General features: G+C 41.3%; 3 protein-coding genes and 1 pseudogene across 6 annotated transcripts in view; all 4 read right to left on the bottom strand.

Annotated features, from left to right (window-relative positions):
* Window positions 1-2,628, bottom strand: part of LOC121921684 (keratin, type II cytoskeletal 5-like) — an 11,613-nt gene extending 8,985 nt beyond the window's left edge. The window contains exon 1 of the mRNA XM_042450111.1: window positions 2,101-2,628. Within this exon, the coding sequence (XP_042306045.1) occupies window positions 2,101-2,628 (528 nt within the window). The remainder of the gene's footprint in view (window positions 1-2,100) is intronic.
* Window positions 2,629-21,679: 19,051 nt separating this feature from the next.
* LOC121921413 (keratin, type II cytoskeletal 5-like) lies at window positions 21,680-38,762 on the bottom strand. Its single transcript, XM_042449487.1, has 9 exons — window positions 38,084-38,762; window positions 36,208-36,422; window positions 34,503-34,563; window positions 33,928-34,023; window positions 31,316-31,480; window positions 28,903-29,028; window positions 25,921-26,141; window positions 24,206-24,237; window positions 21,680-23,216 (listed from the first exon to the last, which is right to left on the bottom strand). The coding sequence occupies exons 1-9, from the start codon at window positions 38,675-38,677 to the stop codon at window positions 22,882-22,884; spliced, it is 1,845 nt and encodes a 614-aa protein (XP_042305421.1). The 5' UTR covers window positions 38,678-38,762; the 3' UTR covers window positions 21,680-22,881.
* Window positions 38,763-42,433: 3,671 nt separating this feature from the next.
* Window positions 42,434-43,504, bottom strand: LOC121921415 (annotated as a pseudogene).
* A 2,130-nt stretch (window positions 43,505-45,634) lies between these two features.
* LOC121921414 (keratin, type II cytoskeletal 5-like) lies at window positions 45,635-65,077 on the bottom strand. Of its 4 annotated transcripts, XM_042449489.1 has the most exons (11): window positions 64,466-65,077; window positions 61,593-61,813; window positions 56,364-56,424; window positions 55,303-55,398; window positions 54,137-54,301; window positions 51,655-51,780; window positions 50,603-50,823; window positions 49,116-49,150; window positions 48,988-48,994; window positions 48,472-48,485; window positions 45,635-46,432 (listed from the first exon to the last, which is right to left on the bottom strand). In XM_042449489.1, the coding sequence occupies exons 1-11, from the start codon at window positions 65,075-65,077 to the stop codon at window positions 46,119-46,121; spliced, it is 1,872 nt and encodes a 623-aa protein (XP_042305423.1). In that variant the 3' UTR covers window positions 45,635-46,118. The 4 variants fall into 4 exon arrangements, with proteins under 4 accessions (XP_042305423.1, XP_042305425.1, XP_042305424.1 ...); XM_042449491.1 differs by lacking the exons at window positions 48,472-48,485; window positions 48,988-48,994 and having other exon boundaries at window positions 45,635-46,297; window positions 46,382-46,432; XM_042449490.1 differs by lacking the exons at window positions 48,472-48,485; window positions 48,988-48,994 and having other exon boundaries at window positions 64,466-64,638; window positions 64,678-65,077.
* Window positions 65,078-71,809: the final 6,732 nt, after the last annotated feature.

Here is a 71,809-nt window from a genome sequence, read left to right as displayed (position 1 = left end):
GTCATGGTATTTTCTCCCACTCTGTATTGGAAATTCATCTAAGCCCAGGACCAAGCATCCTCTAAGACAGGGGTTTCCAGCCTATACCCCAAGAAGCCCTTAGGGCTCAAATGCTCTGCAGCTGTCCCAGTAAAGTGAAAGGGAAAAATGAATAAAAGGGGTTCTTGTGGTGCAGTTGTTAAATGTTTGTACTGCAGCCACAAAGCTGTTTGATTTCAGGCAGGGCTCCAAGGTCCACTCAGCCTCGCAATCTTCCATAGATTGCTAAAATGTGTACCCAGCTTGTTGGGGGCAACTAGCTTACACATTGTAAACCACTTAGGAAGTGCTTAAGTGCACTGATAAGTGGTATGGAAATGTGCTTGGTATTGCTATTGCTAAAATTAAGGAATAAGAATATATTCTTATATATACTCCTAAATACCATTAACTTGTAAGACATAGTATAAGCCTCTTAGGGCTCTACCATAGAAATAAGGGCTCCATGAGTCAAAACGTTTGGGAACCCATGGTCTAAAGGAATGTCTCTATTTCCTTCTGCTCAGCCTGTTTGTTGGCATCATGGTGAAACCACTAGAACAGTGGTTCACAATCTTTTCTCATCTAGATGGTTTGGACTTCAAATTCCAGAAACACTACCTAGCATGGCCAATGGTCAGGGATTTTGGGAGCACAAGTTGAACAACTTCTGGAGGGTCAAAGGCTGAAAATTCACTGCATTACAGCAAAATTGTGTGTGTGTGGGGGGGAGGGGTTGTAACTTTTTTTTTTTTAGCAATATCAGTTGTTATTTACTGGATTTTTAACTGGACTTTTTACCCCACAATTCTATGCACCTTTTCCTGAGGCTAAGCCCCACTGAGCACTGGAAGATTTAACCTTCATGGGCACAGGTTCTTAATTGTTTTTCACATGTTGTAACTGTGCTAAGACTTTGTGATGAGGCAAACTGTAACAATGAATGGCTGAATGAATAAATCAATAAATGAAAAAGGACCAAACAAGCTTCATCATGCATGCATCTTGAGTCCATATCTTGATCCTCCCCTATAGTATGACATTACAGCTCACATGAGTCATCTGCTGGTTCAACTATGTTTTATCCATATAAAGGAAAGACCAGTGAGATGATTCTAACTTTTGTATATCTTTACACTTTGGGATCTTTTCTAGTTCTTTCATAGCTGCTCTTCCCATTCCTAGTTTTCTGATTTTTGACTGCAGTCTCCTTTCTTATCAATGTTCAATCTAAGCTACAGGAACTCTTTTACTATTTGTCCTCATTGACTAGGTTGAATTTATGCAGACCCACCATGGGTCTGGACTATCAACTTTATTATTATTATTATTATTTTAGAAATAGCTTTGTTAGTTGTCTAACAACATCTTGGCATACACAGTTATCAAAGTAAAGGATATGGAGGACCCCTGGAAATTTTGCTACTCGCTGAATCAAGGTTATAAATATTTAATCAGATGTAAGCCCACTGTAAGTTCAAGGGGACTTACTTCCCAATAAAATCTCCTAGGACAGCAGTCTTACTGAAACTACTGAATACTGAGATCTTCTTTCTAAGCAGGAACCTAAAAATTGATTCAGCTTTCTCTTTCATTAATGTATCAAACTGTAAAAAAATTTCCTATCATTTTATTTCCATACCGAGAAAATACATTGCTAAACATAATTCCTGCATGTTAGGTTGCCTGCGGCAGTGTACAAACAAAGGAAATGAAGCATTTGCAACATTGCACTGTCCACATGGCTAATATCTTTCTGCAGTAAACAGTGCTAATGATATGAGCTAGAATTTTAGAAGTAGTAGTAGATAAATTCTTGAGTTGTTAAACCTGCTTTGGCTGTTAGAAATGACAAAAGAAAGCATCTGTGAAAACCACACTCTCCAACATTTCACAGATAAAAACTGGGATGCATGTGGTCAAGATGCCAAAATGGTTTAATGAAGAAGAACACACAAGCTAAGAGAGGCTACAATTGTTTGTTTTTTCTTGAGCCTTCTGGGAAGGACAAATTCTGCTCCTTTCTCTCCTCAGATCTCCTTCCTGCTGTTTTAACAGAGGATGGACATCCTATTCTCTTACCTTATCAATGAATGAGGCAAATTTGTTGTTGAGTGTCTTGATCTGCTCTCTCTCTTCTTTACGTACTCTCTGTATGTTGGGGTCAATCTCCAGATTTAGGGGTGCCAGCAGGTGCTGATTGATAGTCACTTCTTGGATGCCCCCAGGTGGGCAAACTGGGAAGCCAGGGCCACCCATTCCTCCACCAAAGCCAGCTCCCATTACCCCAGACCCACCACCAATACCTCCACCAAGCCCGTAGATGCTGCCACCACCAAACCCATAGCCACCACCAATGCCACTGCAGTAACCAGCACCAGAAGCTCCCCCGACGGCTGAGATCCTCTTAGATCCACCAAGGTTGTAGAGGCTTCGGCTACCAAATCCAGCACCTCCACCAACCCTACCAAAACCAGCACTGCCAACACCACAACTTCCACCTCTGGACACAGTGCGTGAACTGAAGCTGGTGCGGCAAGTGTTAGGCACGATGGCAGAGGAGTTGCTGAAGCCTTTCCTCTGGACCTTGACAGTAGTTTGGTGAGCCATTTTAACTGGTGAAGAGTAAGAAGGTGGCAAAAGAAGAAGAAAAAAGATGGCGAGAAAATGAGTACACACAAATGTGGCTTCAATAGGAGCTGGTGTACTTGTGTTCTCTACCACTTTAGGGCTCTGCTTTTATTTATATTCTCAAGGAAGCAGGATTGGTTGTGTTTAAGAATGTGGATCATCTTTCTGATTAATGAGGCTGGGCATGCCCTGAGGTGTTTGTGAACAGTGACATCACTTCACCCAAACACACACCCCTGTAAAGAAAGGCTGACTGGAAAGACCACAGCCTAAGCTCTGTGTCTGTGTGTCATTTGGGAATAATGATCACTTTTGTAAGCCTCTGAACTAGGCAAAGGAGAGTTGTGATGTTAATGAGTTCAATTTGTTCTTGGACTGGGCAACAAGAAAATAGAAAGATGCAGCTGCCAAGAAAGTAGTTACTCATGGCCTTGGGGGCAAATGTCTTCTTTTTAACCAGCCTCCTTGTATGGAGAGAAAGAAAATGCAGGGGTGGACCTAGAATCATAAAGTTGCAAGAGACCCCAAGGGCCATCCAGTCCAAACCCCTGCTGTGCATGAATATATAATAAACAGAACATATATTCTCAACAGATGGCCATCCAGCCTCTGTTTTAAAACCTCCAAAGAAGGAGACTCCACTGCACTCTGAGGAACTGTGTTCCACTGTTGAACAGTTATTACTGCCAGGAAGTTCTTCATAATGTTGAGCTCTAATCTCTTTTCTTGTAGGTTGCTCCATGTCCTAGTCTCTGGAGCAGCAGCAAACAAGCTTGTTCCATCCTCAATATGACATCCCTTAAAATATTTAAACATGGCTATCATGTCACCCCTTAACCATCTCTTCCTTAGGGTAAACATACTCAACTTCCTAAGCTGCTCCTCAGACCTTTCACTATTTTGGTCACCCTCCTATGGACACATTCCAGCTTGTCAACATTTTTTTTTTAATTGTGGTGTCCTGAACTGGACACAGTATTCCGGGTGAGTTCTGACCAAAGCAGAAGGGAGTGCTACTGTTACTCCCCTTGATCTAGACACTACATGCCCATTGATGCAGCCTTGACTCGTGTTCAGTTTGTGGTCTACTAAGACTAGGATGATTAATCCCTCTCTATGCACACATAGAAAGAAAATGAAAGCCAGTCCAAGACTAGTAGCATCCTAAACTTCTGGCTTGTAGTTCTGGGCAAACAAGTCTATTGTCAGCTTGTCACTGAGGGAGGGCTGGTGAAAAGGGCTCTGCTCTGTCCAGGCCATTTCTGCAGGACTGCTCCTAGATAGCATGGATTCTGGGAGATGCATCAGTGGGCTTCGGAGTTTAATAGGGCAAGAATGGTGCAGAGAAGCTGATAGTGGACTCTGTTCACTGTGCAAACATGTTGCAGGATGTAATCAGCCTTTTGTATCTAGGCCAGAGCTGGTAAATGTAACTTGTTGGGACTACAACTCCACAGCAAGTAGTTATCTAGTTCTCTTGAGGGAGACCCAGGGAAGCATTGTAATTCCAGCCAGCACCCTGAGATGCCTCAATTCTACATGAGTTTCATAAAATGGAATCACCAAATATATCCTAGCTGGTGAAGTATTTGGCTACTATTTGTCATTCAACATCCATATTTCTGATATTGATGTAGCAATCAGTAACTCATAGGTGGCATGAAGCAGCATCCAAAATTGGACATCATCTGCCCTCTGATTGGCAAACTTAATTTAGACAATGTTGGACAGTGGTTCATTTAGCTAGCCAGAGCACCTCCCCTTGAAAGGGTGAAAGGAAAAACATTAAAATCAGGTTTCAAACATTTTTTTTGCCAAATATCAATTCTGAGATTCAAACATCAAATTTTTATTTTTATTTCAAGTGTCAAAATTTGTACTGCAGAATCTGAAAAATTTATAGAAATCTGAAGGTTGCAACTAAAATTTATTTCAGTTCCATATCATGTGAATTTGCACTGTCATTCTGGAGGCAGATGAGACAGTTCCATATCATGTGCAAATTCACATGATATGGAACTGAAATAAATTTTAGTTGCAACCTTCAGATTTCTATAAATTTTGTCTGTGAGAATGCAAAATTTGAGCACCACAGTTGGACAGCAGCCCTTTATTATCACCATGTATCAGAGGTGAAGTTAAGGGATTGGAGTTGCATCTCCTTAGGGAGGGGTACTTGATCCACAATATACAAACTGTAATTTAGGAATGTTTAAGAGGAACATATTCTTCCCATCAGACTTCAACCCTTTTGGGAGGAACTTTGTGTCTGCTTGCTCAGTACACACACATTGTTGCTCACATCCCGAAAACTTTCATGTTCATGCAGGGTTTCCTCCCCTTCACAACTACAAGCAGCAGTAAGTTTGCTCTGAAAGTGGGAACATGCATTATGCCATGACAGATGGTTAACCCATCAAACTCAAAATTGTTGTGCTCAGAGGAGCTCATCAGTCCATCATTCTCAGTCTGTCTGATCCTTGGATCTTCTTCAATCTTGGAGTATGTTCTCTTGCTCTGAGCTGCATTCTCCTCCCCAAATGTGTGGAAGGAGGGCTCAGCACCCATGAATTGTGGGTGCTGAGCCCTCAATTCTGGCCATTCTTTCCTTTTCCGGCATGTTTGTTTGTGCGTCTGTGTGTGATATCTTTGTGATCAGTAATCGAAGTAACTTTTTTTTAATCGAAGTAACTAAAATGAAAATATGTTGAACTGCTAGTAGTCAGACAGCAGACAAAGTATATAGCCTTTGAAAGTTCAACTTTCACTTAGCTAAAAACTCCTTTAAAGATTTCATATTTACACTGGAATTTGGGAGAATTTGGAGACTGAAATACCTAAAGAGTAGATAATCCACAGTACCTTTTGATTTACATTTTTTGGAAGGGATGGACCTGCTCATTGTTTCACTTAATAGATTGCATATCGTGGAGTTTTACCTCTTCCCAGCCTATTCAGGGAAGAAGTGATTCATGCCAAAATCTGTTTATACAAGCACTCTCCCAGACAAATACCAGAAGGTGAGACCCATTGTTCACATTTTAAAGTGTCTGCAGGTTGCAAAAATGGTATGGTGTAATGTTGAGGGTGCTTTAAAAATTCTCTTTGTGTCCCATCTTGACAAAACTTCAGCCTAACCCTTTGAACTTCTTCATTCCCAACTGAAACAAAGCCTCAATACATAGTGCTTGCTCATAGTCATCTCTTGTTGCCCCTCACTCTATTATTGTCTCTCCATTAAGCATCTCAGGGTAGGGCTTAGGTCCAGCCCTAGGATAAATAGCATCCTGGGCATGTTCAGTGGGCCTTGCAGTTTTTCCTAATTCGTGCTCCTTCAACTGTTTTGGCTTACAACTTCCACCATCCTCAGTTGCTAGCCATGATGTTCAAGACTGGAAGTTGTTATCTAGTTCTCTTGAGGGACATAACTTGGGGAAGGCAGTCTTATAGTGTGTATATCTGTCTATCTATCTATCTAGATATAATAGTTACAGATATGTTCTCTTTTATGACTGTTTGTGGCTCTTATTATATTAAATGGGAAAGAACATGCTCTGCAATTGGAAAGTCCCAAGTAAAATCCCTGGAATATACAGGGAAAGTTAGGGAAAGGTAGCCATTTGAAACTCATAAGATGCATTGCCAGTCAGCATAGATGGTAGTGAACAAGTGTGAAGCAAACCATCATGAACACCATGCATAGTAACTAGATGGGAGACAAAATCTCCATTAGAATCCCTTCTAATCATCCAGCTCAGTATAAGGAAGCTCAGTTCAAATTACCTACCAGATCCTCACTCTTGAAGTGGCCAGGATTAGCCATATTGTGACTGAGTTATTATTATTATTATTATTAACCTTTGTTTATAAAGCGCTGTAAGTTTACACAGCGCTGTACATAATTTTTTTTTTAAGTCAGACTGTTCCCTGCCCTCAGGCTTACAATCTAAAAGACACGACACAAAAGGAGAAGGAAGTGGTGGTGGGGAATAGGAACAGGTCCAGCAGATCTTCTCCACCTCCGAGGCCTGGACCAAGGCAGATGGACTGGAGGAAGGGCTTGGCTTCTTAATGGATGCTTAAAAGGAGGCTTCCTGGGTCAGAGAGGGGCTCACCTCTGGGAATGCTTCTCTAAACAATATAGTCTTTAATTCAGTTTTGAAACTGGGCAGAGAAGTGATGAGGTGTGCATGTGGGGGAAGAAGGTTCCAAGAGTAAGGGGCAGCAAGCGAGAAGGGAAGAATTCGGGAGGGGGCAGTGGTAGTCCTACATTGTGACAGGAGACCCTGACTACCAGAGCGGAGGGTGCGAGTAGGAATGTAAGGAGAAAGAAGGTCAGATAAGTAAGGAGGGGCCAACCCATGGAGGGCTTTGAAAGTCAGTAACAAAAGCTTGTACCGGATGCGAAAGGGGAAGGGGAGCCAATGAAGGGAGGATAAAAGAGGAGAAACATGGTCAAAGCGGCGAGCAGATGTGACAATACGGGCAGCTGAATACTGGACAGATATTAAAGGATGGAGGTGTGAAAGAGGAAGCCCTGTTAGAAGGAGGTTACAATAATCTAGTCGCGAAACCACTAGGGCATGGACTAGAGTCTTGGCAGTAGAGATTGAGTTAGCATCCTGTGGGTGACATACATCAATGTAATTTTTTTATGCCAGCGGCTGCATTTTTTTTTTGGTCATCATGCAACCAACAGATGCAGTTAATAGTTGTGCAAGCAGCTTTCCTCCTTCAGGCAGTTGGACTTCTTAATCAATTATGGATTTAACAGTTATGCCCAGATCCATCACTTTCCTGACTATCTGTTTGAAATCCTTGTTTACTAATATGTAAAGGGGGGGCAGGGGGTCAATTCCCTCACCAGACCTTTCACTGGCTGCACACTCCTTCTGCAAACCCAAATCCTTCCATTTTCTTCTACACTCCTCTCAAAATGTCCCATCACTTCCTATTACCGTTTTGAGAGGGACAGCAGAGGAAAATTTGGGAAGGAGGTAGTAAAGAGTTTTGGTGTGCACATGGAGGTGGGAGCATTTTTCTATGTTTTCCTGCATTTGGAGGGCTTTCTAATGGTTTCGGCCCAAAATTGTTCCTAAATCACACCATGTAAAAAATAAATAAAAAAGGAGATGGGGGTTGCTGGTGAGGGGAACTGGTAAGGAGCTTATGGGCCACAAAAGTGTGGTCAAGGGGCTGCACTTTGCCTCTCCCCACAGGTGTAAAGGTAATGAGTCCTGGGGTAATTTTACATATGCATTCAACTGTTACTTTCCACAATAAGGATACTACAGCACAACCACATGTAACTTTATATATAATGTTTGATGCTATGCCTCCAGCACCTCTAGTTTAAGGATATCAGCTGGTAGGGAAGGAATAAACAAAATTAGCTTACAATCCTGGAAGGTTGGTCATAAACAGTACTGTAGTAGTTGGACCAGAACCCAGAAAGGTTTTTTGTAGATGTGTGTGTCCCTCCTCCAGTTGATTTGTTGTTTTTTTCTGGCATTACTCAGAAAGAAGGTTAGTGACTTGTTCCATACCTGTTATGTTGTTGATGTTGTTGTTACTTTAAAGAAACAAATAAACCAAACCATACCTTGGGATTGCTAAGAGAATGACATAAAACTTGTAAAATTCCACTAAAAAATACCTTGAAGGACTTTAAAATGTTGTGTGTTACACCCCACAGCCCCAAGTATTTTTCTTGTTACTCTACTTTGTAAAGTTAATTTGATTGTTCCCTTATTTCAGAAAGTAACTTGCAACATTACTTCCAAGTTCTGAGTTGGAACAAAGAGCTTTCTCATAGTTTGAGTGGTGCTGTAGTGGTAGTTTCCCTACACAGTGCACAGCATAGGGAGAAGACACAAAGGCCCAGTACAGACTGCCAGTTTGCAGCAGCCTGAGGCCAATTCTAGGGTTCCAGAGCATACAACATCCGCATGCTCCGGAACACTAATACGTGACATTATCACCATCTTTACGCACCGCTGTCCACACAGTGCGCGTATCATTCAAACAATGTGGTGCACGTGTGACATCACCACAATGCCCCAAGGCACTTAACGTGACTTGGCGGCATCGCCAGAAGGAGTTCCATTTTGGAGCTCCTTTTTGCTGCGGATCATTGCCCTGGGCTGCCCCTTTCTTCCAGTCTGTACCGGGCCAAACTCTACTTTTATGTGACATGCTATGGTCCTTTCTGGCTTGACTGGACCTGCTCAGATATACAGTGGACCCTTGTTATATGCTGGAGTTTGGTTCCCCTGTGGATAACAAAATCTGTGGATGTTCAAGTCCCATTAAATATAATAACATAGCAAAATGGTGTCCCTTATAAAAAAAATGGAAAATCAAGGTTTGATATTTGAAATTTTTTTGAACATTTTCAAACCGTGGATGCTTGAATCCATGTATAAAAATCCGTGGACAAGAAGAACCGACTGTATTTGTCTCCCACTTTTTGTGTTCACTTGAATACAGTGGATCCTTGTTATACGCTGGGGTTTGGTTCCAAGATCCCCCGTGTATAACAAAATCCATGTATGCTCAAGTCCCATTAAGTATAATGACATAGCAAAATGGTGTCCCTAATAAAAAATGGAACATCAAGGTAAATTTATACTTTTTTGGAACATTTTCAAACCGTGTATGCTTGAATCCGTGTATAAAAAATCCGTGTATAAGAAGGGCCGACTGTACATGTGTATCAATTTTTTGCCATTGTTTTTCCTCCCTCCAAATATGCTTATGTGAGCACTTATAGTGCTTAAGTGGACTAGGCATGGAAGATCACAGCCAAGGTGAGAAGCCACTCTAAGATTGTTAAGGAATCATGTTTAAACTGTACCACAGAGAACTGGTATCTGTCTTGTATCTACATGTCTTTGTGGTTAAGGTTAACTTGGCTTTCTCTAGCTATTTCTAGGGTTTCACTGTCTAGGATCCCACAAGGACTTCCCCACCCACCCCACACCCACCCACCAACTTTACCTCAAAATGCTAGCAAAAATCACATTGGTTGCACATTCCTACTGTGGTTACTTTCTATTCCTCTTGTATATTGTTCGTCTATTATGAGAAAGGAGATTTGAGGCATCTGCATGCTGGGACTTGTGATTAAACTTGCATTTTTAAAAATTCGATGAGTCTTGAGGCTGAAATGTGGGTAACTGAGTAAACCAGGGCTCAACATGGAGATAATGATAGTGGGACCATCAAATAGTTGAGTTTTAAGATTTCACAAAGTTATTTTTTTCTATAGCATGTGCTTTTTCTTCTGCCCATTGCTGGTAGACAGTCATGAAGACCTGGTGGTAGCAATGGTACAATGGTAACTACTAGTGCTCCTCTGCACTATTGCTACTACCAATTCTCCACGACCTTTCCCTAGTTTGGGGGTGTGCATCACCTCTTGTTGGACTGGGACAATACCATGCAGACCCTCTAATTATTCTTAATAAGTAAATTTGATGAGTACAAATGTCTGTTAAGAAGACTTGTGAATTACAAGGAAATCTTATGGCCCTCAATAGTAAACTGTGGAAGACTGCAGTACATCTGCTCTATGCTGAGGTGGATAAAATGTGGGCTGTTGTGATGTCTTGCACTGGTGATGATAAATGTTGTTTAATTTATGAGATGTAGAATAGATAACAAGGCAAGGAGCTGTTGGGAGAGGGTGATAGAATGGAATATTGAAACTTATTGGTGGAATGTCTGCCGGGTTTTGAATAAGGCTGGTGAATGACAGTTGACTGTGGATTTAGTTAATGGTTAGTTAGGGAATGAAGTTCGGGGGGGGGGGTATTCTAGGCTGAGCCATATAATCATATAATCATAATGTTGGAACAGGCCACAAGGGCCATGCAGTCCAACCCTTCTGCCATGCAGGAACTCACAATCAAAACACCCCCAACAGATGGTCATCCAGCCTCTGTTTAAAGATCTCCAAAGAAGACTCCACCACACTCTGAGGAAGTGTGTTCCACTGTTGAGCAGCTCTTACTGTGAAGATGTTCCTCCTAATGTTTAGTTCTGTAAGGAATGGATGGTTGTATGAGTGAGAAGTGGCACTAGAAGACTGAACAAAATGGAGATTCACAATGCATGATATGGGAGTTACCTGGCAAGCGAAGCGAGGATTTTTGAACCTGCTGGTGAGGTGATGGCACATCTAAGAAAACCATGATGTAGCTGCCAAGTGTTATCTATAAGGAAAGGACATTCCATCCAAGGGTTGGTACGAACTGCAAGAAGTTACAGAATGTTTGGACATGGACTGATATGTAGAGAACTCATCAACCAAGGAAATTTCTGTCCGAAGGCCAAAGGGCAGTGGACATTAGAAGTGGAGAAGCAGAAAGCCTTAAAAGAGAGAGCTTTCCAAACCAGAGGTGTGCTTCTGGATCTGCAGCAACAGGGCTCCCACATCTTCATGAAGATGCCTGATCAACAGCTTCAGTGAAGTGCCATCTCTGTGTGTGAGTACTTTGTGAATGGCGTGTGTGAGAGCTCTCTTAGTACTTGTATTTGTTATGTCTATGTATCTCAATAAATGTTACATGCATAGTGTCTAAAACCAAATTTGGTGTCTCTTTGTCTGTATCAGCCCTACTCTGAATAAGTCCACTGGGAGGGAGATTTCCACTACATGCTCTCAGGTTAAACAGGTTGCTCTTAAGATCTGGGCATAACAGTTCCTCCTAATATTCTTCCTAATGCAGAGGCCAGAATACCCTGAGAGCTGCCCAGAGTATTCCGGCCCCTCCATTGCTACACCATGTGGCTGTTTGCACATATATCCCACTGTGCCACCTGGTGACACTGCTGTGAGTCACTTGCTCTGAGGTCAGAACGAGGCACCCAGTGTTGTTCTGATCTCAGTGTGAGTGTCCGATGGCAGTGGTGCCAGGAGGCACAGTAGTATGTGTTGTAAACAGCTGCACAGCAGTGCAACAGAGGGCCCTTGATTTTCTGGGAAGATCTGGAGCAAAAGGAGAGTTATTAAAAAAAAATAGGGTGATATATGGCAGGCTCAGTGCTGAATTGTCCCAATGTTGTTTATACCAGAACCAGGGACTGGGTCCTGTGTCATCTGGACATCGCTATGGGAATGGGGTGTGTGTATTTTATTTGGCCCATGTGAACAGGGCCTTAGTCAGGCTTAGGAATTAAAGAGTGGTGTTTAAAAGTCTGAGTGAGGGAGAGAGTGTGAGATGTGTTTTCAGTGTATTAATCTGCTTTATGTTCAGCTTTATTACCTTTTGTTAACAAACATTGTTTGATATGTCATTGTTGGCCTCTGGGAATTCTATATATCAGAAAGCTTGGATTCAGTTAAGGTATCTGTGGTAGCAGCAATAAATAAAGTGAGGTGGGAACAGGAGTTGCATAAAAATTCACAAGGCATCTAGAAAGTTCCCACAATTGGTCATCACACAGGTGGGACAGGAGGAGGTCTTTACATTGGTGACACTTACCTCATTCTTGGTAAGTGTCACCAATGGAAAATCATGGAAGTCTCTCACACTTTGTAGTGGTGGTGGTGGGAATTCCCAAGAAGAAACCCCATAGCTGCATCCAGCCTCATGCTCATTTTGTGGCCTCTGCTGCGGCCTTTGCTGCCATGCCACTAGATTTTGGCAAAGTGGCTGCAGCATCCCTCCCTCCCTCCCACAGTTTCACTTAAGGATTGCTCACACCACATTATTATTCCAAATTTAACAAAAACAAAAACAAAACAAACAAACAAACAAACAAAAAACATCCCAGACATCTCAGGGACTCCACCATGGACCTCCCCCCATGCATCACTAAAATAACAACAATGCTCAACTCCCTATTTCTCAGCTGAAAAAAATGTGTTTGGAATGTGTAAAATTCTGTTGTGTGGCATCCTGAAATAGAACCTCCAATGGCTCAAAAGGGGGGCTGGAAGTGACATGATGGCCCCAAATGGCAGCCTCAATAGTTAACTGTGGCCCTCAAGAGCTATTTGAAATCAACTTAGTGTGACCTTACAGGTTTTAGAGCACATTAATGCTATGCACTTTGAAGTGACATTGGCACAAGCAGCCACACATTTCCTCCTTGTATACTCACTTTGGTGGAAGTGGGTCATCCAAAGGTCCCCTCCTTTGGATTATCTTTGGCCACATGGCCAAACAATCTACTCCACTGTTTGTTTTTTCTTCCCAGTATGCATCACCCTATCAATCAATAGCTGTTACTGATTTCCTTTAAATCTAATGGTTGTTTTTGATGTTTTCACTTTTCCCTGCTCCGATACTCCCCTACCCCTGCATCCAATCAGTATTGTGTTGTTTTTGGTTTTACTTCACTGAATGGAGTGTACACATTACCTCTTTCCCCTTCTTGTGATCCTCCCCCACATCATTCATTCTCTTAGTCACTTGTGCAAAGATCTCATGCACTCCCACCTTCCCGGTTTTCCCTGATCATTTGCTCACTTATTTGTGTGGAGATCTGCAATGCATGTATGCAGATCTCCACTTGAGTGAGTGAGAAAGGGAGTGAATGATTGTCGGGGAGGATTGGTAGGAGGAAGAGGTAGTGCACTCCATTTACTGAAGTAAAACACAACACTGATGGGGGAAGGATGGGGGGGGGCAGGGAGGCTGTGACTGCATCCACACTGCAGAAATAATGCAGCTTGACATCACTTTAAAAGCAAAGCTCTGGTGCCACAGCTATCTACAGTACCCAGAATTTCAAAGTATGGCAGTTAAGGTGGTGTCAAAGCAGATTGTTCTTCAGTGTGGATGCAGTCTCTGTCATCTTTGGGGGGAGGATTGAAGGGTGGAAGAGTAAAACCAAAGATGAAACAACATTGATCAAATGGGGAGGGGAGGGGAGAGTAAAAACAGTAAAAATAAATATGACATTAGGGTGGGAGAGAAAGCGGATGGGGATAACCTGATCTAACTCCTCACTACTGATCTCATGGCAGAACATTCACTGAAATAATAATAAATATCATGGCAACACACAATAGGCTTGCTGGACCCAACTAGTCCCTTCCACCCACCAAAAAATTCTCTCATATCCAGCTCTATGCCAAAGCCACCTTGGAGCAACAGCCTCACACAGGAAAATTGAGATGTTCCAGAACAATTTGGGGTAAAAGATTATTTTTAAAAAACTTTATTTTCCTACAAATATATACATTTCATTCAAGTAATATACAATTGAATTTACATACTAACATAAAATACTACTTAAAATAAACTTCCTCTAGGTCTTATGCATGGTTATCCTTTCTTCCTACTGTTATGTATTGAAACATTAGTGTTCTTATGATATTTTATCATATATGATCATATATCTAGACAGTATTCACAAGTTTTAACTCGTATAATAATTCCACTTCTAAATTTGTCTTATTTTCCCATCATTTTATTACTCCACCTATACTTTATTTCCATTTATTCTTTAAAAAAATCATTTACAGAAATCCATTCTTCCTCTATTGTATTTATATCTTTGTAGTTCAGATGAGTCGTCAAGATGTTCATTTCCATCATTTCAGTTAATTTTAACAGCCACTCATCTATTAGTGGAAGCTTTTCTTTTTTCCACTTTTGAGCTACCAGTAATCTAGCCACTGTTATCATATAAAGTAAAATTCGCCAATATTTTCTTTCTATTTGAAGTGGAATCTTGTTCAACATATTCAGTAAATAAATTTCTGTCCAAGCTCGTATTTTATGTTCACTATCTTTTCTATCATAATGTGTACCTTCCTGCAATAGGACTTTAGTTGGGGCATCGCCACCACATATGAAACCATGTACCATCCTTTACTTGACACTTCCAACATTCATTAGAGTTTGTCTTGTCGATGTTTGCAATCTTACTAGGTACCACCTATGCTCCATTTTAAAATCGTTCTCCTTCAATCCCTGTGCCTCTGTAAATTTCTTTGTTTTGGTTCTAGCATATTTCCAACTCTTCCAAAAAAAGGTAAAAGATGATTTTTTTAAAAATCGTATTAAAATCATACAAAGCATATTCCTTGCAACTTCACGGCAATCTCTCTGAGAATCATTAAGAACATTATGTGCCCAATTGCAGCCACTACAAGGTGGGTATGAATTTTATTTAGCATGTAGGCAAGACCTGCCTTTTAGAAGGAGAAAAAAAGCCAGAGAAGGAGAAGGAATGGAATAAAATATCCTGGAACAGTCTCTGGGAACCTTCCAAGGGCCTCTGTACATCACAAGATTGGGTTGCAGGTCTCACTTGTGGATTTACTCTTTTTCATCAAAAATTGCCTGAACTTGTTACTGGAAACCACCCAGCCCAACAATTAGGGAACCATGAATTAAGTCTTTGGAAGCTGTTGAGAGAAATACATACATGGGCAATGAATAAGTCATTTGGTTCCCACACACACAGAAAGAAACACATAGAGGCACACAAAGACACAGACACACACCTCAAGTAAACTGACTTATTTTAATTTGTACAGAAATTTTACATAAACAGAGATTAGCATATGCATGAAAGATTGGCAGGATTTGTTGTGTAAGTTACAATGTGATAAAGAGGGGTATGCATATGTTTTATCAGTCTTTAAACAATAAATAAAACTGTGCAAGCATGGTGTGGCTCACATTAATCAGAAAGGAATTGTAAGGAAAAGCTTATGACAAAAGGATCAACTATGCACAAGGAGATGTACCTACAGGTTTGGGAGTGACTGATGATGAGAGATTGTTTTAGCAACAGTTAGTTTGTTAATACCATAACACTTTTACACACATACACAAGGGTAACACTGTTCCCATTCATCATATTAACTTTGCCTTTATTGTAGCAACACTTAAGAGTTAGAGCTAATGGCTTTACTGGAAACATTTTATTGTCAATCTCTGATCCCACATTCCTACTTGAGGCATGTCTCTAATGTAGAAATTGTCTCCCTTCTAGTTATTGTGCATGGCATTCATGTGAATGCCAAATATTGCTTGTGGGTATTCATTTCATATGGTATAGAGTTGAGCGGGTGGAAGAATAAGACGGTTCCACTCTGGAAAGGCTTGTATATATCCAGATTTTTAATCTGTATGACTATCTAAATCTACTTCCCTTCTGTTCAGAATTTGGATTGTTCCAGGAATGCTTTGGGAGTTCTGAAAGTCTTGCTGAATTGCAGACATTTCTGGTTAACTTTAAACAATGGTGATATCTTAAAGCAGAGGTTCTCAGCCTGGGTTCCCTGGAGCCCTAAGACTTCACAAGAGGTCACTAAGGGTTCCACAAGAGGTCATGAAACAAAAAACCAGCAGCAATGTTTTTTTAAATATGTAGGTATAATAATTTTTATGAGGCTTGAAAATTATTTCAAGGGTTCCTCCATGGTAAAAATAAATTGAGAAAGAGTGCCATAAAGAATTCTAGTATGTCTTCCCCCATGTCCCAGCATGGCAAAGTTCAGTGTCATCTTTAATTTTGACTCACACTCTATTAAATGGGACTATCCATTTTACAAGGGATTTTACACATGCCCTTGCTCTGTTTGTGAAGAAGAAGGGTGGGTTGTTATATTTCCCCCCTACAGTAATAAACCAGTTATTGAAAACCAAACTGGACAGGATGTGGGTGATCTGGATCACCTTACATCTTTTCTTTGTCTAAAGTAGTTAACTACAGAGCTTCTGTGTCATCTTGTTTTAGCCCTGATGTACTACAGTTTCAGATACATGTTGACATGATTTATCTTCCATCGATTCTGTACTCCAGGGGTCGGCAACCCCTGACCCGCTGGCCTGATGTGGCTCGCGGAGTCGGCAGGACTGGCCCCAGCCCGATCCTGTCGCCACTGCCACTTCCTCCTCCTCCTCCCCAGGCTGCACGGCCCTCCTCCTCCACCACCAGAGGAGGGCCGTGTGGCCTGGGACAGAGGAGGCAAAGGGGGAAGCCCCGAATTGTCTGAGGGACAGCAACCCGGCCCTCAGTTCAAAAAGGTTGCCTACCCCTGCTGTACTCCTTCAACCACTGTCTAAAAAAGGGAACCACAAGCATTTAGCTAACCAAGCCAGCAATCTTCCTTAGCATATGAATCAAGTGATCCCTGAGATCCAAACCTGGGTGGCTACTTGGTATAAAGCTCCCGGACCTGCTTCAGTCTGCCAATTTAGGAATCATGTTGCTGACAGAAGCTTATCAGGATACTTCCCCCTGTGCTTGCTCACTCCACTTTCATCCAGTGAATTTGCCTGTGGTCTAGAGCAAGGATTGTCTCCTCATAACAATCCCAGACACCTTCTTAACATGTGACAATACCTCCCCTGTTCTGGAAATTAATCTCTTTGACTTTTGCTTCCTCATGACTTTGCTATGAAAGGCTCTTCTTAGGCCAGAACATCTCCTCAGTTACTCAAGGTCCTTTAAAGTGAAGGTGTGACTACAAGGTTCTATGGAATGCTTCAGGAAAGTCTTTCTCTTTGCCAAAGAAAACACATCATTTTACTTGAGTGTGTAATTGTTGATTTCATATTCTGATGTACAGCGTCATAGACCACAGATGACTTTCTGGATTGCACAATAAACAGCCCCATATCTGCACTGACAGCTGTCCTATGTGGAGCTTGTCAATTTTTAAATCTCATTTCATTATCACATCACTAACAGCAAGTCAAATATTCCTTTGAAGTTGTTGAAGGAGTGGCCCTAATACTCTTATTAACCTTTCCATGAGAGATTAAACTGTCTGGTTCCCCTGGGGCTGTCAAAAATGTGTTTCTTTTGTGATCCTTAAGAGCACTCAGAAACATTTGAGCACTGTGTAGCTAGGGATGGGTGAGAATTTCATTTCAGTTCCTTTCTTTTAATGCAAATTTACCAAAATGAGTATGTGGGATGAAGCAAAACTGACAGATTCGTCCATCCCTACTTCCAAATGAACCCCTATGCATTGAATCTATATATATATGTGCATGCACATACATGCATACACACAAACACACATAAAGGCTGTCTCTGCATGTCTTTTACCCTCTTAAGTAGCCCTGATGACACAGGGCCCAATCCTTGGGCAGTTCAGTACCAAACCTGCCCTATACCCCCCCTTACACCGATTTTTAAAAAAACTCACCTTTTGCTCTGGTCCTTCCAGAATGATGGCAGGTGGCTGTTTGCAACACATCATTCTGTGCTGCTCTTTGCTGCCACAAGTCACGCCCTCTGAGATCAGAACAAAGGGTCCAGCCATATGATGAATGCTGGGTGCCTCATTCTCAGCCTCAGATTGAGCCAACTATGGCAGCAGCAATGACAGATGGTACAGTGGGATCTTCATGCACACAACCGCCCACAATTGTGCTGGAATGTCAAGTAATGGGGAAATATCTGGGCAGCTCAGAATATGCTAGGCTGCTCCTGGAGTATTCCATGCAGACCAAAGTGTGTAAGACATGTTGCATTTGGAAAACTCATTAAAAGAAATGCAGTCCTATAGCAAATGATCAGACCACAGTAAGGATTTACCATTGTCCAGCTAACATTCTCTTATGATATACTAGAGTGGCCTAACAAAGTGGGTTGTGACCTCACAAGGAACAGAGACATCTTGGATCTCAGAGAAAATACCTTTTTGTATTTCTAATGGAATTCAAATTTTGTCTCCTGGACTCTGAGATGCTTTGTTCCCAGTGCCACATGGCCAGAAGGAGGCTTGGGCCTGCATGTATAGATATCCCTCCACACCATCTTCACATAGAACAACACACCAACAAAACCTTGAAAAAATGCAGTCCTGTTACTAACATCATCATTTTTGTTAAACAAAAAAAACTCCAGTATGATTTTTAATTCCTTTGACTGATGAAGAAGCCAGTGGAGCTTTGAAAGCTTATATCATATATTTTGTGCATTTTGGTTGATCTCGTAAAGGTATCACTATTTCGTGGATTTTGGGTGTTATTTACTAGAGTTTGAAAAAGGTTATTTATCTGGCGTATAACCCCCAGATTCCCCCAGTGAGCATGTAAACAGGGAGGTAGCCAGGATTTTGGGAAGGGGGGGGGTCCAGACTAAGTGCCACCATTATAATGGGGCTTGGGTGCGGCGGTGAGGCAGCACGCACCATTCATTTTATCTAATGGAAGGGGGTGTCTGGACCCCAAGAACCCCCCCCCCCTTGGCTACGTCCCTGATGTAAACAGACTGGTGTCTTCTGGAAATGCTACTTCAGATTGTCAGCTTGTCAGGGGTGTGGTGCCTAGTCAGTTCCATGGTGCTGTTCAACAGCAACTGAGCACTGTTTCTATTTCATGGGCATTGGCACAACCATTTTCATTTATTTATGATGACTTGCTGTGTAGTTCTAGACCTTTATAACTCTACAAAGCATTATTGTTATTGTTATTGATTCAGAGGTGGTGAATGCTGCACCTGCTGATATCCTTTCTGCTACACAACTATAGCCCTCCAGATATTGTTGTATTTCATGTCCCAGCAGCATTAGCCAGCATAGCCAAAGGTGAAGAATGCTGGGAGTTGTAGCTCAGCAACATCTGGAGGGCTGCATAATTCTCACCCCATTTTTGAAAGCTGAAAAGTAATCCTGCCATTACGGCTGGATTTCTGCAATGCGCTCTACATGGGGCAACCCTTGTACCAAACCCGGCAGCTTCAATTAGTTCAGAACATGGCAGCGAGGTTGGTCACTGGATGCTCCAGGACCAGCCACATAACACCTGTCTTACAAGATCTACATTGGCTGCCCATTTGCTTCTGGGCACAATACAAGGTGTTGGTTATCACCTATAAAGCCCTAAATGGCTTGGGCCCAGGGTACTTGGAGGACCGCCTCTCCCCATACAATCCGCCCTGCATTCTCAGATCGGTTGGGAAGCAATTGCTAAGGGTTCCCAAGACAAGATACACCTCGTCTTCTCAAAGGGCCTTTTCTGTCTCGGCCCCACACATCTGGAACTCTCTTCCTGACGAGTTCTGCTCTGTTACCTCCCTTGACCTGTTTAGGAAAAAGCTGAAGACCTACCTCTTCCAACAGGCTTTCCCCCATGCGTTGTGACATCTGCTCTCTCCCCATCACATTGCACTTTCAAGCTAGTTTTTGTTGTTGGTTTTTAATGTTTGTAATTTTATCCTGTTTTTTTTATGGTGCACTGTATTTTTATGATATTTTATGATGTTGATACTGTTGTAAATTGTACGATGTTTTTGTACCCTTGTTGTAACCCGGCTTTGATCTCTTTTGGATAAAGAGGGTATAAATAAACAGTATTCTTATTATTATTATTATTATTATTATTATTATTATTATTAAAAGAGCCCCTCCACTAGTGAAACAAAATACTTAAACATGACTTAGTCTTCAAAGCACAGAGTGCATTTTTGTTTTGTTTAAGCTTTTTTACTTGCCATTCACCTAGTTATTACACTTGGGTGTGTGATATTTCTTTTGGCTTTGATTTATGGCCAAAATGCTAATCAAAACCCCAGTCATGAAAATGTGGAGATAGCCCCCCTCTGGAAGTGATGCGACTTTACTTGGGGGGAAAAATGCAGTCTCCTTTTTCCAGACTGACTTTTCTGGTTCAGATTTCCTCAGTAATCTATATGATTGTGCTGTAAATCAGACAAAAATTCTTGTTATCCTTTCCATGTGGTAGACAAGGGGGTAAGGCTGCAATTGCATACTCACATTATTGTTGTTAGTGCCTTCAGATCAACTCCAACTTATGGTGATTGTATCAGAGGGTTTCCTTGGCATGATTTATTGAGAGGGTGTTTGCCATTGCCTTCTTCTGAGGCTGAGACAGTGTGACTTGTGCAAAGTCACCCAGTGGGCTTCCTTGACTGAGAGGAGATTCAAACCTTAGTCCCCCACAGTCCTTGTCTAACACTTATACATCTTCAGCACACTGGCCCCCATACACACTTACCTAGGAACAAGTTCTACTGAATTCAGTCAGGCTTATTTGTGAGCAGGCATGTCTAGGGCTGCATTGGAAGAGAAACAGAGAAGAGTAGCTTGCTTGAGGCCACCAAGTGAAGTTCAGGGGATGCAATTTAATTATTAGAAACCTCTTCACAACAGCTTTGTATCACTCCAAGGTATATCCCACAGTTTAGTTATAACTCTCATCTCATTATCATGATTATAGATAGTTTGGGGGGGGGGACTTAATAAACTGCTTTTTACTAGAGGGGCAGGTGTGGTAAAAGGTTGGTTAGCATCAAAAATATCACTTTTTATAGAACTCATAAGATGCTTGCAGTAATAATATAACCACAGGTTGCATTTCAGTTCAGTTGTACACATTCATACAAAGGATTGATTATACAACTTATCGCCCCTCACCCACTTTTTTTTTTTTTTGCTTGCTTTATAGTTTGTAAGAAGAGACAAGGATTGAATGGTCCACTGCTCAGTGGTAAATAGAGTGGACATGGGCAGCTCTTGGAATGAGGGATCTCTCCCCCACCTATAATTTCAGGTCAAAGTTGTGTCTGCACTCTGCTCATTCAGCAAACCATCACTGTGGGTGAGAACATGGAAAAGAGGACAGGGCACCTGTGCCTTCTGTGGTAATGAAGAACAGGGAATTTCAACAGCTGTTTCTTGTTATGAATGCTGCACCTGCTGATATCCTTTCTGCTACACAACTATTAATGGTGAGGGAGAATTGTCCCTGCTTGAGGTGAAGGACAAGACAGTACTTTACTCTGTTCTATTGACAGAAGCCAAGTAGAGGGACTGTTGGATCTCAGTCAAATGCTATCTGTGAAGTATGATGCTCCCCTATGCCTGAGGACAGCAGGCCAGTTTAGGGAGTACCAGAGAGGCTGTGGGAGAAACAGGTAGATACAGAAGGATCAGAAGAAGAAAAAATTGGGAGACCGCCTTTCCCTGGTGTCTGTAATCTAAGGTGAATTCCTCACTGTACCAAATGTTAGGTTTAGCTTTGACACTGGCAAATGCACATCAAATTAGTGCTTGTCAGAAGAAGAAACAACAAGAAGACCAGCATACTTAAAAATGACAGTTGCTCTTTATTTGTCATGCAGCCTTGCATAGATCCTTAGGCATGAGAATCAAGCATTAGAATTCAGTGTTACAGTTCACAAAACAGCAACAGCAGAAGCAATCACCTTTTCCAATGTTGCTTTCACTTCAAAGAAAAGAATCAAAGATGTGTTGTGGTCAAAACCTGAGACTGGAGCGTGTTGGAACACACGGTGGAAACAGATCTTATCATAGGTGTCTCCAAACTGTTTTCTTTGGGAAAGAGTTGGTACCTGAGTCTTTAGCTTTATAACTCCCTCTTGTTTGATATTACAAAGAACATGTTCAAACAGGAGAAAGGATATTCAGAAAGCATGTTCTGAGTGAGCCAAATCCAAACAGTCTGCTTGCCAACCGGAACCCTCCATCACATTTTCTATAGCTGTCTGTTCTATTGAAAGCAAATAATTCTGCAGAAAACTTTAAGTATATATTGGAGTCCCATTGGCATGCACAGGAACCAAAGATATATTTAAAGTTAACGATCTCCTAAATTGACTATGGGTTTCTTGTTGTTGCACATACCTAGGGAAACTAGACCCTCTCTGGGGTGAAACCAAGTTATTGATCAAGTTGAACCAATCAACTTGATCAATAACCAATTTGATGAGTCTTAGGCTACTAGAAACAGAATAAACTACAAGAACTTTCTAGTGGACCATTTGTCCTTCATTAGGGATCTCTTGGAAGGATCCTATAGGTATGGCACATGAGTTTGTTGAAATAGGTAGATTCCATGATGTTACAACCCTGGAGCTAATCTATGAACGAGGTACATTGGCATCCCACTCTAACACAACATTTTTGTGAATTTATATGATAACATGTATCATACCATATTTCATATACATATAGGCCCATTCCATCCCTACTGATGTAAAGAGAGACCCTATTGCTTCAATAAGACTTTTCTTTAAAGTGGTTTTACACATGGTTCACCTGACATAGTGGCTTCATCCCTCTGCATATTAAGCCCAGGCCCACCTGCTATAGTCAACAGTACTGGAGCAGGGTGAAAACATCTGGATCCATTTTACAGTCAAAACCATATGGAAAAGGTGAAAAGTATCAGAGGAGAAGAGCTTTGCTGAGCTATTTACACAACAGGTTGAAGAACTTCCACTTGGAAGTGGCCATGCCAACAGCCACTCAGGACGGGACAGCTTTTAGTAGGCCATTTTCTTGGTTGAAGTGGTTTTGGATACAATTTTCACACTGGAGCTTCCTCCTCCCCCTCCTCCACTTGAGGAGACGCGGCCACCTCCAGAGCTGTAACTACTACCACCTCCCATACTGATCCCAGAGCCAAACCCACTCCCTCCACCAAACCCACTGCCTCCACCAAAGCCGCTACCACCACCAATGGAGTAGCTGCTGCCACCTCCTCCAAGTCCAAATCCTCCTGATCCTCCTCCTAAGCCGTATCCTCCACCGCCGCCTCCTCCCAAAGCAAGGCCACTTCCGCCTCCATAGCCAGAGCTGGTGGTGCTGCTGACCACAGCTGTGGAAAAAAAATTAAAAAATTAGTGAAGTTCTATCTATCACTACAAAAGTGGTCTCATGACTTGATTACTGTAACGTCCTCCTGACTGGGCTTCCTCTTTCTCACCTCCGTCCTTTAATTTCTGTCCAGCTTTCAGCTGCTCGCATTATCCCATCTGCCCACCGCTGTGACCATATCTCTCCTGTGTTGTCATCCCTTCACTGGCTCCCCCTCCCTGTCTGCATTCAGTATAAGCTCCTGCTGTCGACATTTAAAGCCCTCCATGGGCTGGCCTCTCCTTACTTATCAGACCTTCTTTCTCCTCACCCTCCCACTCGGGGCTTCCGTTCTGGTAGTCAACGTCTGCTGTCCCAACCCAGGATTTTCTCTGCCCCATCTCGGATTCGCCCCTTTTCACTCGCTGCCCCTCACTCCTGGAACCTTCTTCCCCCTCGAGCAAGAGACATCACTTCTTTAACCAGCTTCAAAACGGAGTTGAAGACCATCCTGTTCAGAGAAGCGTTCCCAGCCATGGCATAATTGTCACTTGCTATTTGATGTTCTTTTGGTGCCTGTTTTATTGAATCATTTCCTGTATTGCTATGTATTTTATATGCATTATCCTACTAGAGAGGCAGGCTAGCTCCAACAGGCCTCCCTTGTAGAAGATTAACCATCCATTAAGAAGCCAAGCCCTCCCTCCAGTCCATCTGCCTTGGTCCAGGCCTCGGAGGTAGAGAGGAACTGCTGGACCTCTTACCCTTTCCCTCCACCACTCCCTTCTCCTTTTGTGTCATGTCTTTTTAGATTGTAAGCCTGAGGGCAGGGAACCGTCTAATTAAAAAGATTGTATGTACAGCGCTGTGTAAATTTACAGCGCTTTATAAATAAAGGTTAATAATAATAATAATAATAATAATAATAATAATAATAATAATAGAACAATCTATTTCAAAGCATCCTTTAAAAACCCACAAATCCATATATACAGTATAGCCATTACTTACTGTAGCCTACGTTTCCAACACCTTCTGCCAGCCTAAGAGTAGGACAGAAGGAAAAAGAAAATTAGTATAATAAATACCAGGCCTTTTTGCCATCCCAAATAAGAGGTGTGCGTGTGTGTGCACTTGTCTGACTGCCTGCCTCTGTGTGAAGAAAATGATAGAAGCAGGTTTGGGGATAGTCAGCCAGAGGAGACACAATGAGAAATAGCCTGAGATAAGACAAATTAAAAGCAACTACAACTACGAGTGGCTGACTCTCTGGATATCCAAAACAAGACAGTGAATTTGTTCTGTAAAGAAATGCTGTGCTGCCTGCCTTCAATTGTAACAAAGTCCAGATATTACATAATTATTAATACCATCATTTTGAATACCATATATGTATTGTATGATCCCAGAGAAACCCAGTGTGGAATAGTGGTTTGAGCATTGGACTATGACTCTAGAGTCTTGACTCTGGAGTTAAAATCCTTGTTTAACTTAAGAAACCCACTGTGTGACCTCAGGCAAGTCCCACACTCTTAGGGCTGTATGATGTATATGTCCTAAGAGGCCAGAAGCTGCACCAAAGCCATGCACAAGTCATAAGGACTGGAGCGCAGCTTTGGCGCAACTTCTGGACTCTTAAGATGTGTGTGTCATTTAAACAGCGTACCTCCAAAGTGACCTGAAGCAGCTTTATTTTGGCCTGTCTGTAGGGCCCTTAGTCTCAAAGAAAGCAAAGGCAAATCCCTTCTGGACAAATCTTGCCAACAAACCCCTATGAGCAGTTCACTTTAGGGTCAGGAAATGACTTGAAGACACACAACTACAACAATAAATATTTAATAGATAAAATAAATTCTCCAGTCTCCAGCTATTTTTCTCTTGATGTGAAACTTAACCTAAGTGAGTGCAGCCCTTGGGGAGGTGGGGAACATAATAATTTATAAACTATATAATTATACAAATTACAGTAAAGAAATATTAGGAGATATAAAAGAGAGAGAGGTAAGGAAGGAGTGGGTAGAAGAAGAAACAAAGTGGCAAAGTTAAATGGATGCATTACTTTGTGAGTTTTTTAAAAATGTTCTTGCAATTTAATGCCATCACTTTCTAGCCTTCTCAAGCAATCTTTACAAGATTCAGTATTAATATGCTTGACAATGGTCCTACTCTGGAGAAATGCTATTGATGATAAGATGTTTTCTGATTTCTGCAACAACAAATTAGTATTTTAAACAGAACATCACAAAAAAACATGACATTGTGTCTGGGTTGCCAAAAGCTTTATTGTCACTCCAGACACATTTGTATCTAGTTTGGGTGCTTTCAAGATAGAAGCTTCATGTTTCAGACATCCAAAGTGTGTATGGAAAGAAAAAAAGGGTGAAAAAGCTGTGGGAAACATGGGAAAGCTACAAACAGAAGATGAAGATAAGAATCACATGTCCCCTGGTAAAATGTTAAATTACAAGGAATGGTAATTGCACTATCCTCCCCAACTTAATCTGAAAACAATCTTGGCCTTGAACTATGAGTTGTTCCTGAATTTTGCCTGAAGTGAAATTTGAGGTGAATATGGAAGGCCCTAATCAAATGAAACATCTGAAGATACATTCCGCTTTTATTGTATGATAAAGGATGAAAGAAATTAAACGGAGTTTAGATGAAGCCTACATCATTAGTTTAGTCAGTGACTAAAGAAAATTTGCAAGAGGTTTTCTCTAGCCTACCTGATCTCCTCTCCTTCTATAAGCTTCTTATAGGTGGCAATCTCAATATCCAAGGCCAGCTTGACGTTCATCAGTTCCTGATATTCCTTGAGTTGTCGGGCAAGGTCCTGCTTTGTTCTCTGCAGGGCTTCTTCCAGTTCACTCAGTTTATGCCTGGCATCCTTGAGGGCAAGTTCCCCACGGTCCTCAGCCTCAGCAATGGCTGCCTGAAGATTGGCACACTGCAAAGAAGAGTAAAGATGGATTCTTGTCAGTATGTTCATCCCCCACATCATAATCACTGTGTGGTTTTTCTCCCCACCCCTATTCCAAAGACAATTCCATATGCATCAGCAGCCACCTTGAGACCCTACAGTGAGATAAAGGTGGGACATAAATAAATAAATAAATAAATAAATAAAGCATTATTCCTCAACACATTGATTTGGACTGCAACTCCAATACATCTTAGATGTCATGGTCAATGATCAGGTGTTATAGGAGTTTTAGTTCAACAAATATGGAAAAGTCCAGGTTGCAGGAAGGCTAGGGAATACCTTTTTTCATCCATAAACCAGGCGTGAAGGAAGTAACTCCAAAATATTAAAGCAAATTGTCAGTGTTGTCCAAGCAGAGATGTCTTTGTGGCCAGGAGAATCCCAATGCTTCCTTACTCTTCTTTAGTGTGCCTGTGACATTAATAACTCAGTCTATGGCACAGATCCCAAATTATGTTCTTCTTCATCTCTGTGGACTACTTTGGAAGTGATGGCTGGGGAGACTATGGGATCCCCATGGATACTTCATGAAAAATACAACAACCCCCTTTCCACTCCCTAATCATAAAAAAAAAAAAACCCACCCTTCTAACTCTGACCTCCAAATTTTCATGTGCAACTAAGGCATTTTGTACAACTAGGAAGCACAGGCATTGAACATGCATTTGTAGATGAGAGAGTATGCCTTCATCCTTCCTGTATATACATGTCATATGGGCTGGGTGAATTCATTGGGTTCCTCAGTTTTCCTGTTTACTGCAGCATAAAGAATAGAGTAGAGCTAGATCTGTTCCAAAGTGGTGGGATGAAATAGGATTTTGGACTTTTAATATATGCATATAAAAATCATGCCTGCGCATGTTGTCAATGGCACAAAATGCAGTAAAATGACTGGAGTTGTTGATTACCACTAGACACACATATAGCCACACATTTATCAGCATGTATAAAATAATTTCAAAAAGAATAATGTTGAAAACAATGGTTACATTCAAAGCAGTGATCCCGATGTCTTTAATCCATGTCATCTGTTTTGTTTATAATGGTTATATCGGAAGCTAGCATTTCATATTTTGAATTAACATTCAGAAGCTAGGCCACTGTGGCTGGGACTCCCATATGAATTTTTTGGGCCATCAGGGTGACAACCATTTTATATGTAGCCTGCCTGTGTGGTACCTAGGGAAAGATGGAGAAAGAAATTCCTGATCTCACTTGCAATGCCTGGGAGGTACTGCAATGGTAATCATTTTGGTTGGTTAAACTCTTTTGCATTAGATACCCTGCACATTTCTCCAATGAGGGCTGCATTATTGGTAACATTATTAGTAGAGTGGTGATGTTAATGCTTTGTCATATTTTGCACATATATAGAGACATCTAACCAAAGGTGATAGAAATACATTCTGCAACTGAATAGTTTTCCAATCCTGGCCCCATCTCTTTATTGCTCATATAGACTGAGTAGATTACCTCATTTTGACTGCTCTGTCTGCCTCCTATTGTATTCTGGGGTTTGCAGTTCAGTGAAGCCTAAGAATTCTAAATGTCTCTCCCTAAACTGCAAATCCCAGAATGCAACAGGAGGCAGCCAGAGAAGTAAAAGTGGAATAGCAGCACTATAAGAGTGCAGTGTGGTAATCATTTGAGTTTCCCTTATCTGAAATTCTTGGGACTCAAAGTGTTTTGGATTTTGGAATATTTATGTATACATAATGAGATATCTTAGAGATGAGATCCTAGTCTAAATGTAAAATTAATTTGTATGTTGTATACACCTTTAACACCTAAAAGTAATGTTAAACACAACATTTTCAATAATTTTGTGTGTAAAACAATTTTGTGCATATTGAACCATCAGAAAGCAAAGGTGTCACTATCTCAGCCACCCATATGAGCAGTTTTGGATTTTGGAATATTTTGGATTTCCGGATTCCAGATAAAGGAGACTCAATCTATGAAGGAAAATTATTATTTCAGTACTGCAAGACCAGAGTCAAGGAAGCTAGGTCTCCTTGTACAATATGATCTTGGAAGGGACCATTCTGTGCATTTTATTACCCTTGTAGTACCTAGGCAAAAACAGAGGAGGAAAGACTTGATCTAATTTACAAACCCTGGAAGATACTAGAAGGCAAGAACAGAAAGTTTGTTTAGCTTTTTTGCTCTGGCTCTTGTTTCATCAGAAGTGTATTACAGTATTTGTGATGTTACAACATAGTGCCCTTGGGTGGTAGAAGATGTAGAAATGACTAACTTTGGTTATGTGAAGTGGGGCAGGACAACATTTAATGCTAGCTTTAAGAGAAAATGACTGAAATATATTAATGGCAATGCATTGCAGTGGATCTAACAGTTTGGTATCTCTTGGTTTTGTTAAAGAAAATATATAGCCAGAAGAATCAAGCGATAATGCCTGCTCCTGTTTGTAACATATCTGTAAAGAGGTGGTGGTGATGGGCTTAATGGCATACTTAATTGTTTCCTCATGGTAGAAACGCTCACTGAAATCACATCAGAGAGAAAGGATTGATTCAGCATAGCTTCCTCCCTGATGTATTATTTTTCTATATGCAGGAAATGTGCTCGGTTACTTTGTGGAAAGATCTGTCTGGTTTGCCCATCACAAAGTAACAACAGTGGCATATTGTTTAAAGAGCCAGATCGATTCAGCTAGGCATTAGTCTGTCTGAAGGCTAAACAGGAAGGCATATCCAAACTGTACCTGTTTCTTCACGGCATCTATTTCACTTTTCAGCCTGTGCACCAACCGGGTGAGCTCGGCTATTTCTGTCTTCGTGTTGCGCAGGTCATCCCCATGCCGTCCAGCAGAGACCTGTAGCTCTTCATACTAGGATTCAAAGAGGAGAAAAAGCAATTATTACAGAGTGAGATATATATATATATATATATATATATATATATATATATATATATATGATATTATATGCATAACAAACGGTTGAGGTCTTTATATGGCAGGAACATAGAGCTGGCAAGATATTTTGTTGCCTGAGACCAAGCAAACGATAAGATGCACCCCCCTTCTCCTCTTGCTCATGTGAGAATTGTAGATACCGACCAAATAGATAGTTCCATTTTGTAACACTGGCAATAACAACCACACTGTGCTTACCTCCCATATGCATTGTGCTAGCTTTGAGGGCATAGGGAAAGTTCTGTGGCACACCTAGCTCTGTTTCCCAGAATCTTACCACTATTCCCTTCCTGCTGGCAGTGGCCACGTATGATAACTGCATTGTTCTATGTTATGGCAGGGCCAGCTCTGCAAGGACTCTTATATCCTCTGATTGCTGGGGCATTCCCAAGTTCCCCATGGTATCCTTATCAGTGGGGTCCAGGCCATCCAATGTTAGAAACACAAGTCAAGTATTTCTCACATTGCCTGAGTGAGCCCAAACATTTAATTTTCCTCATAGGAATGAATGGCAGCCATTCACGTAGATGGAGGAAAATGAAAGAACATGAACTGAGGAACACCACTGGGGGCATTACCCCTTTCCCTATTCTAGGTACCCCCAGCTAAGAAGAAACAGAACCCATTCCTAACTACAGACTCCTGTCTCTTCACCGGCATCTCTCATAATGCTCAGTTCTTTTTCTTACAAATGTGAGAGATTGAAAGAAGGACTCCTAATAGTTCTAGCCAGCATAGTCAATTGTGAGAGGATCAATGGAATACATTCCAAGTACATTTTGAGGGCCACACATTCCCTATCTTTGCTAAATGGAATTGTTTTCTCCACTCAAAATTCAAATTGGATAGTAGAATTCAGGACAACCTTGGAGGTTTAATCTAAGGCAGGGATTAACATCTGTTAGAAAGTTCAATCACATCATCAATTTTGTGGCCCTTCATGAATCTCTGTCTTATACTGAGTTATAAAGTTTTGAAAAGGAAACTCAACTTTGGATTATATAACTGTCTGAAAGACCCATCAGATACACACACACACACACACACACACACACACACAAACAGCCTGAAGTGAGGGTACATCTTTGAGCAGGCCAGTGGATAAGCTTTCACCTCCACACAAAGAAGATCCTCCTGCCACTTAGGGGAAGGACTGACCTGAGTTATTCTGGAACCTGTAGTGAAAAATCAAAATGGTTCCTCCCCTCTTCTAATAAAGACATGTGTTAATAAATTTAATAACCTATAATTTTCTACTGCCCAAGGCACCAGCTTCACTCCACCTAATATCATAGGACTAGTTCAAGAAACAAGAAATGCTCCATCCCAGAAGTTCTTAAATGTTATTTGCTAATCTGCTCTTTATTCAGTGTTTTGGGATTGCTTCTTCCCTGTATTACTTTGGGAATAGAATTTCACCACAGGGACCTATCCTGTATTCTCAGCCTATGCATCCACAATCATCCCTGTCTTCTTTCCAGATCCATATTGCTACTGTTTTGCATGCCACTTGCCTTACTGGGTTGCAAGAGAAAAGTTCTCCAGTCATATCACTCACCGTGATGAGACTGTTACTTTATTCATTCATTCATACATTTATTTGTTTCTTTCAAATAAATTCCTTTCACATTCACTTCACATTTAAGTGAAATCATTCTAGCAGCAACATAGTTGCTGAAGTAGTCCAGCAGAATGTACCAGCTTGAGTTGCAAATGGGGGAAGCCATTTTGGAATGTTCCTCCAGCAAAAAACAAAACAAAAACAAAACCCCACAACCCAACAATTCTCTGCAGTTTCTAAAATGATTTTCCATAATGGGAGCATGCATAGTTTGCCACACCTTTCAGTGTCTTCAGTTCATTTGCCTTTTCCACCTGCATCACCATAGTAAGGTTACCAATAAAGAAATCTACATTTTAAAACTACACAGTGTTAAGTTTTGTGTGACTCAAATCACACCAACATTTTCATTCTGCATGTGATGTTTAATAATTGCTTAATAGGCATACAGCTTGAATACCCCTTATTTGAAATGTTTGGGGCTACAGATGTTTTGGATTTTGGAATATTTGCATATACATAATAAAATATTCTGGAGATAGAACCCAAGTCTAAATACAAAAATCATTTTTGCTTCATTTACGCCTTATGCATATAGCCTGAAGGTAATATACATACCATTTGGCCTTATTTACTCACCTTGCTTTGATACCATGATTCGGCTTCGGCTCGGCTCCTGTTGGCAATGTCTTCATATTGTGCCTTGACCTCTGAAATGATGCTGTTCAAGTCCAGGTTTCTGTTGTTGTCCATAGACAACACAACAGAGGTGTCAGATACGTGCTGCTGCATCTGCGATAGTTCCTGTACAGAAGATGAAATCCATGTCATTTATACTGCACGAAGTAAAGGAAATATTACCATTTTTAAGATGTGGAGGTGGTCTGTGGGAGAAGACACTTCGCAGTGAATTGGATGAGTGATGATCTATGAGGGAAAGCATGCTGTTGTATTTTCAAAGCAAACCTTGCTGGAACTCAGTTCCCTTCTCTGGAGGTTTTAAACAGAGGCTGGATGACCATCTGTTGGAAGTGCTTTGGTTGTGTATTCCTACATAGCAGGAGTTTGGGCTAAATGGCCCTTGTGGTCTCTTCCAACTTTATGATTCTATGATTCTAAATAACTTAAGTGCTTGGTGAACAATGGATCGCCTTTTCAAACCTAAACCATTCATAGGAGGTCCAAAATCTCTGTTCATACATGCCGACTTATAAGAAACAGACATGGGGGTTCATAAATATTGACTTATAAGAAACAGACACAGAAGTATTTTTGTCTCTTTTAAAAAGGTAAATTGGAGAAGAAAGCACTTGTGACTTTAACCATTGATGTGTTGTTGTTGTTGTTGTTGTTGTTGTTGCTATTTACTAATTTTGGTATGACTTTTGCTAATTTCATTTGTATCGCACCTTTCCTCAATGAAATGAAGGCAGTGTATGTTCCTCTCCTTTTCTCCACCTTATCTTCACAACAACCCTGTGAAGTAGGTCAGACCAAGGTCATCCATTGAGTTTCTTAGCTCATTGGGCACTAGAACCAGAATCTTTCATACCCCAGTCAAAAACTTTTACTGCTAATGAAACTGGTTCCAGTTGTTGCTGCTGCACACAAACTGAATTGAATAGATGCAATCACTTAGAGATGTTTCCCAATCCAAGTGATTAATATGACTGGGACAGGTTGCCAAAGAAAGAGGTGGATTTTCCATTGCTTGCTAGCATCAAGTTCAGACTAGACAGTTTCCCAAAGGAGAAGCATTATTCAAATACAATTTATCTGTCTTGATCCAGTAATAATAGCTGGAGGAAACTGCATATGCATTGCACAAGATGTGATAATTGATGTCACTAAGTCTGTGCTTGCCTTAACATCTATTCATCTTTGCAGATATATTAGCAGAGGTAGGTAGATACCAAAAAAACCCAACAAAAAACAAACCCACACACATATATCTTCTTGGGAAGTACATGGTTTTCAAAGAAAAATATGAAGTTTTCCATAGTGGAACATCTAAAGAATTATGTATTACAACCCTATTAAAATGTCTTGGAAGTTCTCTATCCCTCTTCTTTTTTGGCAGTATCAGAAGACAGAAGAACAGTTATTTTCTGTTGGGATTTTTCATTTTGGACTGCCTTTCTTATGTTGTGAAAGGACAATGATGGTAACTAATAACAATTTTTTGTTGTCGTTCAAGTTTGGCAGGTGTGGGGGAGAGAACAATACATAAGTTCAAGATGAAATTCCCAAGCCCGAACATGTTTGCCTTCAAGAAAGCTTGGTTGAAGAAAGTGGGGGAAAAGACTGCCATGTCTTGTGTTTAGGTGCATTCATTTCAATTTGATCTTAAACTATAAACAATAGTTGGAATGCATCAATAAAAATGCTGTTTCTGGATTTATTTATTTTTTAGAAGGAATACATTTGGAATTTCTCCTTCCCAGATATAACTGTCTTTCAAGTTGACTCTGATTTGTGTTGTGCTGTGCCTTCAAGATGACTCTGACCATAGCATTCTCTTAGTAAGATTTATTTGGAGGAGGTTTGTCCTTGCTCTTCTCAAAGACTAAGGTTGCGTCTACACTGCAGAAATAAACCAGATTGACACTGCTTTAACTGCCATGGCTCAGTGCTACGGAATTATGGGAATAGTTTTGTGAGACATTTAGCTTGCTTTGTCAGAAAGCTCTGATGCCAGAACAAACCACAAATCCCAGAATTCCATAGCACTGAGCCATGTCAGTTAAAGTACTGTACATTATTTCTGTAGTGTGGATGCAGCCTGTGGGAGTATGACTTACTTACACAAGATCATTTTGTAGATTTCTATTGCTGAGCAGGGATTCAAGCCCTTACTTTCTGGAGTCTTGGCTCAACATTCAAACTTACTATTCTGTCCTGCTGAATGGCAAACACAGATGTCTGGGAAAGAAAAGTAGCTATGAATTTAGAAGTCAGTTTTAGTTCACAGCTACTGCTGCACCAAGGGGGACCAAAGCCTTCATGTTCTCTGTTGGAGCCATATCTCAGTGGCAGAGTGCATGTCTAGTCTATTGAAGATCCTAGGCTTGACTCTTGGGATCTCTAGTTATCAGTACTTGGAAACACACCTTGGATTGAGAGAGAGTCCCAGTTTTCAAAGCTGACAATAATATTGGGCTAGATGCTCCAATGGTCTGACTAAGCGTAAAGCTAGAGGTCATTTCAACTCTGGAAGTGAAAATTTTGAGTATGTAAGGGAGGATGCTTACCGCCTCAAAAAGTGCTTTCAGGAACTCAAGTTCGTCATTCAGAGAATCTTGTTTGCCAGCTAGTTCAATCTTGTTCATATAGGCACCATCAACATCCTGCAGAAAACATGAGAAAAGTAAATTGCATGTGTGTGTGTGTGTTATTTCTCTGTAGGAAAAATCTATTGTATGTTTATACTGTACTTTAAAATACATCAGTCCATTGTATTTTTAAACAATGCAGCAAATTCAACTTTTTAGCTTCATGAAGAATCTAATATTGGAGGCACTGCCGGTTGCCCTTCCTATCTGCTTAGGTTTGACTGGATGACACGAACAATGATTAATTTTCAATAGGCACAAGTACATTTTTTCATGTACTTGTGAAAGTACTTGTGAAAGCTGAAAGTGTTCAGCTGCAGTCATCATCAATATCTGCAGCTGAAAGTTTTTTGTTTTTGGTAATAAAGTCTGTCCTAGAAGGTACCTGTCCATCAGACCTGATAGTTCTAGGCTAGGAGACAATCACTACTTTGACTTGATAGAAAGCCTGTTGTATTTTTATTATAGTTTTGATTATTTTAAAAGCAATTTACCTTCTTAAGCACCACAAATTCGTTTTCTGCACCTGTACGTTTGTTGATTTCATCTTCATATCTGTTATGACAGCAGAGAAAAAAAAAGTGACTGCTATGATTTTCAGTTTGAGAACTCAGTGCAGGAAGCACAGACAAGTTGTATATAAGGAGGGCAACAGCAGATTGTTCTCAGTCCATTTTCAAGGACATTGTCAAAGACAATGTTGGTGACTGACTGTTAAATTACTTCTTTGAAGATCAACCCAACCATTTTTACTTCCACAGGTAATCCCTAGGAACTGTAATCCACTGAGATGGTGAGGAGTGGTAATAAAGAACAATTTCATTAAATGATAACTCCCATAATTTTATGGAGGGAGCCAATTTGATTAAGGCTTGTATAAAAGTTGTTTGTTTATCCCACCATTGCAGTATGGTTACTTTGGTGATTTCAAGTATTCTGTCCTACATTTGCTTTTCTAAAGGGGAGGGCATACATTTGGTTTTTGAATAGTGCTGAAAGATTGTTTCACATACCTTAAAATGTTTTAGACATGTATCCATTATTTATTTAATTATTTTTTTTAAAAAAAAAACCCTTAAAGGATTTTCAAATGTACAGCCAAGAAATGGAAATATGAATAAAAGATTTAGGATTATGGCCATCACAAGTATGTTTATGTACATTTGAGAGCCAAAATTAGCTGGAGATCTCTACTCAGGATATATCCAGATACATGTAGAATGGCTCCTGTAACTGTTGTAAGAAGACACACCCATGGAAGGCAAATCTGTAGCAAGATCTAATTTAATCTGTGTTCCTTTACTTTGGTTTGGCAAGAGGACCATATTACCATAGAGACATCCTCTTTATGAAGCATTATGACTTAGGGCCAAATCAGCCCAGCCAGTAGGCAGGGTGGGGCACAGCATCCATCAAAGAAGGGCTGAGAGGATTTGGGTTTGGCTCAGAAGAACTGCGGTGCCAGATCTTGTGGTGGTTTAGTTTGCCTTCCAGCAAATAAGTTTTAAAATAAGAATATGTCTGCCATGGATAGAGAGAATAGTAGAGAAGTGTTTGTAGGTTACTTTGTAGATTCCATTGGAATGAGAAGTTGCCAAAAAAAATTTTTTTTTTTTGATCTATCTATCTATCTATCTAGTCAGTGTCTAGCTATGCACTTCTAAGATACTTTATCCATGTAACCTCTGCCAATTTTCTGGCCAGCAAAAAGTTTTTACAGATTCAAGACTAGTGGATATTTGGTTAATGAACATGAAAAAAATATAGTCATGATTTGTGAGCCCATGTAACAGCTAATCAATCTGAACGAATGTGTTAGTGGTATATCGACACTAAGCACGTGCTTCACTGTCTTGAGCCAATCAAATAGGACAACATTTAGATCTCAAATATTCCAGAAACAAAAGGGAATACCTTTATCACACATCTCCCAGTTATGCCAGACTGAGTTGTCCATTGGTTACTTCACAGTGAATAAATGGTGCCAGCCTTCAAACTCTTGCCAGCTCTAGTGCTGCAATCCCATTTGAACTTCTTTGAGAGTAAGCCCCCCTGAACTGATTGGGTTGAGCTTCTGAATGAAAGTTCACAGAAATGGGCTACACATCATCAAGCAAAAACTATTGACCTTATATCTTTCTACAGATTTGTTAGACAAATATATTTGTACATTTGGATATGGAATGGAGAGATTCTTACTTGTTCTTAAAGTCTTCAACGAGATCTTGCATGTTTCTCAGTTCTGAATCCAGCTTTCCCCGCTCACTCATTATCATATCATACTGCCTCCTGAGGTTATTGATATACATTTCAAAAATGGGGTTAAGGTTGTCTTGTCGAACAGTTGTCCCCTGCTGTTGTAAGAGCTCCCATTTGGTTTCAAGGACTTTGTTTTGCTGTTCCAAGAACCGGACCTGCAAGACAGAATAGTCAAGGAATTGCTAATGCTTTACATGTGATTAACAATCTAAAAATCCAGTGGGAAGAAAAGCATGATTTGTATAGTGAAACAGAAATGGAAGTAGCCCTCACTTGTTCTGAGAAATCTTTGGCTTACCCCAATGAACCTTCCTTTCTTATCTCCCTTTGAAGCAACCTAAATCTTCTGGTACGGTATTCACTTCTTTTCCCCATGTATAAGCTCCTTGAGTAGGGAACTACCTTTGGCTTAATTTGGTCTGTTAAATGTCATGTACACAAAATGCTGTTAGACATGGTCTAAAAATTGGTTAGGTGTCTGTGGCTTTCAAGATGATGTTGGACTCCCAAGTTACTGTTATCCCTGATTATTGGCCACGAGCCCTAATTTACTCCTAGATAGAACAAATGAAGAGGGTCCCATGAAGGAGACAACATGTGAATGGAGACAAGAGGTCAAGGACAGAAATAAGAAAGAAGAGATAGATGTTCAGCAGGGGATTGTAAAAACTGGCAAGGAAGCATGGCTAATCCCCACTGAGAATGCGTTGATATCATTCAGAAGAGAATCTAATAGATTAGCCATCACAAAGAAGATTCTTCAGCAAAATAATGAGGAAGGTGCTACTGTTTCAGGTACACAGATTTGTGTACTAGCACATATTTTTTTATGAAGTGTTGGAGGGGTTCTATTTTAGTTATTACATTTTTGATCTCATTCAGCCTACTCCCAAGAACCACTATCATGTTGACATCATGCTGGCTCCTTCTGGAATGCAAAAAGTGTTGTGTTGCAAAGTGACTGTTACATCATTCAAAAGATTAATGAAACCATACTTTTTTTATAGACCCCTTTCTAAAAACGAATGTTGGTCTGTAATATAGGCTGCAAAATTTAGCTTTCAGTCCTTTCTCTCTTGATGTTTACCAAACAACTTTTTGTCCCTCGTGGGTTTTTTTTTAAAGCACAAATAAGATGTAGGTGTAATCATACATTTCAAATGTATAAATAAAGCAAACAGTCCTGATCCCCTGTCTTAATGTATCTGTGCCATCTGTTTTTTTTTTTTTAAAAAGAATATATTTTGAACCATACTTTGTTGACCTCAGGATGTCCTCCCTTTCTTCTGTCATTTTTGGGGAAACAAGGGTTCAAACAAATGAGTCTAGCCTAAGTACAATACTTTGTACTTTGGGTTCAAGTAAATGAGTCAAGCCTAAGTACAGAGCCTTAACTGATTTTACTGCTGTCATGCATAATGATGCAATTGGACCAGGATGCACTTGTTTTTATCAATTGGCCATGCCTCATTTTCAAACAGGAAAACCTTTTAATTGGTCGAGGATCTAGAAGTGCATTTTGTCATCCAGCTGGCCTCCTTACACATATTTTCCCAGGGAACCTTTGCTATAGATAATGAAGCAGACAATTTGGATTTGCATAATAACTTTGGATAGTAAGAGAAGTGGTTGCCCATTCTCACCTATGTGGTACTTTATGATGAGAAGTTATAGATAAGCATCTATTTTTTCAATGCTTTATATTATCTGAAAGAGCCACAATGCTGGTCGCAAGAACCTATGTTGATTTACCATAGGTTTGGTGCCCAAGAAGTATTAACCATCATGAAGGTATTAATTAAAGGTATTAACTTACCTTGTCAATAAAGGAGGCAAATTTGTTGTTGAGAGACTTGATCTGTTCCCTTTCATGTGTGCGCACTCTTTGAATGTCTGGGTCAATTTCAAGCTTGAGGGGTTGCAGGAGGTGCTGGTTGATGGTCACCTCATGGATGCCACCAGGTGGGCAAACTGGAAATCCAGGGCCACCTCTTCCACCAAAACCTGGACCACCTACCACAAAGCCAGCACCAGGTCCTCCAAACCCAGGTCCACCAAAACCAAACCCGCCGCCACCACCACCACCACCACCAAGGCCAACACCAAACCCAAAGCCTGCTGCTCCTCCACCAGCACCAAACCCTCCTCCTCCACCACCAAAGCCAGATCGGTAGCCTCCACCAATGGTGCTGTAGGAGATCCGCTTGCTTCCACCAAGGTTGTGGAGACTTCGGCTACCAAATCCACCGCCGAGCCCATAACCACCACCACCTCCTCCAGCTCTTGCTCCTCCAACCCGAGACACAGAGTAGGAGCTGAAACCTGATCTCCCACCACCAACAATTGCAGAGCCAGAGGTGAAGCCTCTGTTCGCTCCTCCAGTGGATGCTCGATAGGATATACGACTCATGATGGCTTTGCTCAGAGAGATGCAGAAAAATGTGAAGAAAGGTTTTGACTACAAGCAGAGCTGCAGGGAAAGAGCGGAGAATGAAGAAGGCAGAACCCCTCTGATATAGATGAGCGAGAAACCTCCCCTTTTATTTGTTTGGGAAAGAACCTGGCACAGGTTTCAAGGCAATCTGATATACTCATATGCTTAATATGCCTTGCAGCGACTTGTCTCACCAGGCACACCTACTCCTTTCGACAGTGTGGAAGTGGGTGGGTGGGCGAGGCATTGTCTTCAGGCAGGAATGAGTGCATACTATCAGTGAGGCTGAAGGTATCTCCCCCAGCCCCTTTTTAGCAGAGTATCTCATTAAGGAAGAGGAAAATGGAGAGAATGAAATACTTTCCAAACAAGTTACTTTTCCACAAGCATAGGGAAATGCTTTTCTGCAAGACCTGATCTGCACAAAAAGCTAGCAATGTAAATTTGATGACCCCAGTGGCAGCCATCTGGGGGCTTCTATGACACCAGGGAATCTTACCATCAACAATCTTGTGCTGCATATTGATTTTTGCAATTCCAATGCAATTTGCTCTCCAGCAAGCCAAGGAGGTTGATGAAATATGTGAAGCTCCCTAATACTGAGACACATCATTGCTTTGTTGAGCTCAGTGCTGTCTACCCTGTCTGTCATAAGCTCTTTGGGGTCTTTCTCAGCCCTAATGCCCCAACGTTGGAAATTCAAAGCACTAAATTATGGATTGTTTGTACATGCTCCATTGGCTTTACCACCAAGATGAAGCTAAAACAGATTACTTGCAGCTTCAGAGTCTCCCTCTCCTCTGAAGCTAATGTTCCATCCCGACTCTCCGCTAACAGAACACATTCCTAGGCATGTTTCCTTCATAGTAAGTCCCTCATTCTTTAAGTGGGGTTTATTCCCTAGTAAGTGTGTCAAGGACTGCAGCTTCAAAGCCCCTTACTGATTGACTACATCAGAAGAACATCTTGCCAGATTTTCTTAGTTATGGATTTTAGAACAGTTTTCAAAGATGTCAAGGGATGATGGTCACCCAATTTTCTTGGTGTGTGTGTGTGTGGAAGATGGAATCAGTCAGAAAGTTAAGCAAACTGTAGAGTTACTTTTGCTCAGGGACAGAGCATGTTGAGACTGCAAGGGGCTTAAAATCATTCAGGTACCGTAAAGCATATCGATAAGACTGGATTGCCTACAAAACATGCACACACTCGTACTGGATTAGATTATTATGCCATTCATCAAAACATCTGTATCTCTGTATTTTGACAAACAGCAGGAGAAGTATCTGTTTATGAGTGGAACAGACACCATCATGGGATAGTGGCTTTTCTTTCACTGGAGATAATTAACTGGAGGCTAGATCAATATCTGTGAGGAATGCTGCAGATACAAGATTCCTTCACTGAACAGGGACTTAGACTGCATCATATCTAAATTTCCAGCTCTCAGTATCTAGGAGTCTATCATCTCTGCCTAATGACACAATATCCTTTATTAATGGATTCTGTTGTACCATCTTTCCATGCTCCATTGGCTGAAGCATAAGTTCTTTACTGATTTTGTTTTGTTTTGTTTTAAAGATAGATAATTACAGAATTGGAAATGGAGCCTCTGTCATTCCACAGTATTTTGCTTTCTGACCATATCATAATCAGTTGACTTACTTTAAGAAAAGGACGGGGGGGGGGGGATAATGATGAAAATAAAATTAAATGAAGCACCCACAGTTTTGGGTCAGTTATACTTTTCTTTTTTATAACCTTGATTTTTATTTAGACATTATGGTACTAGAAATTTTTAATTGTAGGGGAGGAAAATAATTTTACCTTTAAAATAATAGAGAAACCCCTCTCCCCCTCAGGTATGCTACAGGGTTGCTTTTCAAAAGTAGACTTTATAATTCTTAAATCACTCCTTGCAATTTAGTTGTAGTGATATATGACTCCAGAGTCAGCGGCTGGGAAATTGTAATGTACATGTCATTAAGTTCACTGTGAGAAATCATTTAATATGCATGCTTTCCCCAAATGCCTTCTGCCTTTGACAGTTAAAACGTGAAGAGATAACAGTGAAGAAAAAAGATCCCATTGAGTTGGATTGTTGATTACATCCAGTTACTGGTCAGATCTGGAGCTGGACTCCACATCAATTTGTTGATCTTGAATGTTTTTCCTTTTTGCTCAGTTCAGGTGGTTGCACTGTAGTTCATCTGCCCACAAGGCAAGTCCGAGGGTATCAGATGCTCTTTAGTTCCAGCTAAACAACTGTCAACTTCATCAATATCTGGATGGGAAAATATCACAGCCCTCAGTTTCTGTGCTCCACAAGTTGAAGAGCAGGGTGTAGCTTACTTTACAGCATCAGCCCGTTTCCCTTAAGCTAACCTCCTTGATTTCATTGTAGTTATGTATGGAGGAGACAGGCGATGCAGTCTGATGACTAGGTCTTGCAGAAGAACCACCCCGTAGGAGTAGGAGATTGCATAGCCAGACCTGTGTGATACAAGCCCAGAGATGGTATCCGATCTGAATGGCTGAAGGGCATCAGCATTGTCCCGTTCTTGGAAACCTTTCCAAGATTAGGGTGGTTTCTTTTGGATTGGTTCCCCCCTCTTCTCATTCTCTCAGGAGACTTGATAGAACCTGAACAGAAGGAGCCAATTTATTTTCTCACAGCAACCTGAAAGGTCTGATGTTTGCACAATTTGTTTCATTTGCAGGCATTCCTGTCGCTGTGCACTGCCAATAATGAGTCATTCACACCCGGGGCTTCTTGAAGGATATCTTTGATTGTGTATTAGAATTATTTAGAGTGAAACTTCAGCTGGATGGGTAAGCTGTTACTGTAGCAAGGGGGTGCTGTAATCTTGGAAGTGCCTGAGCTGGAGAGCTTGTGACTTCTCCTACTGTGAGCAGGGCCAACTTTTGTCACTCCGCAGTCATTTGTTGGCTCCTTTGGGTTATGCCAATGCAAAACCTCACAAAATTTATTACTAAAATTCACATTTGACCAAATCAATGGATGCACCCAATCTGATTTGTTTCTTTTTGGAATTTTAGAAGGAGTTGTATCTCAATAATAGCTTTGCATTTATCAACTCACCCATCATCTCTAGTTAAAGGTCACAGGACTTAGAAAACGTAGGCCAATCAAGACACAGAACAAATACATCAGGGCCGAGGAATGTGCAGCCCTCAGATGTTGTTGGGCTTCTCTTCCCATCTGCTCTTGCCAGCTTATTCAGTGGCAAGGGATGATCTGAGTTTTATTCCAAAAACATCTAAAAGGTGTCATGATTTTTCCTTGCAATAACTGGACCAAGGGGTTGATTCACTATGAAACAGTTGCCTATGTTGGTTGACTCAAAATATAAAAGGTGAACTCCTTCATTCCAGATATAATGATCAACTTCTAGATGTCTTTGGAGAGTATGGACCATTTTATGACCTTTGATGCAATGTAAGGAATCCTGTGGATGTGGAAATAAATGTACAATTATCTTGAACATGTCTGTGGATTTTATGTTTACTCAGTGGGGTGCTCTTATATTGTTCCTTTCACTGAAAGGAATATTGAAGGAAGCCTGTTGGAACAAAGAAACTGCATCCACTCATGAAAGCCTTTGCAATAGACTGCTAGGCTGCTGAAAACTGGAGGAGATGAGGAAGCCTCAGTGCACTAGGAATGGATGGAAATCCTTGCTTCTTTCATTCCTGCAAATAATTTGTCCGGTCTCATTCCTGTTCACTTTTGTCACCATGGATAACCATTGCTGGCCACCCATGTCTTCTCACTTTTCTAGTAAGGTTATTGCATCTTTATTGTGTCCACAAACACAATTGTTTTGTTTTCCTTCTCACTCATTTCTTCCAGCAACCAAATAAGCTTGTCATACTTCTCTACATCATTACATACACCCACTATCTGCAGAATATTGTGATTTGCACTTAGCTCCAGGGCACCAGTTTTGATGTGTACATATTCTTTTAAGAAGTTTTTTACAAGTTGCCTAATGTCCATAGGCCACGTTACACTCCACATGAGAGTCTGCCTATCAGGTCTAATCTGTTCTACAATTTTTTGGATCTGAAGTTCAAAACCCATATTGAGCCTTCTGTCATTTTTGACAAGAACAAGATTCCCCCCCCCCCCCAGCTTCTAGAAAGAGTCTACCAGGTATTGCAATGCAATTTTCCACACTTCTCTGCAGGTCACATACTTCTGGGTCCTTTAGGAGCATCCCCATAAATACAAGTGGACTTCAAATGTCAGGCTCTGCCATATTCTGCAGCTACTTGCTGTACGTGTTGAGCTAATTCATATGTTGGTGTTAGCACAAGAGAAATAGACCCATCTCCTCTCTCAAGGAAAGTCTGATCATTTGTATGCACTATGGCAGGCAACACATATGACAATGTATTTCCTGGTCCACTTTGTGCTACTCCAAATATATCCAGTCCAGTCAGGACAACCATCCAGTCTTGTGCCTGAACAGAAGTTGGTTCAATAAAGTTCTTTCACTGAATTTCTTCCATAACATTTGCAAGAAAATAAGCTTGATAGAGGTTAATAACAGGTTTGGGCAAGTTATGGCCTTTAATAGTAATCTCTTTGCTTGCTCTGTATTGTTCAATCTCTTGCATAGGGCACCTGACAATATCAGGATGCCCGTGGTAGAAGTTCTTTTCAAATTTGGGAAGTTCGCCTAGGTTCCATTTCCTCTTTTCTCCAAGACTTCCAAACTTCTTTCCCCGTAAAGATCCCCTTCTCCTTCCTCCAAAACAAGGGCCACCAAACATAGGCATGCTGACAATGGTGGCAGCAGCAACAAAATGGCATCAATAATGGGATCATGAGAAAGATGACCTGGAACAATCACAGAACCAATGATTGGAGCAATTTCTCTCATTGTGAAAGAATGCAAAGGTTTCTGTACAATTTCCAGCCAGTATGCTCACTTCAAGACTCTTTTCCAGAAAATTTGTTTTTCAAAAAAATGTATGGGACGTTTCTGTTCAGAAAACACAACTTTTGTGCATAATTCTTTTTTACTATACAGAACCCAGCATTTCAAAGCATGTAACTGTATTTTTAGTCAGTTAGTTAGTCAATCCATCATTTTATCAATATCCTGCTTTTCCTCCAAGAGGTGGCTGAAGTGAGATGCAATGCATTTTGCACAAAATACACAGTTCTTTGAGCAAAAATTTGGCCAGAATCCTCTATGGCAGTGTCATATATTCACGATCTCTAGTTTAGGGCTATGTAGGGACAGTAAAGTTCAGCCCCACTTACCAGTCAGGATCCTAGGATCCTCAATCCCTACTTACCAGTCAGCAGCTACTGTGATTGACAAGGGTCTGTCTCCATTGATTAGAAAACAGCTGGTTGATGTCCTGACTTTCCTCACACCAGTGATCTGCAGTGCAAGAGTGCAACTTTTGTCTGTCACACTGGAGATTGTTCATGGGAAGGGGTGGAAATGGCAGCCAGGACCGAACCTCCATCAATTTCCAGTAAGAGAGAAAAGGGTGGGCCTGGATTATGAATTGGAAGAATATTTTAAAATATTCAAAAATGTTTACAAATGTGTTTTTCTAATATTGAGAAATCCTAATGAGACGAATCTTGGACTAAAAACAATATTCACAGTTTGGGACTTATTCTGCGCAAAATTCACACATGGCTGTTTCATACATAAAACAGGAAACCAGTGTAAATGGCTTATGGAGACATGCTATTAGGGAATAATTTTAGCCCTAACTGCGATTTCACTGTATGGGATTTACATGTGCATAAGTGAAAACCCAATGGGTGGCCTTGGGCATGTCACACTCTTTCAGCCTCAGAGGAAGGGAATATCAAAGAGGAAGGCAATACCAAACCTCCTCTGAAGAAACCTGCCAGGAAAACTCTGTGATGAGTTCACTTTAGGGTTGGCGTAAGTCATAAATGCAAACATACATACAAGCAGTGGCGTCACTAGGAGGGTGCAGCCCTCACCGGGTGACATCCCAGAAGAGCAGTGACACCCAGTCAGGCCCTCCTGCTGCTGCACCCCTCCTGGCTTTTCTGCAATGGTGAAGGCCTCCTTATGAGGAGACCTCCACCACAATGGCAAACAAGAGGGCTGAGTGCACCCTTTTAGCTGCCTTGCCCTCCCCACCAGCCCCCTCCACCGGATGACACCAGGGATGAGGATGCCTTTGTGCACAAGCACTATATTTTCTGCTAAGGAAAGAAGCATATTTGCGCACATAAATTTTCCCAAGAATCACAAAGTGCAGAAGATCTTGCAACTAGTGCCCATTTTCTGTGGGGTGTTGATGATGATACAAATATTTTTACATCCTTTTACATTCCTCTCCTTTTTCTTTTTTCCCACTTTAATAAGGATGTAAATCAGTGGCTCACTAGCTTTGGTCCACCAAGTGTTTTGGACTGCAGCTCCTAGGAGTTCAATCCAGCCAGGGCTACAAGAATTCTGTGAACTGAAGTCCAAAACATTTGGTGGACCTGAAGTTTAGGAACCACTGATGTAAATATTAACAAATAATCTTTACATTGTAGTAGTCCGTGCATATGTACCAAACATAAGAGCTACTCCCACCTGGATCTTTTTCCACCAAAAATTATCATCCCCCCTCCCGTCCTAAAAACAAGGGGAAGAGACAAGACATAAATAGTTGTTGTTTAGATTGACTTTTATTGTTTCAACATGTAATTAATATTTTGAATTTTCATTATATTAGACAAGTTTCAATTCATTCCTTTGTAGTTTTGATAAATTACCATGGCTAAACATTCCACTCATACATGTTCATTTGCATTCTTGAGGACGCAGGCATATACATATTTTAATTGTAGTACAAAATGTCAATGTAAGTCACTGTTTATGCACATCTGGCTTTTTATACTAAATTTTGGCCTGTTAATTGAAAATAATAATATTAGTAAGAATCTTTGTGACACTTTAATTCAATTTGGACTTCAGGAGGGAAAAAAGAGAGACCGTGATCAAATTTCTAGGCAGTGTACAGTTCTTTTAGAATATCCATTTTTTGAATGAATAGTGTCAGGTAAGACTTTTACTAATGCCCCGTGGTGACACTCAGATCGTTTGCACCAGTTTACCAGAACTGGTTGCTGCAATTCTTAAAAGACACAGAGGCCAGAGAGGTTAAAAAGGAAGCCAATTGAAGTGGGGGAAGAGGAGGAAGAGACCAGAGAAGACAAGGACAGAGAAGCCAGAAAGTAAGAGGGAGGGAAGGACTGGATGCTCCAGAGCCACAGGGAGAGTAAGAGATGGAAAGTGGTTGTTAGTTATTTGACATGACACCACTGCTAATGCCCACCAGAGATGTAGGGATATATGTGCATTTGTTCTTGCTCAGGTTTTTTTGGTGTTTTCTTTAGGTTTTAGCTTCTGATGCTCTTTTGGGTAGTGGAGGTTTTGGAGATAATTTTCACACCAGAGTTGCTTCCTGCCCCAATGCCTTTCCCACTCCCAGAACTGAAACTGCTTCCTCCAAAACTCAACCCCCCACCACTGCCACCACCATAACCAAAACCAAGTCCAAGACCTCCTCCACCTCCTCCTCCTCCAAGGCTCAAACCACTTCCAAGACCAAAACCACCTCCTCCTCCGCCGCCTCCTCCTCCTCCAAAACCAAGACCAAGACCTCCTCCAAGACCACCTCCGCCTCCGCCTCCGCCACTGGAGCTCACAACAGCTGTCAAGAAAACACAAGTAGTTGCTTAGGTGTCTGTCATACAATCATTCCTATATTGTATGCACAAGAAATGGTTAGGATTGGTTTCGTTCTCTTTGGCTATTTTAGACAAGTTATCTTCTGTGAGGGACTGACATCATGGACTGAAGTATTTTTGTCAGAGGCATGTTTATGGAAGAGGTGAGGAAGATGGGTCCAGCAGTGAGGGCTGTTTCTATCTGGTGGGACAACAGAGAGATTGTAGTTGGTGGGGAATCCCCACAGCAGCTTCATCTATCATTTGCTTGTGCTAACAGGCAGCAAACCAAGTGATACGGTGATACAGGCAGCAGACAAAGAGATGCTCAGTGCTACTTAAAAAGCAGAAAATGTTTGGTTGTTTAAACAGGGATTAATGGAAAGAGCATTGCTGAGGATGAGAGCTCCACAGCATCAAGGACCGGTCTGGTTGAAGAAGGAAGGTGAAGCTATAGGAACAGTTCTTCACCTTTGTTTTGCATCTTGGGGCGAGGAGGTGGAATTTTGTGGCCAGCTGGGAGAGTGATCACAGGAAGAAGATCTGCTATCCTCCCTTTCCAGACCTTCTAGTTTAAGGCAGGTTAAGAGAGATTGCCACCCTCTTGGACAGCCTTTCTCAGTTGCCACACTGCATAACTGTCTTCCCATGATGGGTGTGGGAATCTGCCTGATGAAAAGGTACCTGCCTTTACTCCGGACAAGAAACAAACAAACAGATGTTTGCTATGGTTGCCAACTGGTTCTGCTGGAAGGATCTGAATTAAGAATGTATTAAGAATGGCCTAGGAATTTGTTCAGGAGTCTAATTTGAATTATATCCCTTAACAATATACTCCAGAGTTACCTAAATTTTTGAAACCTTGGGTACAAATTTACTTTTTTCTAGATTAAAAATTGAAGCTAATCCTATGCTTACCCTCCAAAAGATGCATGCATGTGAATGTATTCTCAGTCAGATCTCTGAATAATAGACCAGCATCCACCTCAGACCACTTGGTGAATCTTGTCTCCTGGACATGTTTCCTTCCCTTTGCCCAGGCAGTTAGAGATCTGGGTACTACTGCTATTTGCCATTAAATTGACTGTGATTTACAGCAACTGTAGGAATGAGAGACCTCAAAGAGCACTGATTATTGACTGTCCTGCTCAGGACTTGCAGATTCAGAGCTGTGGTTTCCTGTAGTGGGGCCTTCCCCTTTTCCTACAGCCTTGTACTTTGCTGAGTATTATTGCTGTAAAGGGAAATAGGATCCTGCTTTCTGAGTAAAGGTAACATTGGCGCGTTACAGACTGCCCGTTTGGGGCGGCCTGTAGGTGATCCTTTCCCCACCGGATTGGGGCCTCAGCTACCAGAACAGCAGCCTCCGAGGCCCCGATCCGCTGCTTTCCAGGCCGCAGGGAAGTGGCAAAAGGCCGCTTCCCTGCGGCCTGGAAAGGGGTGTCCTTGGGGCTTCATGCCCCAAGGACACCCGGCGGCGGTGGGGAGGAGGAGAAAGGGGCCACTTGGCCCCTTTCTCCCTTGCGTCGCTGGTGCTGCTGTGTAAAGACGGCGCCAGCGACACAAATCGCGGAAGGAGCTCCATTTTGGAGCTCCTTCTATTGCCGTGGAAAGGGCGCTCTATGCGCCCTCGCGTGGCACAAAGATGTCACGTCCGCTCCACCCCGTTTGGAGGTGGCACGTTCGTGACGTCGTAATGGCAGCCCCTATGTGTATAGGGCGCCACCATTTTGTACATCCTGGGGACGTAATAGGATTAGGTGTGTGTCATAAGACACGCACTTTCCCTAACCCTAGTATGTCCCCAGGACGTATTTTACGCCCGTCTGTAATGGGCCATTGTCAGTTGTAGTGTGGGAAATCCTCCCATATTCTTACTCCTTGGGAATGGAGCCAATGCCTATATATATTGCCAGAAAAAGAGAGCCCAGTGCTGCGTGGGGTTTATTCTGTGACACAGATTCTATGCATCACACCTTGTGGCTTAGATCCTGAGCTTGGCAAAGTTATTATTTTAGATTACAGCTTCCAGAACCCCTGAGCCAGCATAGTCAGTGGCCATACTGATTCAGGGAATCAGGGTGTTATAATTCAAAACAAATAACTTGTTGAAGTTCTTTTTAGTTTGCCAAGGCATATCAAACCTTCTTGAGGCACAGAGTGTACTGCAAATCGGAGTCAATGAACAGGGAGGTAAATTTTCATTCAGTTCACTTTGTCACATAAGGACACAAAATAATATTTTTCCCTTCATTTTTGGTAGGAATTTTCTTTAATTTTATACTTGTTTTCTTTTTATTTTGAGACTGCTTGGTGAATTTTTTTTCAATGCAACTCCCTCCTTTATGTCCCCAAATGTGAAATTTTTCATGACAATTAAAAAAAAAATGAAACTCAGGCACCCTTTCTATCAAGGATGATAAAACTGGAGGACATTCTTTATATCCTTATTTTGGGCATCATGTAAGTAATACATTTCACACATTCATATTGTATAACTTATTGCTGGCCAGATAGCTAACATATAAACCAAAAAAACAAGATGGCTTTAACAGGAAGTCAGCCCCTCCCCCCCCAAAAAAATCAGTAGGGCTGGCTTCAGGATAGACACATATGGGATCACACAGTAAGACAACAACGACAACAATAAAAACTCAAGGTACTTACAAATGCTGACAGGATTAACTCCCTCTCCAAAGAGCCTATTGAAGAAGAAATTTAAAATCATTTTTTAAAAAAAGAAACTGTGTTTTTTGCCATGATGGCTTAGATTATGGGAGTTGTAGTTGGGAAAAGCTGTGTATGGAAGCTGGATAAGAAAGCTGGGAGGGTCAGGTGCTCTTTAGTAACTACTAACTGCTGCCTCATACAATCTTCCCACATGGCCTTAAACCTGAACTGTGTGGCAGCTCTTGCCACTACCTTCCCAGTCTGCAGCCATTTAAAAACATTGGGTGCTTGTGCTTTTCACAACTCTTTTCACATTCACCCATTCGAAATCCCTCCATGGATGGATCCAGCCAGATGTAAAGAAAAACATCTCTGGCATAGAGTTACAAATCTGACTGGTGTTAGCCTGCTCTCGGGGACTGGCCAATGTTCTGCATGTAAAACACAAAGGTGGTACTATGAGGGAATAATATTCTCAGGTGGAAGCATAAATGAGAACTGAGAGGTAAACCACAGAGTAGTTCTTAAATAAAAATTCCCTAAAAAAAAAAACCAACCTTCCCTCTCTTCTCTCCTGGAAGAGAGGCTTGATAAACCGAATCCATTTTATCTGATTTGCTTATGATCTTCTTTTGGGCTTTTCTAGGCCTTTACACATGAAGAGTATAAATGACCATTTTATATCTTTGCTCCCTACATTCTGGTACTTTGATCAGTCCTCCCATATTGTCTCACCACCAGTTGCAGTCTGCTACATCATTATTCATTCTTCCCACTACATCATGGGAAAGATACTCAAAACTTGCCCCTTTTTTCTTTCACCTTTTTCTGTTTTGGTGGGCGGCATTTTCGAGACTTATTGATTACAGTCAACTATTCCACCCCTCCCTCAGAATTTCTTTATCAAAGCAACATATTTTTTTTACATTAAAATGATTTCCCATAAAATCCAGAGGTTTTTTGTTTTGTTTTGTTTTTTTGTTTTTGCACCAATGAATTTTTCGCCAAAAGGTGAAATGCAAAAAATCTCATGGAGGTTGACTATTTTCTCAACAATATGAAAGGGATCTTATAGCATCCTTGAGACTAACTGAAAGAAAGCTGGTAACAGGAGCTTTCGTAGACTTGAACCTACTTCCTTACATGCGTATTTACAGTAAAAAATCCAGAGCCAGATCTATGTATGTCAGAAATTCAATTCAAATTTAGAATCTTGTGGGTATGTAGACAAGGTGACAAATTCAATTGTAATGATCATTAGGGGACAAAGGCAGGAGGAAGGCTGTTGCATAAAGCCAAGGAGAGTAGATAACCATATAAAGATCCCTTTGCATATTGATTTTCCACACTAACACAGCTATGTCTTCCTTTTTTCAACAGAGTGTCTGGATGTGCCCAGACATCTGTTTTCATTGAAGATGACAGAATTTGAAAGTATACTTTGCCTCCCTGTTATAAACCTGCTTCTTATGACCTAGGCTTACCTGCTCTCTTCTCCTTCCAGCAGCTTTCTGTAGGTGGCGATCTCAATATCCAGGGCCAGCTTGACGTTCATGAGCTCTTGGTACTCCCGCAATAGGCGGGTCATTTCTTCCTTAGCTTTCTGTAGACCCTCCTCTAGTTCAATAAGCTTGGCTCTGGCATCTTTGAGAGCCAATTCACCCCGATCCTCAGAATCTGCAATAGCCGTCTGCAGATTGGCACACTTAAAAAGAGAGCGGGTCTGATTAAATTATTTGTTCCCTTTTGTCATTCATCTTTTTGCAGTCATCATCACTATCTTTGTTATTGTAATTTACTGATGTTTTACCCTTGAAGAATTTAGATTGCAGTCTTATCTATCAGGGACTGAAGTCTGTCAAATTTACTCCTGAGTTAACATGTATAGGATATATCATTTTCACATGCAGTTTCTGTTCTTTGTGCCCTTTCACACTGTACAATTATAGTGCTATGGATTCCACTTTAACTTCTGTGACGACATCCTATGGAATCTTAGGATTTGCAGTTTAAGGAGGGGCATTTCCAGTTCTTATCCAGAGAGCTCTAGTGCCTCATCAACCTACAAATCCCTGGATTCCATAGCAAGCAACCATGGCAGTGAAAGTAGATTCACAGTGCTTAAGTTTGATATAATATAAAAAATGTCCTTTGGGGTTTTTTTGTCTTTGCTCCAATGTGTTGCTATAAGAAATTTCCTTAATTTCTTCCTTTCTTTCATATATACATGCACACACATACACATATACTGACACACATTTATAGATATCAGTGTGCAGTGTCAGTATGTTCCTTTCCACTAACAAACAACACCATTGAGAGCTCTGCTGGATCAGAATAGGAGTCCAGCTTTTTTCCAGCAATGGCCACCCAAAAATTCTCATTTCCTGATGTTAATCAACAAAATCCTGCCAATGGTGTCAGTTGCAGACAATCTCTTCCAGAGAAACTGTAACAAGTGGGTCCCCTATGAATTAACATGTTTTTCTGCTACACACTGTGCTGAAAACACAGTGTCAGTCATAGATTTTCATACCTGGTTCCTGGCATTTTCAATTTCTGAGCGTATCCTCTGAATCATCCTATTGAGCTCTGAAATTTCTCCTTTAGTATTTCGTAGGTCATCACCATGCCTTCCTGCAGTAGCTTGGAGTTCCTCAAACTACAAAAGCAGAATGGAAGTAAACATAGGGAAAGAAAGGATGAACAGCTTTCATCAGTAGACAATTCCATTAGAGGACTTGTGCTGGATTATGACCTTTGTGACCTAAACTGAAAATGCAGATGTAAATAACTGCTTATTCAGTTTCTACTTGCCCACTCTATTTCCCATTCTATGAAAACACAAGGGAATATATCATTTCTGCACAATTCTGCGCAATTTTCAATCCCTGTTTATTTGGGGGGGGGGGTTGGGGGGAGGAATTAATATGTGTTTTTCCTGCACAGATGTTTTGGGGGCCAGGAAAACCATGTATTGTATGCAAAACTATACTGATGCCTGTGTTAAAAAAACCAGGTTTTACACATATGAGCAAACATACATGTAAGAATACTACATCTGATTTTTCTGTGGAGCAATCTGTGAATTTGCACAATTTTTGTAGAATTCATACAATTTATACAGATCCATGGATTCCTGCATAGAAAAGCCATATGTAGTTTTCCTGAATATTTTTGTTCTTTAAAAACAGTATTTTTTGGTGAAAGAATCTAGACTTTGCACAAAGATTCCTTTCTGGGCCCCAAAATGTTTTCTGCATAGGAAAACAATGTGGATGTTTGTGCCAATTACTTTTTTGCAGTGAAATCCTAAACTGTAAAGAATCCTGTTATTTCTTTTTCATCAACAAGGCATCAGGTGTTGAAGCTCTTTTTTCATAAAGGGTGCAAATATTAATGAGTGTTACATCCCTAAACTATACATGATATTAAATATACCCCTGCATTAAACAACAATAAAAACATAGGAAAACTTAGGGCTGTATATGTATGTGTAATAATTATTTGATTCAAAACAAATGAGGAACAAATGCTTAATCCTTTTCCATCCTGATGGGGTCCCTATCCAGATGGGTTCTTGAAAACATCTGTTTGCATTTAAGTGAAATTCTCCACTAATGCAGATGTAAGATATCATGGCTAGTGCTCATCAACACAGGTTCAAGACAAGAGGAAATTGAGGGTTTCAGAGAGGAAACCTTTCTCTCTCACACACATCCCTATCCAGCATAAAAATACAGAGAAAGAAAGAGATAAAACAAATAGTAAAATTTCACAACTGGAATTCAAATGTTTATGTTTTGAAAAAAATTGATTGAAATGTTGACACTGAGGGATACATATTCTTAAAGAAATCCAGGATTCATAGAGCTATCCATGGTCTTTCATGTGTGCACAGAGTCTTTTCAATCCTTCGCATTGCAACCAATTTGAACCCCCTCCCCATACACACATAGATGATCCTGAAAGTTGGGAGAACCTTTCAGATGTTAAGCAAGAGGACTTCAGGACAGAAATGTTATCAGCACTCCAAGCATGTGAGGAAAAAGTATGTGTCTGGATCTGCATATTGACTTATAAATATCCTGATCTAGCTCTTCACAGGCCATTAAAGCAAAAGCATCTGCTCATCAAATGCAGCACTTTCATACCCCAGCTTTTGCATCCACATTTAGAAATAGTGGACAGATCTCAAACTCCAAAGGATTTTAAATTGGGGGTCAAATTCAAAGGCTGTGAATTAGGTATTTGTGGTCAAGTCTACATTAGCAGAAGTGGCAAGAAAGTTGTTGGTGTTTTGTTTTTGTTTTTAAAAAACTAAGTTAATTTCAGCCCCACCTTTTAGCTTTACACTGTTCAGTGTAATTGTCCACATACTCAGACTGGCAACAGCTCTCCAGCATCTCAGGCTCAGACAGACCTTTCCCATCACTTGCTATGTGATGCTTTTGACAGGAGATGTTTGGGACCAAGCCTTGGACCTTTTGCAGGCAAAGCAGCTGCTCTACCATTGAAGAATGTCCTGTTCCCAAAAATTTTTGAACAGTTCCCCTCCTCATAATCCTTCAAGAACCTTACAAGATTGTTTTGTGCTGCCTCCTGAAGAGGCGTGCCTGGACAGCCTCGGTAATGGCAGGCCTCATATGAGGAAGAAAAAAGAACTGTTTTCCATTCTGGGCAGAATATAGTGGGAGCAGCGGGGATGTGTGTCACCTTCTCAAAGACCAGGAGAAACCTGTCAAATTTGTGTGACTTTAAATGTGGCCTAGCAACATCAGAGCATGGTCAAGGAGGCAAAAGTTGTTAATGAGGAAAAATATCCAAGCTAACAAAGGCTGTAGATGTCTGCTTTTGCCTGAGCTTACTGTGGAGGGCAAGATTCAGTTTGCAGCAATGGAAACAAGGAGAAAGAGCATGGAGGAGAGAGAAATAGGGATATTTTAAAAGCAGTTGAAAAAGTAGTCTGGGCAGAAGATTATGAGGACAGTTGGAGAGTATGAAATGGGCTTGCCCACCTTGTTCTGGTACCAAGCTTCTGCTTCTGCTCGGCTCCTGTTGGCAATGTCTTCATATTGAGCTTTCACATCAGAGACGAGGCCATTCAGGTCCAAGTCCCGGTTGTTATCCATAGAGAGGATGACAGCAGTGTCAGACATCTGTGCCTGTAACTGAGCCAATTCCTAGAAAGTGTAGAAATGGAGAATTAGGATGAGGAGAGAAGTTTGAAATGCACACATAATTTTACACTCAATTTTGGGACTGGAAAAGAAGGCCCGCTTTTTGTTTGTTTGTTTCTAGCATCACACAGAAGTGTGTGAAATATTTACCTTTGTAGCAATCAGCACCATATGGTGGTTGTTGCTATGTGCCTTCAAGAAATTTCCTACTTCAGGAGACTCTATCATGGGGTTTTCTTGGCAAGATTTGTTCCGAGGCAGTTTGATTTCCTCTGAGGTGTGACTTGCCTAAGATCACCCAGTGTGCCTTCATGGCTCAGCCAGAGATTCGATCCAATCCCTGGTTTTCAGACTCCAGAGTTGTAGCCCAATGCTCATACAATTACACCACACTGGCTCATCACATGGGAGAGAAGGAGTTTTAAATATTCAAAATTTGGCATTTGCTCAGAGTCAGCTTGTCATGTTTTCATGTCAAGATATTGCTTTGGAAACTGGAGTTTAAAACTTAAAACATGTCTTCCTGATGACTTTTACGGCATTTTAAAGTCAGTCTCCTCCTCCTCCTACACCTCTCCATAGTGAAAAGGGCTGTGACCAGATAACCAGTGTGGGCACTCAGTCTGTGGTCCAGGTACTAATGCTGAGTGGATGGTCAACTTCAAGGCTCTGCACTACTCTCCTTTGCTACAAACATTAAATCTTCAAATCAAGATTTGGCCTGGATGGAGGAATGTGCTCTATAATCAAGACTTGGCCTGGATGGAGGAATGTGCTCTATAATGTGTTGGCATCCTGGCTAGACACCAGTCATGTCAGTAGGGACTCCTTTGCCAGAGGCCTTCCAAGAGTTGGCCTTAAAGAAGCATTATTCATATACTACAGTGTGAGAGGAGAATGGAAGGCTGACCTATGTACTTGTTCATACTAGAATTTGATTCCGGATTAAAGAGCAGGGTTTAATTTCCTCAATATTAGTCAAAGAGTATAAGAAGACTTAATACCGCCTCATAGAGGGCCCTCAGGAAGTTGAGTTCATCAGTTAGGGAATCCACTTTGGCTTCCAGCTCCACTTTGTTCATGTATGCTGCATCCACATCCTAAAAAGACAGTAAAAATCAAATTAGTTTAGATTTCACTGGGTGAAACACTTATACTTTGATACATTCAGGATTACATTATAAAAGACAGCATGCCTAAAATATATTTTTAAAAATGTTTCACCCTGGTAAAGAACAATTTTGTCTGCACAGGATGAATGGACAGTAGTTTTTTTTTATCCAGCAGCAGAGAAATGACCTTTCTCCTTTTCTGACTCTGACCATGGGCCATCCATGGCACTGCCTCAACCAGTACCCAAGGCCAGCACATTCAGCTACTATTGCCACCCCTTTCTCATACATCTCAAGCTTACAAATGGAAGACCAGAGGCAGTTTCATCCCAAGGTTCATGTGGTGCCTCACACAAATCACTCAAAAATACAGAACTAATGATATGTTTTTTCTAGATCATCCTGAGCAAAAACTACCTATGGTCATGAAAAAGGAGGGTTCTGGAGAAGGAGGGACTATCCCACCATTACACCAAACCACATGCCTGCATGTATGTCCTTCACAACTGCATGGTTTGTGCATGCAGTTATCTCAGAGTGGTTTCAGATGAGGTTTTTATCATGTAATTGTTTGGCCTTGTTCACTGAATTTTATTAGGGTTTCACATGATGGAATTCTTCACACTTAACCCTCCCTTTCTCTTCTACTGCTTCTTTTCTCTCTTCCATGCTGCAGAAAAAATGCAAAGGAAAAAATGCTGAACAGATTCACAGAACATTGGGCTTGTCAGCATGAACACTCCTTTGTCTGCTTTCTAAATCACTATGAAATATACCAAGAGATGCACCAAAGATTGTGACTTCTGTTTCTGAATAAAATATGCTGAATACTTCTTGGATGCAAGAATTACTGCTAATACTTCACATCCAGTCAGAGTTACTCTGAATACAGAACCTTGGGGGCATTTCAAATAATAGAGCAGGCTGTTAACTTTCCATGAATACCACTTCACCTTCTTGAGCATAACAAACTCATTTTCAGCAGATGTACGCCGATTGATTTCCTCTTCATATCTATGGGAGCAAAAATAAAACATTACTTGTCTCTCCTTCGTTGGGCAAAGAATAACAAAAGTATGATCAGCTATTCTTTTAAGGGAGCTTACATTATCAGTGGTCACATGAGTGACAACTTTGAAATGAGACTTTTTTGTGGTAGCACCTTAAATCAGAAAGGCTACTCACCTTGTACTTAATTTGCTGCATTTTAGAAACGCACATTGTTCAAGCTTATAATGTTTAGCCTATTTATGCTGCTGGCTTTTATGATGGAGGGGTTGAGGACCACAAAAACAGTCTTGGAGGACTACACATTTCCCACCTCTAATTTCATACTATTGTACCTTTCAACATTTCACAGATTAAACCAGGATAGGTGCAGGGTGCTGTCAAGCCACCTCATACTATGTTCAAGATAGCAAAGGTTAATAGTCAGGAGGAGCACACAAGCTGTTAATCATGTGTGACTTAGCTCCTGTTTGCATGGCCAAAAGGCCTGTTTCCCCCCCTATTCTGGTGTCATCCTATTTAAATGACACGTGTCATTTCCCAGTTCTTCTGCAAGCAGTGAGGACAACATCCAACATGTTCCTCACCAGAACTTGAGTATAAACCAGTTAACATGCATTTTTAAAAAGTTACCTGTTACTCTAGCTCTTCCAGGAAGATCCAGAGACCTCTGTTCCCACCCCATAGCATTCATCTGCACAGGTATCCTGCTAAGCCACCTAGCATATCTGCTGCTACTGCAGGTTACTCACTCTGAGGTCAGAATGAGATGACCAATCTTGTGATCATTGCTGGGTGCCCCTCCGTTCTTGCACTGTGGTATCTCTCTGTGCAGGGCTTTCTGCAGAGCTGCTAGGTGGATCTGCTGCCACAGCTGGTCACTCACTTCTGAAGTCAGAATGAGGCACCCAGCAATGATCACAAGGTTGGCCATGTCATTCTGACCTCGAGTTCTGGTGAGGAACATGCTGGATGTCATCCTCACCGCTTACACAAGAACTGTAGTTTGGAACATATGTCTTTCAAACAGGATGACACCAGAACAGGGGGGGGAAACAGGCCTTTTGGCCCAAGGAGACAGGGCCTAAGTCACACATGATTAAAAGCACAGCAGGGCTCAAACTGAGACTGTTAAAAGATGAAAACATTCAAACCCTGGGGCCTGGGAAGACAAACCTATCAGCTTTGGTTTCTTCTACATTCAGATTTACTGGTAATGTTTTTTTTTTAAAAAAAATATCAGTGTAATAGTGAAGATCCTAACAAATTTTTGGTAAATTCATATCGAAACCCAATGAAATTCTCTCCCCCATTCCATGAAGAGAAACAATAATTTGCTTGCAAAGCAAATTCCTCTCCCAGATGACTCAAGCAAGTGAGGCAATACACAAGTTCCAGAAGAAGGCAGTAAAATCCCCAAATCTCATTAGCCAATTTGACCTGGAGGAAAACTCTCACATTAATTCCACCTTTTATTGAGAAGTCTCATTGTCCCAGTGTGGTGTGTCCTGAGATAGCAGTCCAGGTTGTGTCATACAGGTTATAGGAGTTTCTCTTGGCAAACTGGCTTATTACTTGTCACACACCTCACCACCTTTCATTAAATCCCCACATCATCTGTCGGAATCCAAGACTGGCCCTATCATTAGATACCATGAGAAGGTGTGCACAGGTAATTGACTATGAGGTACCATTGTTGATCTTATTAATCAAAAACACATATAAATCCCTTTTCAGTCCTTTTCAGTTTGCAATGTTTGCTTTCAGTTATCAGAAAAAATCCACCATAATAATATATACAGCATTATAAAAGTTAGGTATTTCCCCTCCCCCCATCTGCCACTTCTATCTCTCTCTCTCTCTCTCTCTCTCTCTCTCACACACACACACACACAATGGCAAATTGGCATAACTTCTCAGTGGCAGCTGGTACTTCCATAGTTTGACCATTAAATGAGTTATCCAAGGTCCTTGAGATGTGTGTGTGTGTGTATGTGTGTGTTAATGTTCAACACCTTGGTTAGCATCTTTTGAGTTCAAACTAAAACCCAGAGCAAATTCATCACCCAATTAACATGGGACACATAATTCACCATGGCGTCTTCTCCTTCAAGAAATTCCAGTGCCTATCTCCCATCACCACTTCTACCATGCCTATTACACCATTAATGAAGCCATACTGTTATATTTCATACAACATCATAGGTGCTCAAGCACATGACCAAAACCAACAAAAAAGAAAACAGAGAAAGAGACAACATGGGGCATGGTAAAATCCAGATGCTAAAATCTAGGGATTACTAGTCTGCAGATTCAGTGGCAGACTGTACTTGCGTCTTTTTAGAAATGGGGAACATGGGGGGAAAGGTAGCCAAATTGACTACTCTTGCAGATTTTAGAGGCCAGAGTGACACACTGACACAACATGTCTAGATCATGATTTACTAGATCCTGGTTTGACTCACCTTTAAAAATGTTCCCAGGGTGCAATCAGTACATGCTGAAGCATTCCCTTCAACTGGTCTCACCCAGCAAAAATCACTGAAAATGTTGATTAGTGTTGATTTCACCACATCAAAAATTAATGGCTGTATGACTCAGTGATGAGTCAGTAGCCAATTCCCACTGTTTCTTAGTATTGTTATTAGTAATAATGGTGTCTATAAAATGCTTTCTCAGCATTCCCTGATATTAATCAACATGACATTTTTATTATTTTTTTTAAAGTATGTTGAGACAGTTGGGAATGGGATGGGAGAGTTCTTTGTTTATGTAGTCCAGAGATATTGAAAAATATTTTGGTAAATTTACCTGTCAGGAGCATTACTACTTTTTGTTTTGGGGCAATAGATAAGCAGAAATCTATTCTATTTGTTTTTCAGAAATTTGGTATTATTTCAGCAGCTAATAAAACAAGAGGAATGTTTCTGTACTGGTAAATGTCAAAATCATTTTAATTTCTTCAAAGGTAATTAATCAAAAGTCATCTCTATGGTACAGTGCAATCTGAATAAAATAATTTTCTGTTTTCGGTTGACATCTTTTTTTCCCCTTTCCTTTTCTTTTGGCAGTAGCTGCTGCTGCTGCTAGATTCTTCTTGATTTGTCTGCAGCCTTTGACACTGTTGATCACTGTCTCCTGGTTGATTTACATTCTGACCTTGGGTTCTCCGACTCTGCTCTCGACTGGTTTAAATCTTACTTGTCAGACAGATCTTTTGCAGTGGTCACAGGTGGTCAGACTTCGTCCTCTGTTCCCCTATCTGTTGGAGTTCCCCAGGGCTCTGTTTTGGGTCCCCTTCTGTTCTCTCTATACACACTGTCTCTAAGTAAACTCATCAGTTCTTTTGGTTTCTCCTATCATCTGTACGCCGACGACACTCAGCTGTATCTGTCCACCCCTGACCTTTCGACGGGGCTTGAACAGCAAGTTTCTTCTTGTCTGACTGCCATCACTCAGTGGATGTGGCTTCGGCACTTGAAGTTCAACATGTCTAAGACTGAACTTCTTGTCTTTCCACCTAAACCCACCCTTCACTATTCCTTTTCTGTTTCTGTTGACGACACTTCTATTCAACCGGTTCATCAAGCCCACAGTCTTGGCTTCATTTTTGACTCTTCTCTGTCATTTATTCCCCAGATCCAGGCCACCGCCAAGGCCTGTAGATTCTTTCTCCACAACATTGCCAAGATGTGTCCCATTCCTCTCAGCTTCTACTGCCAAGACTCTGGTCCATGCCCTAGTGGTTTTGCGACTAGATTATTGTAACCTCCTTCTGACAGGGCTTCCTCTTTCACACCTCTATCCTTTAATCTCTGTCCAGTATTCAGCTGCCCGTATTGTCACATCCGCTCGCCGCTTTGACCATGTTTCACCTCTTTTATCCTCCCTTCATTGGCTCCCCTTCCCCTTCCGCATCCAATACAAGCTTTTGTTATTGACTTTCAAAGCCCTCCATGGATTGGCCCCTCCTTACTTATCTGACCTTCTTTCTCCTTACATTCCTACTCGCACTCTCCGCTCTGGTAGTCACAGTGTAGGACTACCACTGCCTCCTCCCGAATTCGTCCCTTCTCGCTTGCTGCCCCTTACTCCTGGAACCTTCTTCCCCCACATGCACACCTCATCACTTCTCTACCCAGTTTCAAAACTGAATTAAAGACTATATTGTTTAGAGAAGCATTCCCAGAGGTGAGCCCCTCTCTGACCCAGGAAGCCTCCTTTTAAGCATCCATTAAGAAGCCAAGCCCTTCCTCCAGTCCATCTGCCTTGGTCCAGGTCTCAGAGGTGGAGAAGAACTGCTGGACCTGATCCCATTCCCCACCACCACTCCCTTCTCCTTTTGTGTCGTGTCTTCTTAGATTGTTAGCCTGAGGGCAGGGAACCGTCTAACTAAAAGATTATATGTACAGCGCTGTGTAAATTTACAGCGCTATATAAATAAAGGTTAATAATAATAATAATAGTAATAATAATAATAATAATAATAATAATAATAATAATAATAATACAGAGTTAACATTCTACTTGGATCTTAGAAAGATTATGTTTTAAGACTAATCTATGTTGTCTGGAGATTCTCAGTGTTGTAGTTCAAATACCATAAACTAAATTGCCCTTTCCTGAAGTATATATAGGCACATTCTAAACACATTTGATGCATGAGTTGTACGAATGTGTTCAAATGCATTCATTCTCCTTTATACTTCTGTGTGAAGCCTCTTAGCTCCAGAGGACATCTTTGAATCTATGTTGGATCACATTAAAGTAGGCAATATCTTGGTCATTTGCTATGTTTATTCTCTGCCACCCCAACTCAGTTTCTCTCTCTCTCTCTCTCTCTTCCATATAGCCCTGGTGGCGCAGTGGTTAAATGCCTGTACTGCAGCCATTCACTCAAAACCACAAGGTTGCGAGTTCAAGACCAGCAAAAGGGCCCAAGCTTGACTCAGGCTTGCATCCTTCCGAGGTCGCTAAAATGAGTACCCAGACTGTTGGGGGCAAATTAGCTTACTTGCTCATTAGCTTACTTGCTGTTCACCGCTATGATCTTTGGAATAGCGGTATATAAATAAAACAAATTATTATTATTATTATTATTATTATTATTATTAATACCCAATTCTTATCTTAAAATGACAGATAGAACTCTTAGCTATCAGATATTCACTTACTTGGTCTTGAAGTCTTCAACAATATCCTGCATATTCTTCAGCTCCCCATCCAGTCGGCCTTTCTCATTGATCAAACCACTGAGCTGTCTCCTTAGGTTATTGATGTAGGCCTCAAAGAGTGGATCAAGGTTGCTCTTGTTAGAACCAGATTTCAGTCCTTGATCCTGCAAAAGGGCCCACTTGGTCTCCAGAACTTTGTTCTGCTGTTCCAGGAAGCGGACCTGAAAGACAGGGAAACATGAAGCTACCTTCTATCTCCAACACAATATTAGCTTCCTCAACAATAAAAAAAGGATTCTGTTCTAGCAGTGCTAACTGGGATATTTTAACTCTATACATGTCAGTGTTTAAACCTGGGTCCTTCTGCATGCAGAGTATGTGCTCTACTAGAAACTTTTTAAAAAGAAGGAAGGTATTTGTTTCTCTTTTGAGAAGTAAATGTAACAGAATTAAGCAGGACTTAGGGGCCTGAACAGACAGGCCAAAATAAAGCTGCTTTGGATCACTTTGGAGGTGTGCTGTTTAAATGATGCATGCGCCCTAAGAGGCGGGAAGCTGTGTCAAATCCATGCTCCAGTCCTTGGAGCATGGCTTTGGCACGGCTTCTGGCCTCCTAGCACGCATGCATCATTTAAACAGCTCACCTCCGAAGTGACCCAAAGCAGCTTTATTTTGCCTGTCTATTTGGGCTCTTACTCTCAAGAAAATGTATAAAAGACTGCAGCCTTAGGAGCTAGATGAATCCACATTTGATGTGATGAAGTAATCATGAATTAACTTCACTAAAAGTGGATGGTTTAGTCTATTTCAAATTCATTCCAGTTTTACTTATGTTCACTGAGTTTGTTTCCCCATTAATTTGTGATTTTTTTTTAAAAAAAACAAAACTATAGAAAAATTTGCACTCAAAATTTGTACTTAAATAACTACTTTGGAAAGGACCTTCTCACAGGCATTACTACCAGATGCATTTTCTTTCCAGCCTCACAATTCTAAACATATTTTATAATAAAGTAGGAATTTCTATATAAATTCTGATACATTATGACATCATGGACATGCCATGTCCAAACGGTGTGGCGCGGGTGTGACGTGTTTGTGCCGTCCCAGGCTGCTTGTGGCGGCCTAACAGCGGTGTGAGAAGGAGCTCTGAAACGGGGCCTAGAAAAGTGCCAGGTTGGAGCAGCAGGGGCTGCCGGTGAGGCTGCCCTGCCTCCAACCTGGCAAGAAAAGGGGCGGCTGCAGACCACCCCTTTTCTGCCATCTGTACTCCACCAAAATCTTCAAATAACAGATATTTTGTGTTATTTGACGAGAATTCTTTACATCACTAGTCATAACTTACTGCAGGGGGTGATGCTAATCTCTGTTACTAAGCCGAAGAGCCAGTGTTGTCTGAAGATGAATCCGGTGGTCATGTGGCCAGCATGACTGCACTGAACTCTGTTACTTTCCCACCAAAATGGTACCTTCATCTACTTGCATTTGCATGCATTGAGACTGCTAGGTTGGCAGAAGCTGGGACTGTGACAGGAGCTTACCCCCATCTTGCAGCACTTGGGCCTCAAACTGCCAACCTTCCAATCTTCAGATCATCAGAAATGGCATCTTAAGAACTAAGTCACCACATCCCTTTCTGAGATCTGGGTGATTAGCAGTCAATCTCCCTCCCTCCCTCTCTCTCAATTCTAGGACCTTACAGGCTGTAAGACTGGAAGTGACCACACAGAGAGATTTCTTTGTCTTGGCTGGTCTCCTACTGGTCAATTATTTATTTGTTACTGTTGTTATGTACCTTCAAGTCAACTCCGATTTATGGTAACCTTCACATAGGATTTTCTTGCCAAATTTATTCAGAGGAGGCTTGCCATTACCTTATTCTTAGGCTTCGAATGTATGACTTGCCCAATGTCACCCCATGGATTTCCATAGTCAAGCGGGGATTTGAACCCTAGCCTCTCAGTCCCGGTCAAAACTCAAACCACTTCACCACGTTAGCACTTATTTCTTAGCTGGCACTATAAAATGTGACTGTTCATTTAATTTTAAAATCAGATTTTAGTACAGGCCTACTGGCCATTTTGAGAGTTTTGCATTACAATCCCTGATCTTTATATACCAACTTTTAATAGTCAGCTCTTTTAACAGGTATATTTTTATAGACATATTTTAATAGGCAGCTCATGGCATGCAATAGGTAATTAACTCAATTGTTCCTCTAGCTCTGAAATATTTGCGGTTGGCTCTGCTTAGTAAGCCTTAGGGTGCTAGTACAAAAACATAATAGCTCCCAGTTTTCCAAAGTTTGCCCACCTACTCATTTGATTCTTGAGCTATGAACCTTTTTCTAACAGATTCATTGGAAGAAACAGTGGAGAACAGGACAAGGAAAAGGAAATTATTGTCCAATTTTTGAATTAAATCCATCCACTACATGAACTTGAGTTCAAACTCGGATTTTTCTTTCCCAAATAAAATTTTGGGTGAAAAAAAGATTTTCAAGCAACTTTATTAAGATCCATTTTGCTCACAAAAATGTTACATGTCTCTTCTATTTCTTCAATCCTCCTCACCCCTGTCCCCAGCATTCCCAGTGATGGTTGCCAGGATTGTAGCTTTCAAAGAAGATAAAGATGCTAAATGAGTTTGGTTATAATCCTTTCAAAATATTTAAAATATTGAACTTCAGTACTGAAATCCATATTAGCATCATTACTCTGATGAGCTTTTATACATCTCTGTTAAAACTGTGATTCCTATCCATCAGTTATTCCATTTGTTTCAGAACATTTTGAGTCAGACATTTCTCTCTGTCAGTATCTTTATGCCTACATATAATGACCTTTTCATGAAATAGAAGACTAAAGTCTCACCTTGTCAATGAAAGATGCAAATTTGTTGTTGAGTGTCTTAATTTGTTCCTTCTCTTCTTTCCGTACTTCTTGGATGGCTGGGTCAATTTCTAAATTGAGCGGTGCTAGGAGACTTTGGTTAATGGTCACTTCTTGGATGGTGCCAACCCCAGGTACGGCACCACCACCAAAGCCTAGGGAACTTCTAGCTGCACCAAGCCCCCCACCAAAACCATATCCTCCTCCTCCACCTCCTCCACCACCAAACCCAAAGCCACTACCTCCGGCTCCTCCACCAAAACCAAACGCACTGCCAGAGCCACTACCAAAACCAAACCCTCCACCACCACCTAATCCACTGCGCAAGTTGCCACCTCTGCTGATAGAAATTCTTTTAGTACCACCAAGATTATAAAGACTCCTGCTGCCAAAGCCACCGCCACCACTGCCACCACTGCCAATACTGATCCTTCCAATACCTCCTCCACCACCACCACCAAAACCACCTCCACCAGCTCGAGCAAGAGAAAGTGAGCTGAAACCAGATCTATTGCCACTTGGGATGATGGCAGAGGCTGTGCTAAAACCTTTTACACCACCACCTGCTCTGATACTGTAGGACTGCCGGCTCATATTGGTGGATGGCTTCTATGAAAGAAACTGCCAGAGAAGGAGAGCTAAAGAGTGGAGCTCTGGTGGAAAAACACCTGAATCTGGCTGCTTTTATCCTTGGGAGGACATGGGCTTGGCTGCTTTCAGAGTCAGAATATCAATGCAGTGCATTCATGTTTTTGACACACCTGGAAGGCAGGTGTCTAATGGGACTTGTTTAACACTAATTGAATATAGCACACACCCATAGAGTGACATGTTTGCTTGGCCTGGGGCCTTAAATACCCTAAAACCTGGTTGGTTATTGAATGCTTCAGAAGCTAGGCAGAAGCTCTTAAGTATTTAAAGATGGCTCTGCTTTCAACCATAAAAATGGGGGAGGGGAGCAAAATCTGCATAATGCTCTGAATCCATGAAACAGAAATGTTATATTTGAACAAGTGGAAGGCAACAAACAGTTTTGATGTTAATATTAATTTGTGTGTACCTTTGAACATTGTTGCTTCACAACTTGTTGTTGTGTGCCTTCAAGACATTTCTAACTTATGTCAATCCTAAAACAACCCTATTATGGGTTTTTCTTTGCAAAATTGGCTTAGAGGGGGTTTGCCTTTGCCTTCCTATGAGGCTGAGAGAGTGTGGCTTGTCCAAGGTCACCCTATGGGTTTCCTTGGCTGAGCTGGGATTTGACCTATAGGCCTGGTACAGACTGCTGGAAAGCTGCAGTCTGGGGCCGATTTTAGGGCTGGGGATTGCAGAGTGACCACATGGTCCCGAGTACTAGTGTGCAGCGGCAGCGCCATCATGGTGGCCTCTCATCCACACAGGGCCGCCATGATGATACAAGCGCAGCACAACATATGCACGTCACGGCACCGTGCTTGCATCATTGATGCATGACAGTGCACCAATGATGCACTCATGGCGCCCACCGCGTGCAGCAAAAAGAGACCACTTTCAGTGGGTTCTTTTTGCTACAGAGGGAGGCTGCACAGTTTGGCTGCTGCGGCGTCCATCAGGAGGAAAAATGGGCGACTCTAGCCCACCCTTTTGGGGTCGTCTGTCAAGCCCCATGGTCTCCAGAGTTCAGCACTCAAATCACTACATCATCCTGACTTTCTGCTTCACAACATCTTATATTTTACACTAGTTCAGCAACTAGTAAGTCTTGTTGACATTCTGTACAAAATAGCAGCATAGGAACTTGTTGTCTGCCAAAGGAGGCCCATACTCCATCTAACCCAGTATTGTTGGCACTGATTGACAATGTCTGTTCAGTGTTTCAGGCAGGCACCCCCATCCCTAGACCTACTAGATATATTGGGGATTGAACATAGAGCTTCCTAGATGCTTAACATGAGCCCTGCTACCAGTAAATTCCTGGAAAAGAAAGAGAATAGGCCAAACAAACATAGGGAATACCAGATGGAGGGTGGGGAGGAGCAAGCATCAGCTCATGACATGTTCATTTTTACTTATTAAAAATATTTCTAGACTGCCATAACAATAGCAGATTAAAAAAAACCTTGCTCTCCTTGTTGGTGGATTATGTGGATTATTTTTAAAAACACACACCACCCAGTGAGCATTTGGACTGAACCATGAACTAGGGAAGAAAGTAAGGATGGAATTCAAGCATGTTTACTGGAATGTTAACTCAGTGGGCACTTGCTTCAGAGAAATACATTTAGGAAAGAAGCCCCAAAATGTCCTCTTATTTCTCTTCTCCAATTTCACAGTACCCTTTTTCCTTCCTGGCCGTATGTTTTATTTTTCATGGGAAATGCACCATTTCATTGCAAGTATCACTTATACTATTCATGAACAAACCTCTGTTTGTTTATCTAGCTGCAGTCAGCATGATTGCAGATCCAGTGTAGAGTAGTGGTTTGAGCATTGGACTATGACTCTGGAGATCAGGGTTCAAATCCCAGCTCAGCCATGGTAACCCACTGAGTGAACTGGGAAAGTCACAGTCTCTCAGCCTCAGAGATGGTAATAGCAAACCTCCTCTTAAGAAACTTGCCAAGAAAACACCATTATAGTTTCTTCTTATGGTCATCATAAGTTGGAAAAGACAAGGCACACCATAACCAATAGCAGCTGTAGTCATGCACAACAATAAATAGCCATGAATGGGGATGCATATGAAAAGACATATTCAGTCAGTTGCATATGGTGTGGATGAGCATTGGGATGCAGATTAAGTGTGCATCCATAACCATGTATCATCTGTGAGCGTGGGAGGCTGGAAGCCTGTTGCCACATGCAGTTTTCCCTTACAGGAGGAGGTACCATCAGAATTTTCACCTGCAGAGAAATACTGCTTTATAAATAGATTATTGGACTAGAGTGCTTGGTTGCAGACATGCCAGAAGTTCTTTGATTAACAGCTATGTACAGGGTGAGGAGTGAATGAACATCAGTTTGACTTAATCTTATGCAGAACGAAAAGAAACTCTCCCTGTGTAATCTGATCTGTCTAGGAATGAATGATCTTATGGGCAGGAAGAGTTTGTCAGTTCCCATAATGGAGTAACTGAGACAATGATGGTACTGGCTAGGAGGGTATATGTGCTTCTTCCTTAAATTTATTTCCAATGGGGTATGTGGATAATTTATTCAGTTTTCTCCCTGGTGTAGGAACGTCTTTGAAAATTGTTCAGGGAGAAAGTTACCTCCTTAGAAACTCACCATTATCTTGTCCCCCTTCCTACCTCAATATGGCATATAGCAGTGATGGTGAACCTTTTACAGACCGAGTGCCCAAACTGCAACCCAGACCCCACTTATTTATTGCAAAGTGCCACGTCCCTCTGGCTTTCTAGTAAGAAACTTTGGCAAACTCTGTGCTAGGGCTACAGCATGTTGTCCACAGAGAGGGCTCTGAGTGCCACCTCTGGAACGTGTTCCATAGGTTCACCATCACTGGCATATAGTAATGGGGAGAAGGAAATGGGAACCAAGGATCATCTGGCTATTTTCCAATAGGCAGGCACACAATGGCTTGAATTCAGTTGGGGATGCAGACACACATAAATATCCGTTATGCATGAAGCAGTCCATGTTGGGGGTGTTGCAGGGGATGGTATTCACTTTCTACATCCACAGCATCCAAACCAAATGCCCCTGCACATCTTATTATAAGCCCACAAAGCTGCATGGTCATTCCATGCTTCCTGGCAAACAAGCAATATTGGAGAAGCATCTGGCTACCTCTCTATAGCCAGTTGAAAATTGGACAGTTTCAGCTACTTCTCTGATCCTGCTTCCTTCTTGTGAAGCACAAGATGGTCATGCAGGGTGGCTTTAAGTGTTTTACAGTAAACCAGGGGAGGGAGGGAGTTTGGCTCAATCTAGCATAGGTCTGCATGCAGATATTAATGCCACATCAAGGAGAAGTTGGATTGAGGCCAGTGATACTATCATCCTCTAGTACCTTTGAAAGACCTCCAGCTATCAAAACATACAAGCCAAAGCCACACTCTAATTCTAAGGACTGGAGCACTGATTTGGTGCAGCTTCTGGCCTCTTAAGATGCATGTGTCATTTAAACAGCATACCTCCAAAGTGCCTCAAAGCAGTTTTATTTTGGCCTGTCTGTTTGGGCCCTATGTGTTTGTGTCCATGTGTGTATATCAGGGATGGGGAGATGTAGCCCTTGAAACCTCCTGCCAGTGCACTAAAGCCTCCAGCTGCCCCAATCTCATTTTGGAGGGGGCAGATTTTCAGATAATGGCCCCATATGCCAGAAAACTAAACACAAATGCACTGTTTTAGCTTTCCTCCCCTGGAATCCCACCAACATCTGTTTTTGACAGAAAACCAGCCCACAGTGATTGGTAGTGATGTGATATCACTTCTGGTGTGTTGTGAGGTATTATCTAGTTACACTTTATGTAGATGCATTTCAGTGTGACTTCCAGCCTAGTAAAGGGATGCAGACAGCATTGGTGGTTTTGGAGGATAACCAACACCAGGATTTGGAAAGGATGAGGGTGCTCTCGTTGATTCTGCTGGGCCTTACACTGGTGATTGACCATGGTGGTATAACAGCTGGGCTAATCTGAAATATCACCATGCAAAATGGCCTTGTAGCACCTTTGAGACTGACTATGCAAAGGAAGTTTTAGCATAGTCTATCACAGACTTTCATCTGAGAAAGCAGTCTATGAAAGCTTATGCTACAACTTCTTTTGCATATGCAAAAGTCTCCAAGGAACATATTTACATGTTGACCATGATATCTTTCTGTGACACTTTGCTGGGTTTGGATCTGGAGGCACTGTTCTGTAGTGGTTTTTAGCCTCCATGGAAGAACAACTCCAAAATGTTGTGGTGGAAGATTCCTGCTCAGTGCCCTGTGCATTTGCACAACTAATGTGGCATTCCAACAGTGCCAGTTTCCCAAGACATCAGACCTAGCCACAGAACCACATGCCTTAGTTACATTCCACTTGGATGGCTGTAATGTGCTTTATGTGAGGCTTCTGTGACAGATCCGGGGTGAGGGTGGGATGTCCCATGGTGCCCTCCACCCTACTGCCAACTTATGGTTGGAGCCGGGAAACATGAATGACTACTCCCCAGCAAGCCTGGAAAGAGGAAGAGGGGGGAGAGAAAGGAGGGAGGAGTGGGGCTGGAAGGGCTAGCGAGAAGCTTAAAGGGGGGGAGGAAAGGAAGACGAGAGGTCAGCAGAAGGAGATTAGGCTACTTTCCTTCCTGCCTTTGTCTAGAAGTCATTTAGACAAATACTTTTATTTTCAGACAGACTTTCAGCAACCTGCTTGATTGAGTCTAACATTTTAAAAGGGGTGTGTGTTACTATTTATTATTAGTATGGTGTTTTAAGAATATTTAATTGGTGTTTTAGTAGTATAATTACTTTTTAATACATATAATTTATCGTGCTTTTATTGGGACCATTTACATTATGCTGGAATCTACCTTGCAAACCAGCCCTAGGATTAAGGTGGGATGTAATTCATTCTCTTTCATTTCAATCAAGACACAGCTCTATTCTCCAACAGAGGGGAATAAGTGTGGTGTTTATGAGGCTCTCTGGGGAGCTGCCAATACTTGTCCTCCAGCAACTGCCTGTTGAGGTGATTGTTTCATTCAGAAAATGATAGGACTGGGCTTCCTAACAAAAAGTTGTGTGGTTTTGGCCAAAGACTGGTCAAGATTTTTACTATACTTCCCAGAACTTCCCAGCCTTCATGACCACTCCAGAAATCATTTAGCCTGCTACTCTGGATTTCAACTCATTCCTTATTAAGCTACAAATGTGACATAACTTAGGCCAGAAACAGACAGCTCTAAAGGGACAGCATCATGGTGCCCCTTTGTGCGCTGGATCGGGGCTGCAGCAACTGCATGCTACAGCCATGATCCGACCTTCTTCCAGCACAAAAAGGAATGGCAGAAAGCCATTTTTTGAGCTGGGGAAAGGGTGTTTTTGTTGCTGCTGCAGCATTTTTTGAGCATCTCTTTGGCATGTGGCATCTAAACTCTGTGCCGCCGAAATGCTATCTGCCATCTGGTTGGGCGGGTGGTGTGATGCCGGCTTGGGGCGGAGTCGGGGTATGCTGTGTGCGGACGTCGCACCCCCCCCCCCCCCATGCCACCCTGAAGACTACTCTTTTTGCTGATCTGTATCGGCAGTTAGTTACACATTTGTTGAGAAGTGGGATAAATATTGGAAGATAAACTAAATTCAAGTAACTAGTTACAGCTAGTTTGTTCCAAACTCTTCTCTGTGCTGTGGCCAGGTTTGTCAGCCCTTATGCTTTGGTATGTCATATACCTTTTCTAAATGTGTTATGTCCCTGCCTTTAGTTGATCACTTATGAAGTAATCATAACTGAAGATATGATCATGACTGAATTCATAGCAGAAACTGCTTATTTCACTCTCACATGCAGGCATGAATCATTTCCATTTTTTCCCCTTGTGTTACATTCTAAGGTTTTGGGAGTTTTTTTTTTTTTCATTTTTAAATGACTTCCCATATTTCAAGACTTTTTAATGAATCATTCATTTATACAAAAGAATAGAATTTGCACAAAAATAGGTTTTATACAGAAAAAGTATGGTTTCTACAAAGGAAATACCTTTCTGTTTCAAACCCACACTTTTGCAGAAATAAACTTTTCACACAAAAAAAAGTCTCCTGAAAAATCTCATGGCAATTGGCCATTTTCTCAGTGAGCTATCTTGATGCAATGAAACACTCTTTCTAGCTAACAATGAGAATATTTGCAAATATTTTTTTACTTCCCTAATCTTAAGAGGCAAGATGGACAGCAGGCGAAATAATTGCAATAGTATTGTTTGCATTAGTGGGGTTGTTGTTTCTGCAAACAGTATTTGAAATTCTTTGCATTCCATAAAAATGGCAAGATTCTCATATCAGTTATTTTTGTCACCTGGTTTTGTACAGAAATTGCAAATTATGGTAGAAAACCAAAGGGTGTATTCTCTTCTCTGTGGCTATGTTTGCCAAGCATGGTTTGAGTGAATGGCTCTTCTGCCTTTAACTCTTGGATAACATGCAACATTTCAGCACCTGATGTTTGAGAGATGTCTGAGAATGAAGATAGCTAGCTAGCTAGATAGATAGATAGATAGGGTGCTTGAGAGTATATATGGGTTTGTAGATATACCTACAGGTGTGTGGGGGGCATGTGTATGCATGCATATTTTAACAGAGAAAGAGACTGAAAGAGAGAGAGATAGATGGGATACCTGAGA

This window comes from Sceloporus undulatus, chromosome 2, assembly GCF_019175285.1.
Source record: "Sceloporus undulatus isolate JIND9_A2432 ecotype Alabama chromosome 2, SceUnd_v1.1, whole genome shotgun sequence".
NCBI classification, from domain to species: domain Eukaryota; kingdom Metazoa; phylum Chordata; class Lepidosauria; order Squamata; family Phrynosomatidae; genus Sceloporus; species Sceloporus undulatus.
The sequence above is the reverse complement of the archived record's forward strand: the minus strand, read 5'-3'. Positions and strand labels throughout refer to the sequence as shown.

Bases quoted from the DNA above. Each gene is read 5' to 3' on its own strand.
- LOC121921413 (XM_042449487.1), bottom strand. From the start codon at position 38,677: ATGAGTCGTATATCCTATCGAGCATCCACTGGAGGAGCGAACAGAGGC. The intron at 36,423-38,083 runs GTAAGTTAATAC...TCTGTCTTGCAG, and splicing joins TTGCCTCCTTTATTGACAAG to GTCCGGTTCTTGGAACAGCA. The intron at 34,564-36,207 runs GTAAGAATCTCT...CTGTCATAACAG, and splicing joins GTTGAAGACTTTAAGAACAA to ATATGAAGATGAAATCAACA.
- LOC121921414 (XM_042449489.1), bottom strand. From the start codon at position 65,077: ATGAGCCGGCAGTCCTACAGTATCAGAGCAGGTGGTGGTGTAAAAGGT. The intron at 54,302-55,302 runs GTATTAAGTCTT...TACACTTTCTAG, and splicing joins TGAGGGCCCTCTATGAGGCG to GAATTGGCTCAGTTACAGGC. The intron at 50,824-51,654 runs GTATGAAAATCT...TCTCTTTTTAAG, and splicing joins TTGAAAATGCCAGGAACCAG to TGTGCCAATCTGCAGACGGC.